The 72,089-nt window shown below is 34.4% G+C and overlaps 4 protein-coding genes and 1 long non-coding RNA gene across 5 annotated transcripts; 4 read left to right on the forward strand and 1 right to left on the reverse strand.

The window, feature by feature from the left end:
* The first annotated feature begins 15,806 nt into the window (after positions 1–15,806).
* Positions 15,807–17,493, forward strand: LOC18048768 (crocetin glucosyltransferase, chloroplastic). Its single transcript, XM_024189571.1, has one exon. It carries the CDS (start codon positions 15,932–15,934, stop codon positions 17,396–17,398), a length of 1,467 nt encoding a protein of 488 aa, XP_024045339.1. The 5' UTR covers positions 15,807–15,931; the 3' UTR covers positions 17,399–17,493.
* Positions 17,494–22,118: 4,625 nt separating this feature from the next.
* Positions 22,119–23,276, reverse strand: LOC112099759. Its single transcript, XM_024187233.1, has one exon. The coding sequence runs from the start codon at positions 23,274–23,276 to the stop codon at positions 22,119–22,121; it is 1,158 nt and encodes a 385-aa protein (XP_024043001.1).
* Positions 23,277–36,576: 13,300 nt separating this feature from the next.
* Positions 36,577–40,936, forward strand: LOC18048769 (putative disease resistance RPP13-like protein 1). The gene is made up of 2 exons (XM_006441938.2): positions 36,577–40,444; positions 40,774–40,936. Exon 1 carries the CDS (start codon positions 36,577–36,579, stop codon positions 40,399–40,401), a length of 3,825 nt encoding a protein of 1,274 aa, XP_006442001.1. The 3' UTR covers positions 40,402–40,444; positions 40,774–40,936.
* A 647-nt stretch (positions 40,937–41,583) lies between these two features.
* On the forward strand, positions 41,584–43,463 carry LOC112100281. The gene is made up of 5 exons (XR_002906611.1): positions 41,584–41,601; positions 41,699–41,780; positions 42,171–42,437; positions 42,623–42,682; positions 42,897–43,463. It is a non-coding gene; the product is annotated as an uncharacterized LOC112100281 (long non-coding RNA).
* A 10,471-nt stretch (positions 43,464–53,934) lies between these two features.
* On the forward strand, positions 53,935–55,665 carry LOC18048770 (crocetin glucosyltransferase, chloroplastic). Its single transcript, XM_006441939.2, has one exon. The coding sequence runs from the start codon at positions 54,048–54,050 to the stop codon at positions 55,500–55,502; it is 1,455 nt and encodes a 484-aa protein (XP_006442002.1). The 5' UTR covers positions 53,935–54,047; the 3' UTR covers positions 55,503–55,665.
* Positions 55,666–72,089: the final 16,424 nt, after the last annotated feature.

A 72,089-nucleotide genomic window follows, 5' to 3' on the forward strand; every position in this document is an offset into this window, starting at 1 on the left:
CAAATATTACACTACTGTCTCTTTTTTTTCTCTCTTGTCTTTTTCTTTTTTTTTGTATCACTGTTGCAGCTTGCTTTTCTTTTTCTTTCATATATATTATTATTTGGCTAATTTCATCTAAGTCCAAAACTTAATATTAATTGCACGTCAAGTAAGCCTTTTAGACTTTAGTCTTTAGGGCCAGCCAAATGAGATAGACCAAAAAATATGTGTCCTAACATCATTCAAGATGACAAATTGTTTAGGCCAAGTATCACTGCCGTGAGTCATGGGGCCAACTGTCGTGGCTTGGCTTGGGGCCTTGGGCCGAATAATGGCAGCAAATGGGTGTGCTTGTGGTGAGCGCGAAAACAAGGCAGGGTTGGCGTATTGGCTAGGGCGCAATAACAAGGTGTACGCTGTGGCATAGGCACAAGCAATACAGGACAGCGCGGGCGAGGGCGTGAGTGGGTGGCGTACGCAACATCTAGTAAGAGCATGGGCGCAATGAGCACGCGAGTGTGTGGTACAGTGGGCGGTTGAGCGCGGCGCACGATGGGCGTGCGAACACAAGGAGCTAAAGTGCGTAAGCGCGAGGCACAATAGTGCGCAAGCGAGCATGGCACAGGGCGTGCGAGCATGGGGCTCAACAGCTTGCGAGTCAGTTGTTGGATTGCATGAACAATTGCGAGATTGTGGTATATTTGTGTACCAGAGTGCGCGCGAACGTGCATCGACATAAGGCATGCACGTAGGGGCTGAATCATATGAAAATAAGAGGCGTTCATGCGCAGGCTGGGTACGGACAATGACTGCTGGATGTGGAGCATGGTTGGCTGCAACTCTCTAAGAAGTAGGCCTAAATTTAAGCGTGAGTGGTAGTTGCGAGTACAACAAGAGTGGGAGAGCATGGCCTTGATCATGTGCCTAAAAATGAAGAGCAATATAGTGGGTGTGGCAGTTACAACTCATGATTCCTTGCTAATGGACATGGTGGGCAGCGGTTGCTCAAATCAAAGGGGAGTGGAGATGTGCTCATAGGATCATGTTTAGTGGGTGCCTAAAAACTTAGGGAAGGATTTAAGGTGGCGTGTGAAATTCTAGTTATGCAACCCAAGAGGGGGTGAATTGGGATCCTAAAAATTATTCAATTGTAAAACAAAAAACCATGCAAATCTAAAACGAATTTAAAGCAATAACAATTAAATCAATCAGAATATAAAAATATAAGGGAAGAGAGATTCAAACACGAAGATTTTTACATGGTTCGGCCAACCTCACTCACGTCCACGCCTCCAAGCTTTCCGAGCTTGAGGATTTCACTAAGCAAGCCTCCAAGGCTTCAAATGCTTACACTTGACTTTCAAGGTGTCAATAAACCTTTACAACAAGAGATTATCCACAATCTCTTAACCCAAGGGTATTCCAACACTTACAATCACTCAAAGTAAAAGATTACAAATTGTTTTTCTCACACACATTATTTAAGATTACAAATCAATGCCCAATCTATGAATAGATGAAGCAAGAATGTGTTTAAAGCTCTATGAAGATTGTATTCTCGAATATAAGCTCAATGGTAGTGCTGTGATCAATCTTTGTTTGAATTTAAATGAGATTATTTATAGTTGGAGCTGAAAACTAACTGTTATTGACTTTCTGCTCGCTATCGGATCGCCGTTTGACTGGTCAATATGACCGTTGGGCTAAATTTTCAAATTGTTGAATCGCCGTTTTCTAGATATCGGATCGCCGTTAGTGTCTAGAGGCTAATGTTCAATTATGTTTGATGTCGGATTGTCGTTTTCTACAGTAACTACTACAGTGAACTATTTTTACAAAATTATAGTTTGGCCTCAAAACTTTATAAAATTATACTATGACCCAAAACTTTATAAAATTTTTCAAATAGGTCCATTTTCAGGATTTTGAGCAATACTTGTTATTATCAAAATTCTCAAAGCTTTTTCAATTGAAAACATTAACATGAGAATAACCAATTTTATAAAAAAAATTAGAATATAAAACCTTTTATAAAGTGAAAATGATGATTTAAAAATATATGAAAACTATTTTAAGCTTTTAAAAGATTAATCAATCTTAATCAAGTTTGTTATCATAAAAAATAATAATAAAGAAATATTTATGTTAACAATTTCCCTCTTTTTGATGATGACAAACTTTTCAAGAAAATACTTGTGCAATTTTGCTCCCCCTAAATATGTGCTCCCCCCAAGTAAAATATTTGTAGAATTTAGCTCCCCCTAAATATATGCCAATCAATTTTTAACCTCATAAAACTAAATTTAATAAAAAGAAAAAATTTTCAACAGATTATATTTAAATTATCTCCCCCTTCATTATAAAAAAGAAATGAGCGCGAAAAGATTAAAAAGAGAAGTTCAGAGATTAGCCATGTCGAAAAGAGTTTGGCAGAATCTCCCCTAAAAAATGAACATATCCTAAAAAACAAAGTGGTTAAAACACTCTCATATAAACTCCAATTTAGCAACCAACCTCCATACCAACAAATTCAATTATTATCATAAGCAATAACCAAAACATGTTATCAAAATCAACTCAATCATAAACAAAGTCCACATATCCAACAAAAACATCATAAAAGTATCACAAGCACAATCAAAAGCAATAAGTACCACAACAACTACATGAGATGAGTAATGTTTGTGCGAAATGCAAAGGTGCAGAAAACTAAGATAGGGGCGGTGAAGAGGAACTGCCGGGATTATAGCCAAAGTGACCAAGAATGCGGCGCTGTCCAGCAAGTAACTCCATTTGCTAATCTAATATCTACTGCCGAAAAGTCATAAAGTCTTATTGAAGTGCATCCACTTTGTCGAAGAGCTGATGAAGACGGTCCTCAGAAGCAGAAGATGCTACAGGAGGTACTGTTGGCATGGCTGGCTCGTCATCCTGAGAGGATGTTGCTACTGCTGCTGCACGACGAGGGGCACATGGTCTAGCTCCAAGGCGAAAGTCGGGTAACTCATCCTCAGAAAAAACATCATTGAGCATGCGGTTTTCATTCGGAGCTACCAAAGTATCCTCATTCTTAGAGGAGGTAACCTTGATCCACTTGCCTTGCCTCAAATGAAAACCAATCCTCGAAATTAATTCCCTACCCAACTTTTTGGTCTCAACATAGACAGGTTCGGTCAAGGGAATATGAAAGTGTCTCAGAATCTTACTAATAATGCTACCATATGGAAGAGACCTGTTAGACACTGCAGGGGTAGAGAGCATATGACGCAAAAGAGTGAATGAAAGGTGCACTTGCCTTCCTCGGATGAGAGAGTCAAGTAAACCGACATCTAATCTAGTCACCTCATCAGTGTGTCCCTGCCTAGGTGTAATCATGTGCTAGAGAATACTGTGAAGAATACGAACTCGGAAAGATAACAACTGAGACCGAAAGGACAAAGAGCAAACCTCGTCAGAGAGATCACGACGTCTACAGATATTCCTAACACCCTCAATGTGAGTAAACTAACTAAAATGAAGCTCTTTTCTAGTAGTATACAGATTTAGCCCTCACATGATATTCCAAAAGTACGATCAAGCTCAAATATATCGAACTCAATCCTAACACCTCCAACATGTGTTACGACCCTATCTTTTCGATTATCCGAAATCTCCATATTAGAGTAAAACACCCTAACTAAATTTTCATAAACTCTTTCTTCAATGCCTAAAGCTTCGTCCCATTGTCTTAGCATTTGAGGCAAAGTTCTACCACGTAATATCAGAGAAATCATCAATATCAATATGGAAAGAGGTAGTTACTGTTTTTCCTATGAATTTCTCGTGAAATCGTTGAGCCAGTTGACCAATTGGAAAATGCAGGCTGTCAAAATCTTGAGAAAGAGGCCTGGAGGAACTGGGATTACGTGGAGCTGCTTGCTTGGTTCGGGTACGCCTCGGTCGTGAAGCCATGGATAATTTTGGAAGAATTTAAATCGGTAAAAAGGAAGTTTAAGAGATGAGAGAGTGATTACAAGTTGAAATTTTATGGAAAATGGAAGAAATTTGGGTCAAATTTGGCGAGATCGGTGTGGCTGGTTCTAGGTTTTCAATTTGGGATTTTTAAAATTTTTGAAGAAAAAACCAATTTTAATCGGTTGAAAAGGTTCTAAAGAGGATAAAAAATTTTTATGCTTTAATTTGCTGAAAAAGAGCAAGAAAAATGGTGGAATGGAGAGAGAGACGAAGTTACAGTCATGGTTTGAGAGAGAGAGAGAGAGTTAAGAGCAAAAATAAAATGGGGAAGAAGATGCGTCACTGTGCATTTAACGCATGATAACGGCGAGTCGTTATATAGATATCGACGAGCCGATAGCGTCCAGAGAGCTCCCAAAATTTTTCATGAAAACGGCGAGCCGTTAATGTGATGTCGGCGAACCGACAGCGTCCAGAATGCTTACCAAGGTTTCTGCCAGAAAACGGTTAGCCGTTTATTGAAATAACGGCAATTCGTTTTCTACAACTTATGATTTCGTACATTTATTTTAGTATTTGGCCAACAATTAATACATTTCAAGATCATTTCATTGATTCAAAATGTTTTAAGTGCCAGTTCAATTCATAATTCATGATCATATATGTATTTCAACAATTAATTCATACATATTAAAAAATACACACACTCCACATGTATATCATGATTAAGCATTCCATAGATATTAAATCATCAAATCATAAATCAATCAATTTTAATAGACTCAATAACATGAATAAAGATGTTAATGCGAAAAATTTCATCATCCCAAGTTCATACCAAATTTTTGAAAATTGTTCTTCGCAAAGTGGTTTTGTAAAAATATCGGTAAGTTGCTTTTCCGTAGAAATAAACTTTAATGCAATATCTCCCTTTTGAACATGATCTCTCAAGAAATTATGTCTAATTTCTATATGCTTGGTTCTAGAGTATTGAATGGGATTCTTTGAAAGATTTATAGCACTAATATTATCACAGTTAATAGGAATTTGTTCAAGATTAATGTCATAATCTCTAAGTGTTTGTTTCATTCAAAGAGCTTATGCACAACAACTCCCTGCAACAATATACTCAGCCTCGGTGGTTGAAAGTGCAGCCGAATTTTATTTCTTACTAAACCATGAAACAAGTGAATGACCTAGTACATGACAAGTTCCACTAGTACTTTTTCTATCAACTTTGTAACTGGCAAAATCCGCATCCGAATAACATGTTAAATCTATATGAGTTCCTCTAGAATACCAAAGGCCAAGATCTATGGTTCCACTTAAATAACGAAAAATTCTTTTTACAGCAAGTAAATGAGATTCCTTGGGACATGATTGAAATCTTGCACACAAACATATACTAAACATGATATCGGGTCTACTTACGGTTAAGTAAAGTAAAGATCCGATCATACCTCGATACGTTTTGATATTCACTTCTTTGCCTTTTTCATCTTTGTCAAGCTTAGTTGTTGTACTCATTGGAGTGCTTTTGGTCTTTGAATCATCGTCAAATCGCTTGAGTAGTTCTTTCACATACTTGGCTTGATTTATGAAAATTCCTTCCTAATTTTGTTTTATTTGCAGCCCAAGAAAGTACTTCAACTCTCCCATCATACTCATTTCAAATTCTTTACTCATAAAAGATGAAAATTCTTTACACAACAATTCATTAGTAGAACCAAAAATAATATCATCAACATAAATTTGAACAATAAGAATATCTTGGTTTTTATGCTTAATAAAGAGAGTAGTATCCGCTTTACCCATCGAAAAACCGTTATCCAATAAGAAATTTTTAAGCCTATCATAGCATGCTCTAGGTGCTTGCTTTAATCCATACAATGCTTTTGACAACTTATAAACATATTTGGAAATTTTTTATTTTCAAAACCAGGGGGTTGTTTCACATAAACTTCCTCCATAATATAAACATTTAATAATGTACTTTTGACATCCATTTGAAATAAAATAAAATCTTTATGACATGCAAATGCTAATAGCATCCTAATGGATTCTAGTCTAACTACGGATGCAAATGTTTCATCAAAATCAATTCCCTCTTCTTGGTTGTAACCTTGAGCTACTAGTCTAGCTTTATTCCTTACAACCACACTGGATTCATCCATTTTATTTCTAAATACCCATTTAGTGCCTATAATGGATTGATGTTCCGGTTTATGAACTAATTCCCACACATTGTTTCTCTCAAATTGATTTAACTCCTCTTGCATTGTCATAATCCAAGATTCATCATTTTCCGCATCCACAAAGGATTTTGGTTCAATTTGAGATATGAATGCAGTATGATCACAAGTGTTTCTAAATGATGATCTAGTAGTTATGCTACTAGAGGGATCTCCTAAAATCAAGTCCTTAGGATGAAAAGAAGCATACCTCCACCCCTTGGGGAGTGATTGAGAAGTACCGTCATTTTGCTCTACATTCGTTTCCTCATGTTGCTCAATTTGATTCCCATGAGATGCATCCTTTTGGTTATCCTTTGATGACTCTTTTTGTAATTCTTCATCTACATCATTATCAACAACAACTTTCTCCATAGAGGAGGGGTTAGATTCATCAAATGTAATATGCATAGATTCTTCCACAACAAGAGTTCTTTTTTTATAAACTCTATAAGCTTTGCTTGAGTTCGAATATCCAAGAAAAATACCAACATCTGATTTTGGATCAAATTTGCCAAGATTATCTTTTGTGTTCAAAATAAAATATTTGCATCCAAAAATTTTGAAATAACCAATATTGGGTTTTCTATCTTTCCAAAGCTCATATAGAGTTTTATTAAGGTTAGGTCTAATCAATACACGATTTAAAACATAACAAGCAGTGTTGACAGCCTCGGCCCAAAAGTACTTAGGCAATAAATTTTCATTCAACATAGTTCTAGCCATTTCTTGAATTGACATATTATTTCTCTCAACAACTCTATTTTGTTGTAGAGTTTTAGGCGATGAAAATTGATGCACAATGCCCAAATTATTGCAAAAGGTTTCAAATGCATGATTTTCTAACTGTCTTCCATGATCACTCCTAATGCATGCAATACCATACCCTTTTTCATTTTGCCATTTAAACTTTCATTCAAATGCATGATTTTAAAGGCATTAAGAGCATCATCCTTATTAGCTAAGAATAATACCCATGTATATCTAGAATAATCATCCACAATCACAAATGCATAATATTTGCCATTTAAACTAGCATATCTAGAAGGCCCAAATAAATCTATGTGAAGAAGTTGAAGTGGTTTTAAAGTAGAAATATGATTTTTGTTTTTGAAAGATGTTTTGATTTGTTTTCTAAATTGACAAGCTTAGCAAATCTTATCTTTTTGAAAACCAATTTTTCGAAGACCTTTAACTAAATCATTTTTCAAAATTTTTGAAATTAAATCCATGCTTGTATGTCCTAGTCTTCTATGCTATCGCCACCCATCATCATGCAATGCCGAAAAACATTTATCATGAGTATATGCACACTCTATATCAATTGTGTAAACATTGCCACATCTATTTCCAATAAACAAATTTTCCCATCACATACATTCTCAATAACACATCTTGATTAATCAAAAATAACTTTATAACCTTTGTCACGTAATTGACTAATACTAATCAAGGTGTTTTAAGTTTTCAACTAAACGTACATTTTCAATTATGGTTGACGAAATTTTACTGACATTTCCAATTCCGAGAATTTTTCCCCTTGAATTGTCTCCAAAAGAAACATCTCCACCATTTTTTATATTGGTGAAACTTGAAAACCATGCATAGTTTTCGGTCATATGCCTAGAACAACCGCTATCCAAGTACCATTTATTTTTCTTCTTCTTCAATCCCTACGAGGAAAATCTTATGTCTTACATACCCAAACCTTTTTGGGTCCTTGAGCGTTAGGTACTTGGATACATGTGACACCATAATATGCATTTCTTTTCACGGGACATCTATATTTCATGTGACCATCTTGGTTACAATAATGACAAACAATCTTATGATCACTTGTGGAGGTAGCTTTAAAAATATAATTCTTATAATACTTTTGCTTCAAATTAGGCGTATACCCAAGTCCTCCTTTATCAAATACACATTTTTTAGAGTTAAGCATGTTATCCAATATCTTTTGTCCATTTGTGAATTTTAACACAATATCACTAAGTTCAATGTTCTTTTTCTTTAGCATTTCATTTTCCTTTTTCAAATCATCTACACATGGCTTTAAATGCTCATGTGAAGTGCTTGATTTCTCATTTGATAATGGAACTCTATTATGCAAGGTTTTATTCTCTAATTCTAATCCTTTAATCTTCTCATTCAATGAATCATTGCATTTTTGCATGGCATCCTTTTCATTTGTAAGGTCTAGCAATTTCTTTTTAAGACATGCATTCTTTTTACCAATTTTCATCAACTCATCATGCATTTCTTTAAAAGCATCATACAATTCATCATAGGTTAGATCACTTACCTCATTGAGATCATCATCTCTTATTGCTATAACTACTAGGTTTGATACTTTTTGCGACTCTTCTTCATCGCTATCATCCCAAGTTGTAACCATAGCTTTCTTCTTGAGTTTGTTGATAAGTGGGCACTCCGATCTTATATGGCCAGGCTTCTTGCATTCATAGCATATGATTACCTCTTTCTTCTCCTTTTGGTTCTTGAAGTTTTTGAATTTTCTTCACTCACCGGTTTTTTTGAAAAATATTCTAAACCTCCTTGCTAGCATGGCCAACTTCTCATCATCCGGTTCACTCTCCCCATCACTCTCATATTTTGAAGCTTTGAGAGCAATGCTTTTCTTCTTCTCCTCATGCCCTTTCTCTGCTGCCAAATCTTCTTCATATGAAATGAGAGAGCCAATTAAATCATCAAGAGGTAAAGTATTTAATTTTTTTGCCTCTTCAATAGCAGTTCTTTTAGGTCTCCATTCTTTTGGAAGTGACCTAATGATTTTCTTTACTTTCTCACTATTTGAAAAGATCTTTCTTAGGGCTCTTAGGGTGTTTACTATGTCCGTAAATCTAGTATACATAGAGTACACACTCTCATTTTGTTCCATTTGGAATAACTCATATTGTCGAGTGTACCTACTAATTTTCGACTCTTTCACTTGATTTGCGCCTTCATAGACAACTTCAAGTTTGTGCCAAATTTCATTTGCACTTTCACAACTAGATACTCTATGAAATTCTTTCTTATTAAGTGCACAAAACAAGACATTCATAGCTTTGGAATTTAGAGAAGATTTTCTCTTTTCCAATTCATTCCATTCCCGTGAAAGTTTTGGAATATCTTCCTTGACTTCATTTTTAGTTAAGGGCATAAACGGACCATCACATACAACTTCCCAAATTTCATAATCTAGTGCTTGTAAATAAATTTTCATCCTAGTTTTCCAATATGGGTAGTCATTTCCATCAAAGAATGGTGGTCTAGTTGTGAATTATCCTTCCCTAAAGGTTGAGTCATTTTGGGTTGCCATGGATCTTTTACTCTAGATGGTTAAGTCCTGACAAGAGAACCAAGCTCTGATACCAAATGAAATTCTAGTTATTCAACCCAAGAGGGGGGGGTGAATTAGGATTCTAAAAATTATTCCATTCTAAAACAAAATACCATGCAAATCTAAAACGAATTTAAAGCAATAATAATTAAATCAATCACAATATAAAAATATAAGGGAAGAGAGATTCAAACACGAAGATTTTTACGTGGTTCGGCCAACCTCGCCTACGTCCACACCTCCAAGCTTTCTGGGCTTGAGGATTTCACTAAGCAAGCCTCCAATGCTTCAAATGCTTACACTTGACTTTCAAGGTGTCAATGAACCTTTACAACAAGAGATTATCCCCAATCTCTTAACCCAAGTGTATTCCAACACATACAATCACTCAATGTAAAAGATTACAAATTATTTTTCTCACACACAATATTTAAGATTACAAATCAATGCCCAATGTGTGAATAAATGAAGCAAGAATGTGTTTAATGCTCTATGAAGATTGTATTCTCGAATATAAGCTCAATGGTAGTGTTGTGATAAATCTTTGTTTGAATTTGAATGAGCTTATTTATAGTTGGAGCTGAAAACTAGCCGTTATTGACTTTCTACTCACTGTCGAATCGCCGTTAACTAGATGTCGGATCACCGTTTGACTGGTCAATATGACCATTGGGCTGAATTTTTAAATTGTCGGATCACCGTTTTCTAGATGTCAGATCGCCGTTAGTGTCCAGAGGCTAATGTTCAATTCTATTCGATGTCGGATTGTTGTTTTCTACAGTAACTACTACAGTGAACTATTTTTACAAAATTATAGTTTGGCCCCAAAACTTTATAAAATTATATTATGACCCAACACTTTGTAAAACTTGTCAAATAGGTCCATTTTTAGGATTTTGAGCAATACTTGTTATTATCAAAATTCTCAAAGCTTTTTCAATTGAAACCATTAGCATGAGAATAACCAATTTTATAAAAACATTTAGAATATAAAACCTTTATAGAGTGAAAATGATGATTTAAAAATATATGAAAACTATTTTGAGCTTTTAAAAGATTAATCAATCTTAATCAAGTTTGTTATCATAAAAAACAATAATAAAGAAATATTTATGTTAACAGCGTGAGGGTGGCGCGCCACCTAACCTTAGCAAGTAGGGGTGTCACTTGCAAATCATGTATATAAATAGTGATGGGGATGTATGTTGGGGCGCGAGTTTGGAGTTGAGCATTTTATCCTTGAGCATATAAAACTAAAACTAAAACTATTTGTAAATCTTTTCTTATTGCGGAAATAGAAAAGTTGGGGGTTGGTGCCTCTGTAAAAAGCCAAATACTTGTGTTTTGTGTGCATGTTGTTCTTTGTGTTGGCAAGAAAATGCTCTTGCATAACCTCCATTTGCGAGTGCTGACATGCTTCCTATTAAATTGCTTCCGTTGGGTTTGGGTTGGCTGGCTAAGTGGAGTTCTTAGTGCCATCACGGGGTTGCCACACCAAGTTTATAAAAGCCCGGTGACACCAAGCAACACGGGATCCAATGACATGGCTAACAAGAACAAAGTCATACCCAATAAGCCTTGGTAAAAAGGCATCTCCTTTAATTGCAATATTAATAGCCACATGAACATATGTGACTATCAACGGTACTCCATGCACAGTCACATTACGATAATTTTTTTTCTAACATTGTACCTTTGGTTACAACATTTTTTTATTGCCCATTGCTAACTTGCATGATTTTTCTTGCATTATCTATGTGTAAAAGTATTAATCATAGCATTATAAGTGATAAAAATTTAAACTGAGATTTGGAAAAAAAAGTGCACTTATTTTTTTATATATACATTTTTTTTAAAGCACTAATTTTACATATATACTTGTTTCTTCTTGGAGTACTTTTTCTCTATTCATGGTTCCTTAGAGCAACTACCCTTTTCTGAGGGAATTTTTAGTGACTGGATCAATATGACTCCGTTCCTTTGGAACATTTTGTTGACCTATATGGTTATACGGTCTTTCAATTTTGACTATAACAAACCATGTGTCAATGGTAGAATATGAAATGCATTGTTCATAAGCTTAAGGTATTCAAATGCACAAAAATCTATCTAGGCAAGAATGGGCATTAGGGTTACTAAGCTTAGATATTTCATTTTGTAAAGCTCATATGAACAAATGAATGCATGATCAAAGCATTTAAAAGCTCAACTTATTCTCTCATTATATTTTAAGAAAAATTTATTTACGTGGAAATATAATCTTATATAACGAGTTACTGAACTCTAATAAGAATGATTTGAAAGGTTTCAAAAAATAAATGTTATTTTAAATTGAACGGACACGGTCACTCATATGGTAAAGTTATCAAAAAAGTGGTATACACGGTTGGGAATCTATGTTCTTAGATGATGGTTGGGGATGAGATCAAAGAGAAGGCTAACTAGGAGTAAAATTATTTCCTTGTACATTTATATAGCTATTTTGGTAGGTTTGGACAAAACTATACTTTTTAGCACTCAAACGATAAACCACTAACTTCAAGCAGGCAGCTGATAAGGTTGGGAAATGTTTCTGAAATTAAGCAGCATACCGCTAGACTTGAAGCAGCTAATCAAGTGGTTTGATATAAGCTTCTAGAATTAAATGGAAAACCATTTACTCATAAGTGGCAAGCTAACTTCCAATAGAGGGGTCTCTGGATCAAATGGCAAACTGATTAAATCACAAGCCGCAAGCCGACTTCAATCAGTGAACTCTCTAGAATTAAATAGTAAATCGACAACTCCCAAGCAGCAATCTGATTGTGAAAAAATTTCAAACTTATGCATAACGGTAACTAGCCACATGAGCAAACAACAATCCATTTCATTGCGTTCGATAAACCGATTATGCCTGAAAAGTCAATAATGGCTAATTTTATTGATCAATCTATATAAACAGCCAAGGAAAACTCATTTCAAAATGAACTTTTGCAATCCATATTAGAGTTTAAAACAGAAAAAACAGTCTCGAGTTTTTTTATTTGCAGACACACATTTATTGATTTGTATTTGAGCTATCATTGCAAATATACTCCTGACGAGTGCAATCTTTGTAAACTTCAATTTCATTTCAAAAAATAAGTGCTAGTGAATGTGTAAAGGTTTATTGAAAAAGGGATATATAATCATCTCTCGTTATAAAGGTTTATTGATACTTTATAAGTCAATTGTAAAGCTTGATGGACATGAAGTCAGAGACTAAGTATAAAAGCACAAGAAATGGATTGCTATGGGGTGAGCATTTGAATTAAGTGCTAGGCACATATATGATAGAATACTTTGGTATTTATACTTTCATTAAAATATACAAGTATAAACATTATAAACTCATTCATTAAATCTAATCCCCAGCAATAACTTTATTGTTAATCCATTTTGTCAATATTTGCTATTAGACAAAAAAAAAAAAAAGAGCACGTGTACACCACCCAAGAACAAATAATTTGATTAAAGCTTCAATATTTTACTTGATAGTGTGGTCCCAAGCTTTATAATAGTCTCCACAAAATGTGTGATAAAAAGCTTAAAGATTTCTTCTTTGTCTTCACTTTAACCATGTGTGAACAGTTAAAGTTTATTATTTTAAAGCTGTATAAATAATGGGTGAAATTAGGGGTTCACAACTTAGAAGTGGGAGATAAGAACATGTTTTATGTGAGAGAAAGGGAATTGTACAGATAAAGATTGTGAAATTTCAGAGAAATGGAGGCCGAAAGTGAGAGGGAGTTGGTATTTCCTTGGAGACAAAGAAAATAAACAGGGAAAGTTAATTTTTTATACTTGAAAAAAATGACAAATTTTAAAAATAGAAGATTTTGAGTCACATTTTATTTAATCTAGCTATTCGATCGCACACCGTTTTCTAAACAATATAATAGTTCGTACATATTTAAAAAGAGGAATATAATAATAATCAAACAATTCAATCTTATATAAATATTGTTTGTCAAGAGAAAGACTTTAGGTGCTGCGCTTGATTTAAGCAAGTATTTCTTGTTTAACAAATGACATCGCTCAAGTGCTAAAGCAATTAATCCACTAAAATTTAAGAAACATAAGAATAAAGTTAATAATCAATATGTATAAAACGTAAAGCCGCGTCAACTTTCAAGAAAACCAAAAAAACAGTATAATACATACGAAGTTCCATCTTTAAAATCTTGAGAAGCATATACTTATTCTTTTAATAATTTAAACATATCGAGTACCCTATAGCCTCTGTGGAGGAGTATCGGCAATATTTAACTAGAACTAAACTCTCCATGTCAATTTCAGAGGTGACTTTAAGTATAGGCGAACATAGTAATTGTCTAAGGTTTCATTTAAAAAGACCTCATTAATTTTTTTTAGTATTTCATTAATAATTTTTTAATTAATAAATATTTTTTAAAATTACATATTGTGAGAAAAACTTATTAAACATCTCTCTAATTAATAATTATCATATAATTAAGAAGAGCTATTTTCTATAGAATATCTATATTTGGTAACCTTATTGTTAAAAAAAATTAATAAAATTATCTAACTCTTAATTTATTCATTATTATTTTTTAAAGAAAAATAAATAAATTATTTACCTTTTTAGTTTCTTAAGCAAACTTAATTATTTAATGTTAGAATCTTTAACTTTGAGTATTCTTTTTAATTTCTATTAAAAAGGGGAATTGACCTATGGCAGATTCAGTAAAAAATAAATAAGAATTTCTAGTTGTAAACCTTTATAATCTAAAAAATCATAGACGAAAAAATTTCTTACTCTCTCCTCTACAAAGAAAATTATTACATACATTAGTTCATTTAGAAAATAAAATTATTAGTTTCTTGAAATAGAAAGTTCATATGCTATGATCATCAATTCGTCATCTCAACTTTTAATATATTCCATTATAAATATTTTATTTGAAAATAATATTGTTCTTATTTATTTATTTATTTATTTATTTATTTTTGTAAAAATTCTAATGAAAGTAAATTTTTAGATTTTGTTTTTGAAATATTTTAGGATCTTCTTTATTATTGTTGAAATTTAAGAACTAAAAATGAAATGAATTTTGATCTTTATTATGATTTTTTCTTTTAGTATTAAATTTTCTGAATAAAAAAAGGTCTCGTAAAAGAAAATTTTACCTATGGCCCTAGATACTCTAAAATCAGCCTTGGACAATTTCTCTAATTTTTAAAATACGCATTTTAAATATCAAGTTCGCTACAAAATCTTTAAAAAAAAAAAAAAACTATTTCTTGTAGGATTGGATAGCGATGAATGAATATAGGCATCCACAAGATTCCAAATCAGTTGTTGGGTTTTCAGAAAACACAAAATAACAACCAGACAAATTCAGGCACAAAAAAGCTTGTAGTTGTGGCTCCACAATCACGCAGTCCAGATCAGCTCCCGTCCATGTAATCAATATATGGTCCAACTAGATGCCTCGTGACCTTTCTCACCCGACTAACAGCGAGTCAAGATATCTACACCGTCACTGTCACTGCACTTACCGCATTCAGAATTTTCAGATCCACCTGTCCATAACCTTCCCCAGGTCACTGCCACGGGCGTTCCCGCCACCACCATAGCTCCAATCGCCATCAGTCCCTAATAACCAAATCACCAACCCAACAGCTCACATCCGCCTAACAGGCCGATATCCTTCGTTTGATATTTTTCTTTTGTTTTTCTTTTATTTATTTTGAGTCTCCTAATTATTTTATGTTTTAATTTTTTTCTAATTTTTTAATTTTTCTATTTCCTTGTCTTTATGGTGTTTGTTTTCTGCTCCCGAGATCTTTTATATATGATCGTAAATGGTGTCGATTCACAGTTTGGATCAGAATCGTATCAGCGTTCAAATGGAGAGAGTTTGCTTATATTGGAGTTGATGAATAATTCTAATGGTGGTGCAATGAGATTTCGATGACCTGGCCATGTCGCTGATGGCATGGGTTGAGGCCTCATCGAGAGTCAGGCTGGGAATACTTGAGATGAAGTGGTTATCATTGCTGAGGTTTTGTAGTTTTTTAGTTCTGTTCTGCAGTTAATTAGCATTATGTTGTGGTGTATTCTATTATTTTTTATATTCTTATTTTCTTATCCCATATATTGTGCAATATGGTCTTGTATTTATGTCTATAAGATATTATATTGTTAGTCATTATTAATCTTCAATGATTGTGTTTGTATAAATATATATACATATATATATATATATATATATATATGTAGCAAATTCCAAGAAGGTTTTGACAAAAAAAAAAGTTGTTTGGTCCACTGAAAACTGTACCTGGCTGAGACAAAATCCGCTGTAAGTACGTGTCCTTTTTTAATCATCATCTCGAACGTCATTTTATCAAAGTGCAAGCCCTATTTAAACCTCCCACCATGTGCACTCAGACTCAAGTGTGCACGCAAATGCCAAAAAACAAGCACATGGAGCAGCAACAGCAACCCCACTTTCTTCTATTAACATTTCCAATACAAGGCCACATTAACCCATCCCTCCAATTCGCCAGGCGTCTTACGCGCATTGGCACACGTGTCACCTTCGCCACCGCCATCTCCGCCTACCGCCTCATGCCCAATAATCCCACGGCCGAAGACGGCTTGTCGTTTGCCAGCTTCTCCGATGGATATGACGACGGATTCAATTCCAAACAAAATGATCAGACGCACTTCATGTCGGAGTTCAAGCGTCGTAGCTCCGAAGCCCTGGCTGAGCTCATCACGGCCAGTCGAAACGAGGGTGGTCAACCGTTTACTTGCTTGGTTTACCCTCAACTCCTTATTTGGGCTGCTGAAGTGGCGCGTGCGTATCACCTCCCTTCGGCGCTACTCTGGCTTCAACCAGTCCTCGTTTTCGACGTTTATTACTATTACTTCTATGGATATGGCGATCTAATTGAAGGAAAGGTTAATGATTTGATAGAGTTACCGGGACTGCCGCCACTCACCGGCCGTGATCTTCCTTCTTTCCTAGATCCCAGAAATTCAAATGATGCTTACTCTTTCGTATTACCTTCTTTTAAAGAACAAATGGAGGCAATTGTTGAAGAAACCGATCCAAGAATTCTTGTCAACACGTTCGACGCATTAGAAGCTGAGACCTTGAAAGCTATCGATAAGTTCAATATGATCGCAATCGGACCGTTAGTTGCATCGGCGTTGTTGGACGGAAAAGAGCAGTACGGAGGCGATCTTTGCCAGAATAGTTCAATAGAGTATTATATGGAATGGCTAAGCTCGAAGCCCAAATCATCTGTTATCTACGTGGCGTTCGGAACCATATGCGTTCTGGAGAAGCGTCAAGTGGAGGAAATTGCACGGGGGTTGTTAGATAGTGGCCATCCATTCTTGTGGGTCAGTAGAGAAAACGACAATAAAGATAAAGATAAAGATAAAGATAAAGATGAAGGAGAAGATGACGTGATGATGAAGTACAAAGAAGAGCTGAATGAGAAGGGAATGATAGTGCCGTGGTGTTCACAAGTGGAGGTTCTGTCACATGAAGCGGTGGGGTGTTTTGTAACGCACTGTGGGTGGAGTTCGAGCTTAGAAAGCTTGGTATATGGCGTGCCTGTGGTGGCGTTTCCTCAGTGGACAGATCAAGGGACAAACGCTAAAATTATTGTGGACTTCTGCAAAACCGGAGTGAGAGTGAAGGCAAATGAAGAAGGGATTGTAGAAAGTGATGAGATTAACAGGTGTTTGGAGTTGGTGATCGGAGAAGGAGATGATTTTAGAAGAAATTCTTTGAAATGGAAGGATTTGGCCAGAGATGCCGTCAAACAAGGAGGGTCTTCACATAAGAATCTTAAGGCTTTTGTTGATGACTTTAGCACCAGCAAGTAAGTTTTATCTTTTTGTTTTTTCCTCGTTTTTACTCTTTGAATATCAGAAGATTGAATATATAAAAGAAAGACATTTGTAACGATTTTTACTTTTTATCTTCATCTGTCATATGGCACGACGGTTAAGCGACCATCATTAATTTGGTGTCAAGAAAATTTGATGACGGATTTTATATGTCAGGCAATGCATGATATATTATCCATTACGATTCTATCATAAATATTTTGATAATAAATTATCATGCATGACTAACATTTATTATAATTACTTTCAAAGCATGACTAATATCTATCGCAAGAGAATGATACATATAAATGAATTTGGCTGGAATTCCAAAATCTAAATAAATTTGACGAAATTTTAAAATTTTTAAATGAGTTGGGCTGGAATTACAAAATTATTTTATTTAATTATTAATTTATTCAATTAATTGTAATTATTATTGAATTAAATTTTAATTTTGAAATATATTCTTTTATAAATTATTATGATGACGATGATATGTGTATATGCTCCAAAATTATATAAATATATACAAATTAAGAATTTAAAATTAATTAAACTACATAATAATAACATGAATATATTATTTGTTCTTTTAAACTAAATACAATTACTATCAATCACATAATATGAACAAGAACATCATTCATTCTTAGGCTACATCAAACTCCATATTTCCACTAAAAACATAAAAATTCCAGCTTTTGAGAGGATCGGTACAAACGCTGCATGTTAACTTAACTAGCAAGCAAAAAACTAAAGCACCTCATCAACCAACTACAGTCTAACAAATTATGTGACGTTCAGGACAAAATCCAGCATGGGGTCCTTAGATCCAAAACACAATTTAGTTGCCGGCCACCTGGAATTTCAATTAAGAGAAAAAAAACATCAGTTGGATAATCTCAAAAACCAAGTTTCCATAAATTTTATCTTTGCAAAATGCACTAGGATTATTGTTAGGAATTTGGTGGGTGAAGCAGAACCATAGTTAAAATGAAATTGGAAGAAAAAATAAAGAACAAGTAGAAAGAGGACACCAAGAAATTACGTGGTTCAACTTTTAGTCTACATTCACGGGCGAAGACAGAAGGAAAATATTTTACTAGTGATATGAGAATTACAAGTATTGTAATATTTTGGCTTACTACCCAGAACCTCAATACACCTAATCTCTCACTCACTAGACTCATAAGAGCTTTATAATTTAAACCTTTAAAATTACCCAAGCTCCCTGCTTTCTCTCTCACAAATTTTTGATGCCAAAACGAAATGGGGAGCTCTATAATTTTTTTTCTCACCGTCATTATCTTCTTCATTCTTCTTTTTCATTCTTCAAAGAACGCTACTGCCAAATTCCATTTTTTCTTCGTCTTTCATTTTGTCTTTGTTCAAATTTGGCAGCTTCAACTCTTTTTCTTCTTCCTTGTTTTCTTTGGGTCGCAACTTCCCCTTCAATATTTGCTACTTCAAAGTTTCTTCATTCTTCTAGATTGGTGGCTGTCAAAGCCAATTTGAATTTGGCTTGTTAAAGCCACCGGCTTTGTCAGCCATTATTTTGACAATTATTTGCTTTAATAAACTTCAATATGGCCTCAAATTGACGTATACAATTTGAGAAAGTGCAACACCAACAAAACTCTCAATTATCTTAATGTAGTCTTATTGTACCTAACCGATAACTTTCAACGTAAAACATGAACTATAAAAAGCCTCAAACATATATATTTCACTTTAAACACTTTATGAACTAATAAAGTAATAGAGTACAGTCTAGAAAATTATTTACAAATTTATAACTGCCATAAAGCTTAAACCCTTATGTGGTGTAAAATTAAATTTTAAGATCTAAATCCCTAACATAACTTCAATAATTAAAAAAAAAAACCTAGAAATGATCAATAAAAGTTTTCTTTCTAATTTTCAAATTCCATTCACAATAATTTAATTCTAACTTAATAAGAAACAAAAACATTCAAATCATTATAATAAATGTTCATTCTAAAATATCACTTCCTAAGAACACATAAGAGTTGGGACAGAGGAGACGACATATTGGAGCTAGTGGAGGAGTTGTGGAGATATTAGTAGCAGATGCAGTAGAGAAGTGAGCATGCACCGAGTAGAAGGGGGTTAGTTCAGGTCGTTTGGAATTGGAGGCTGCTGGTTCTAGTTTGGCTCCTTTGGAGAAATTGAAGGGGGGCTGTGCGAGTTAAAAAGAAAGACGTTTGGCATTTGGGTTTTGTTTTAAATTAAGGTGGAGGTGCAATTAGTCATAAAAGAGGGTTAACTTAAAACAATTTAATTTTAAAGTGTCAATTATATTTAAAAGTTCATGACAAATGTTTATCATAGTGCACAAACACCGTCGAATAATCAAATCATGTAAAAATCAATGTTATATTACAATGGTATTTTTGTAATTAAAGTTATTATAGAAAACTTAAAATAATTGAATTAATAATAAAAAACGATGCCATTGCATACCATGCCTGTCATGGTTTGAAACGATGTCATTTCAATCTATGACAATGCCTGTCATGCTTCGCAAACAACGTTAGATGGTATCGTAAAACGACTTGTCATTTTAATTTATTAAAAAAAATCAACATTACATATATCTATCATTTACTTATGTCAGTAAGTTATAAGTCACGAATAAGTCATGTAATCTTGACATATAATTATATGTCACGAACATGTCATACACGTACATGATATATTTGTGACACAATGTTATCTGTTATAAAAATTTTGTTATTAATTTGCGTTTCTTTAGTAGTGTTTAGGATCATATGATATATGATATGGTAAGAGATGATATAATTAAATATTGTATTTTTGTATATTTAGTTGAATTTTGTATGATCATTAATTATATGTTTTTCAAAATAAATATACTTATGTCATATAATATTATTTATTTATTATCATCATATTTATAAAAAAATTTAGCATGCATTGCTCTTTTTATTATTATTGTTATCATTTTATATGTGGACATACCATTATATATATGGAATAATGAAAGTGAATCAGCTTCACAATATCACCTAGCAAGTACATGAAATGGTGGATCGGTACCCTAGTCTCCAGAGTGATGCTATATATTTATATATATGCACTTCACTCCGCAATATCAACCAGCAAGTACATGAAATGGGGTGAATTAGTACCCTAGTCTCCAGAGTAATGCTGTGTGTGTGTGTGTGTGTGTGTGTAGACACTTGTACAACTATGTGCTGAGATAAATTTGAGCTTTATGCCCTTTATCTTACATTTCCAAGTAAAAACATTCATTAGATAAAAGTTTGAGATTTACCTTAATTGGCCATGAGTCCAAATTTTATTATCTAGCTTGCCTCTTACTCGTGAATCCAACATTTTTTTCCTCTAATTTGCAGTGATTCTACCTTAAATTTTAGCTGCAAAATCAAGCTCACTATGCACACAAACACAATCGGCCAAGAGGGAGGGAGAGAGAGAGAGGTGCACTGTACTCATACCCCAGATTCTATGAATAGTGAACTCCGAATGAGCTGAAGGCACTTAAATATTATAGCTGAGTGCAGGAATCCCTCATGTGTTAGTACAAAATTGCCCATTCCATTATGAGCTAAAATAACACAATTGAAGGTTATACTTGCCCATAATGGACTACTATATAGGGTATGACAAAATTAGACTCATTAACATAATATTTGATCACTTAATAAATGAGCCTGTCAAAAATACTCTTTAATATTTGACATCAGTCACATATTAATTCGGTAAAACATGAAAAATAATTAGAATTATAACACCTTAGGCGAATCCCACATCGGCAAAGCACGGGAGAGATGCTGGGTTTATAAGAAGTGATCCACACCTTAATTGGCAAGACGCGTTTTGGGGTGTATGGGCGCCCCAAGAACAAATCCGTGTGGGCCTTGTTAAGGCCCAAAGCGGACAATATCTTGCCAGGTCTGGGTTGGGTCATGACATTATGGTATCAGAGCGGCTCCGCGTGTCCTCTTAAGCGATGGTGGGGCAAACCTCAACGAGGACGCTGAGTCCCCAAGGGGGGGTGCATGTAACACCTTAGGCGAATCCCACATCGGTAAAGCACGGGAGAGATGCTGGGTTTATAAGAAGTGATCCAAACCTTAATTGGCAAGACGCGTTTTGGGGTGTATGGGCGCCCCAAGAACAAATCCGTGCAGGCCTTGTTAAGGCCCAAAGCGGACAATATCTTGCCAGGTCTGGGTTAGGCCATGACAAGAATGATCTATGCCAATCTACAATATGTGAGAAATAAATCTAACACAATGTGCAAACTACAAGAAAAGTAAATTTTTTACTTGTACAACTATGTACTAACCGTTTTTAGGCAGAAAAGATTTTTGTTCAATCAAGTCATCAATAATAAACAAAAATAAGTGTATAACTTTTCTAATGGCAAAATAACTATTAAAAATAGCTTCGAATTTGGTTGTTAATAAATAAACTTTAGTATAAAACAGTAGTATCATTATTAAATAGTGGAGAATGCATATTTATAAAGGGTAAAATTATTGATCTGTTCTAAGTCAGATCTGGTCTATAAGGCAGACTAGTCTCTGCATTGATCAGGTAGAACAACGCCACATACCGATTTAATCATAATAAAAAGAACCCACAACTGTGTTTCTGCTTTGTTAGAATCCAAGGTTTTTAAAAGTTTATCAAGATATTCCTTTTAAAGATTCGGATCAGAAATATGTTTAACAAGCTCAAGAAAGGTTTCTTGGTCTTTAGTCAAAACATTGATTTTCTTGAGATAAGAAACTGAATCACTAGTGTTGGAACCACTAGAAGAAACAGATTCAGAGTCATTTAACTCATCAACCTGTAGGGGTTCACTATCTCCCGTCATGGAAGACTCAGAGTCAGAAGACTCTACAAGTAAATGGGCTACTTTAGAAAGAATTTCTTCATCAAGGCCAAGCTCATAGAGCTTTCTGTTCATTCTGCAAAACTTTACAGTGTGGCCTTTCTTTCCACATTTATAACATGTGGCTTCTTTGTAGTTAAAAGGACTCTTTTGTTTAGGTTTAAAATCCTTCTTTTTAGAGAAGCTGGGCTTCTTATAAGGCCTCGAAGGTTTCTTATAAGAAAGTTTTCTAAAATCTTGGAAGGGCTTCTTATGGCTTCTTGAATTGTAATATTTTTTGTAAGGTTTCGAAGAACACTTACCATTACAATCCTTAGAAGTAGAAGTTTTAAAGGGGTCATAATTGAATTGTTTACAGAAACTACCTAATTCTTGCTTAGATTTCCTAAGCTCCCATTTTAGTCGTTTCTGTAACTTCAAATCTTGACAAATCTTTAAAACTTCTTTGTTGACAAAACTGACAAGTTCACCACAGGTAAGCTCGTCATAAGGAATACGATTGTCATACAAGGCTTTAATGGAATTTCTAACCTTCTCTCCTAAAAGGGTTGGTAAACCTGCAAGGAATTTTTCCTTCCAAGTTGTATGATTTGCATCATCCCTAAGGAAAAGTCTGGTAAAGAAAGTGGTTTTATAACTTTGGAATTCACTAAGTTTCCTATACCTGAGATTGTGTAGCAACTCAGCGTTCTTATCCCTAAGGTGCGAAGGGTCACCTATGAAATGAAGGGATATAGTCAAAATTAGGGTAGCAACAGCATCCTGAATTGGACTATTGAACTCATCAAGAATAGGGACTCCATTCTCATCGACTTGAATAGAATTTAAGACATCTAATTGTTGCTGTTGGGTGAGAAGGTGATCCCACCAACCTTTAAGTTGACCCGTAAACCCTGCGATGAGAATTTCTGCTATGGCTCTATCAGAAGTTCCCCCCTGAGTTTTATAGGCATTGGCTACCATGGTCATTTGTTGCAACAAGCCTAAGATGTTGTACTCAGACATACATCAATATTCCACTCATAGACAGAAGATGCATTAAATCGCGATTGATTTAAAGCACTTGGTTTATTATTTATAGCTAGATCTGGTGGAGTCTTGACAGTAGGTAAGGCTAATTCCCAATGGATTTTGTTGGCTTTAGGAGCAGATGGTTCATCTTTAAATGCTTCTATATCGGAAGAGGCTATAGAAACATTGTCATGTTCTAGTACACCAATCTTGCTAGATTGGGCACTATCCGGGGCTATCTGGACCTTAGAAGAAGAAGAAGAAGAAGCTTCTATTCTATCTAATTGGTCTCTAATGGCTTTAGTAAAATATGATTTTGACTATTGCACAAGCTTTTGGCTAGTTTTCGAAACCTGAAAAGGTTTGAAAATAGGTTCCTTAAGCTTTTTGTCAGAATCCGATATTGTGCTAATAGGAGAAACAGCTATGGTTGACCTTTGGAATTGGCTTTCTATCCTAGTCAACTGTTTTCCTATCGTATTTAAGTTAGTATTACAGAAATTATTCTGTTGAATAATACTACTTAAATTCGCATCAGAATCATTTGGTTTAGGGATTTTATAAAGTGAGGCTCTAATTTGGACAGGAGGTTCACCGTGATTAACAGTTAAACTCCTAAGAGGTGAATGCTCAGATTCTATAGTTCTATCACTATCAGAAAGTTTCCACTTATAAATTTTCTTCCTAATAGTAATAGGGTTTGATTCTTTAAAAGGATAAGAGATGTTGTTATTCGAAGAATATATCTCAAACCAATCAAAAAACAATATGTGAATTTATAAATTCATAATATGTGTCTTGAATTTCTTTTCTTTGATTTAGAAAATGTTTAAAAAACCAAAGTCTTTTTTCTTTATTACCGTCTGAATAAAAATCATTGTGGAGAAAAGTTTTATCCAGTTCAAAATTTTTTTCAATGACATTTATAACATTTTCCGTGACTGCAGAAAACGTATGAGAAGTTGGAGGAGAAGGTTCCTTCTCTTCCTGTCTTTGTTCATGTTGGCTGCTAGTGTAGATAGGGTGAGGAACACTAGTGGTATAATCAACAGAATGTATAGAGGAACTAGGTATATCCGAAGTGGAAAACCTGGGTTGACTTTGTTGAAAAGGAAGATTTATTACGGAAGGAACTTTTGTAAATTTTCTTTCTAATGAAGGAATGCTTGAGCAAGAATCTTTATCGGAGAATCTAGTTGAAGTAGATCTCCTAAAGGACAGTTTTACTTTACCATATGAATACTGAGTCACATTTTGCAACTCTGTATTTGGCTCAAGTTGTTTTGGAATCACTAGAGCAGTGGCTCCTTCAAGAATCCATTCATCGGGAAGATTGACATCTTTCCATTGGATAGGTTTTGGAATAACATTGTTAGCTTTAAACAGGTCAGTCTGTAAGAGAAGAGTCTCATCTCTTTTTTACTGAAATTTATGTTGCGTGCTAAACGCAGAAATCATGGTTTTATAGGAAATTTTATAAATTAAGGCTACAGGAATAGATCCCTCAATCATATCATAATTGTGGGTCTTGATTTGTAAAATCATACTTTTTAAAATGTTTTTGTCTTTTAAAGAAATTGTTATGTTCGGATAACAATTAAATGAAATTGGACCTTTACACAGACTTGATTCTATACTACTTAGTAAAGAATCATCAAAAGAGATGAATCGACCATCTCTCAGAACGACAAGGATGGAAGTATTAAGTCCTTCTTTAGTAAGGGGTTTTATGCCGACTTGTATTAAGCCGATGTGAATATAATGAAAATTTTTATCTCTTAATTTCTTTACAGATTGCTCTGAAAATAAATGAATTGTTTCAAAAGGCTTTGAAAGGGTTATATCGCGTTCTTCAGTCTTTATAACATAATCATTCTTTAAAAAATCAAGCTTTTTTGTTTTATAAATAATTTCTTTATTAACTTTAGGTAATTCCCAATTATCAATTGCTTTATTAAAATCTTCAATCACAAATTCTTCCGAATTCACAACATTCTTTGAATCACTAGTTCTTCCAGAAGAAGAGCTAGAGAAAGATGATGCTCTACAGGGTAGAGAATCCATGGTGTTAAAACTAAAATCTATATGAATGCCTACAGGTATGGTTTTACAGCCCTAAACGAAAAATCTTATCCTAAAACGGGACTTACTACCAGTAAAAAATTCAGCACACACACAGAGAATAATTTAAGACAACATAGATTCTTTACAACTATATCACATATACTTCCCAGGCTCTGATACCAGAAGGAAATGCCATCCAGTGCCTAAATCTTTTTAAAACCCATTATGTACCTACAGAATCTGAGAAACGATTTCCTCCTTTTCTCTGCTTCTGTACAAATTTCTTTCTTCCCTGGGTATGGATGTGGAACTTCCGATACCATCCACAAGATGCCCAACTAATTTTACAAAGAACCTTTAAAGTTAAATGGTGGTCAAAATTTGATGAACAATCCAAATTGACTGTTAATATGATCGAAAATTGGCTCTCCTCTAAAAACCTTCTTCACCCAACCATTAAAGATATTAAAGCCCAAGGAACCTTCATATATATATATATATATATATGTAATTTTTTTTTTACTTTCGGACTTAATGTGGTTGTTTTGACTCATTGTCAACAAACAATGTATCTTGTCTAGATTTTACTCAGCATACCAACTCTCTAGTGAAAGATCATTACTGTCTGGCACAATGAGCACTTAGTACCATATTTATTAAAGGAAAATTTTCCTCTAGCATTTTATGGGTCATATTGACTCAGTATCGAGAGAGATTGCATATAAGCTATTTAGTGGGTGGTCTTGCCACATTGTTGAAAGAAGGATTATTATTGTCTGGTATAGCGTGTTCTTGACACCACACTTAATGGAAGATCATTACCCTCTAGCACACTAAGCTCTTAATACTATATTTATTAGAGTGAGGATTTTCAGGAGTGGTAATACCTAAAATACTAGCTATGCAACCTAAGATGAGGGTGAATTAGGTTTGAAAAAAAAATTATGTTATGCTTGCATAAAAGTTAATGCAAATCTTAAACAAATTCAAAACAATAGTAGATAAACCAATCAAAAAGTAAAGAGATAAGGGAAAAGAATTTCAAACACAGATTTTTATGTCGTTTGGCCAACCCTGCCTACGTCCACGCCTCCAACCTCACCGGGCTTGAGGATTCTATTATTCAAGCCTCCAAGGCTTCAATACCTTTTACAATTGACTTCACAAATGTCAATCAACCTTTACAATAAGAGATTGTCCCAAATCTCTTAACCTAAGTATATCTCACACTCACAATCACTCGAAAATAAAGATTACAAAAGCGTTTTCCCTCACACAACATATATGTTTACAAGTGAAAGCTCAAAGTGTGATTCAACGAAACAATGACAAGTTTAGAGCTCAGTATAGATTGTTTACTCAGTAGTAAGCTCAACTATGACTGTTAGATCACTTTTTATTTGAATTTGGTTGAGTCATTTTATGGTCGCTACTGAAAAACTAGTCGTTGTTGACTTTCTGCATACAATTAGACCGCCGTTAGCCTTTAACTAATTGCCATTTTGACTTAAGCAAGTGACTATAATTTCAAATTGTTGGATCATCATTTTCTAGATGTTGAATCGTCGTTAGTTTCCAATGTAACACTTTAGGCGAATCCCACATCGGCAAAGCACGAGAGAGATGCTGGGTTTATAAGGGGTGATCCACACCTTAATTGGCAAGACGCATTTTGGGATGTATGGGCGCCCCATGAACAAAATCGTGCTGGCTTTATTAAGGGCTAAAACGGACAATATCTTGCCAGGTCTGGGTTGGGTTATGACATTATGGTATCAGAGCAACTCCACATATCCTCTTGAACGATAGTGGGACAAACCTCAGCGAGAACGCTAAGTCCCCAAAGGGGGGGTGTATGTAACACCTTAGGCAAATCCCACATCGGCAATGCACGAGAGAGATGTTAGGTTTATAAGGGGTGATCCATACCTTAATTGATAAGACGCGTTTTAAGGTGTATGGGCACCCTATAAGCAAAAATTTGCAAGTCTTGTTAAGGGTCAAAGCGGACAATATCTTATCAGGTCTGGGTTGGGTTACGACATTATGGTATTTTAGCGGCTCAGCGTGTCCTCTTGAACGATTGTGGGGCAAACCTCAACAAGGACACTGAGTCCCTAACGGGGGTGTATGTAACGCCCTAGGCGAATCCCACATCGGCAAAGCACAAGAGAGATGCTGGATTTATAAAGAGTGATCCACAACTTAATTGGCAAGACGCGTTTTGGGGTGTAAAGCGAACAATATCTTGTCAGGTCTGAGTTGGGTCATGACATCTAGTAACTTGCAAAAGAGATATCGACTTACCATATTTCCAAAAGTCTATTTGCCGTTAGTGTCCAGAATTTAAACTTCAAATTTTACTCAATATCGGTTAGTTGTTTATATACTAAGGGTTAGTCGATTGCGTCCAGAGAGGATGTAATCTTGCCTTAATTAATCGGTTAGCCCTTTTTTAGCAAGCAGGAAACCGTTTATTACCAAAATTTTATTCTATGCTCAATTCATTGCGTGGCTTAAGAAATTTGGACTAAAAAATATATAACTCAATGAAGAAAAAAAAAGTTATATACTTGGTATCGTCATCTTGTTATAGCACTCAAATAAATGAAATTTTATCTTAAAGCTATACCAGATATATAGATGCAATACCATTAGTTAACATTCAAAGATTCTGGGAAACTTTAATACGACATCAACTAATCAATTAGGTTGCATTAGCCAACACAAAATAACTAAAAACAGAACAAATTCTATGAAAAATTAATCTAAAAATCTTTGAAAAGTAATTGCTTTTGTACTATGAATTAAAAGTAAAAAGGAAAAGCATTCCACACACTTTGACATGCTATGAAATATCTCATATACTTCATTTTTTGTCTCGACCTCTCAACAACAGTCAAAAAAATTTCAAAGAGCCAACTTCGACCTCGTGAATTTAGATTTATATAAGTATATACAAATCGACAACAGGTCTTATTCTAACGATTAAAACTAATGCTTTCCATGGTCACTATAAGTAAAAAGAAATTAAAGTTATTTTTCTCCTTTCTTTTTCCTAGGACAACTCTTGTTCAAACCAAAAAACCTTGATCTTGAACATCTTTATAATCAAAACACAATTACCTACATACAGTGCCATATCGTAATGTGCAAAGAGGAAGACGCATAAGACAATCAATATCACTAATAGCATATATTTTCTTCCCTTTTTAAATTGGAGACAGCCAGCTGAAGCTTGACTTGCTTATCAGCCTCGCTTGGATTCAACCACTTGAGAGGAAGCCAACAACAGTTTTTGCATTAGATGCTCTGCCTATATTTTCCTCGCCAATCCTTTTACATTGGAAGCATAAGACATTAAAAAAAACACTGATAGTAACAAATTAACTGACAATTCAAAATGTTATACAATTCATGTTAATTACTATAATCTAATAAGGCAAGGAAAAAAAATTAAGGACATTAATTGCAGAAAAAAAGTGAAACAATTATTCAAAAATATAGATCTTAATGTATGAAAATACAAACAAAAGCCTAAAGCCTAAAGGATCTGTTTTTTGATTTGAGATTAAAAAAATCAAATTTATATTTTAACAAAGAATAATAATTTTCAAATTTACGCATATAAAAGAATATAAAAATGTGTAAATATGTTTTCATTTAGTTAGTAGCTTTGCTCGTCTAAACATAACTCTTTTTTTAGTGTTGTATTAAAATAAAAAATAATTGAATACTATTTAGAGTAATATATTATATAATTTTAGGAAAAGCACATCTACACCCCCAAATTTTGGAGAAATGGCCATCAACACCCCCAAGTTTTTAAAGAGGGACACCAAGACCCCTTTTTAATGATTATAACCTTTATTTCTATTATCCCAAAAGAATTAACTCTAATATTTTATAATAAATAGAAATATAATATTAAAATAAATATAATAATATATACATTTTAAAATAATTTCAATATTTAAAAAATATTTTAATATTTTATAATCTATTAGATATATTTTATTATTTTAAAGAAAATTTTATGATAAATAGAATCATAATATTAAAATAAATGTATTAAAAATTTAAATTATTTTTAATATTATGTAAAATAATAATTTTAACAATATTAGTATGCGAGAATGTTTTTAATTGTAGAACGTATTTAATGCAAATATTTATTTAAAATCTCTACAATGAATAAAAATATATTATTAAAATAAATATAATAATTTACATATTAGAATTTATTAAATATTAAATATTTTAATATTGTTATTCTACTGCATAAATTACATTATTTATAGAATTTGTATGTACTAAAAATTTTAAAGTCAATTTTTTAGAATAATAGAGGTAAATGGTATAATGGTCAAAATGAGGTCTTAGTGTCCCTCTTTAAAAGCTTGGGGGTGTTGATGACCATTTCCCCAAACCTTGGGGGTATAGATGTCATTTTTCCTATAATTTTTTTAGAAAAAGTTTACAATCTATATACAAATTATGATTTATAATTTAATGGGATTCTATATACGTATACTTTATAGTATAGTCTGAAAGTTCTCCGAGTGTTAACTTGGGAACCTATTCCCATAAATATACAAAGAGGCATCTGCTTTATTTTAAATTAATATTATAATATTATAGTTATATTATTAATTTGCTTAACTTTATAATATAATACCGGCAATAATTTGCAATGATAATTAACAACATTTATCATTACATCATTAAAAAATTTAGGAAAATTATCATTTGAATACCCTTAGTTTACTTCATTATCAAAAATACTACAACACTTTGAGGGTGTATCAATCGTCCACCCTAAGTTGACAAAATGTATCAGCTGACCACCAAACCGTTAGTTACCGTTTAAGTATGATGACGTCAGAAGGGTAATTTAGTCTTTTCATATGATACAAGTGATAATTTAAGGGTATACAAGTGATAAAAAGAGAATTTAATGGTATACAAGTGATAATTTTCAAGGGTAAAATCGTCAATTCACTGTAATTCCGTTAACTTTCAAACGGCAACTAATGGTTTGGTGGTTGGCTGATACATTTTGTCAACTAAGGGTGGACGATTGATACACCTTCAAAGTGTTGTAGTATTTTTGATAACAGAACAAATATAGGGTATACGAATGATAATTTCCCAAAAATTTATTACCAACAAAATGTTGTTGTATTTAGAATTAAAAAAAGTATAATATTAATAAAGTTATCATATATCTGTTCAGTTTAATAATAACAATAATAATAATAATAGTAATGGCTAACAAATATACTCATCAAAAACATTAATAATAGATGTTAAGAGTGAAGGACAACATTTGTCCATGAGGTTCCTGAAAAACGCAACTTTTGTGCAGTAAAATTAAATCGACTTCATTCAAAAATAAAAATCAAGAGGAAAGATTGAAGTTTGTTTACCTCACTTGTAGTTTCAGAAACGACTTCGTGAGGTAGAAAAAAATGACTGAAAACAACAAGGTACGAACACTGTCCAGAAAATATTCCTCTGCATGAACAGCTTTTGTTTTGCCACGATTTGAGTTAAAGCACCCCAATTGTGATGCCTCTAATCAGTCCACACTTAGAAATGTTCTAGAAGTTCATAGGATTTTGAATCTTCAAATTTCGTTTAGAAATGAGAGAGATAATGAAGAAACATAAATGCTAATTCATGATGATTCATTCCACTAAATAAAGCCACCATTATCTTTTCAATAATGGCACCAAACATTATCATGTGCTAGACCCACCCACTAAGCCATTATTTATTGAATGTGATCTTATCACTTCAATAATTTATTTAATCAAATTATTTTGAATAAATAAATAGCTAAATTAATTAATTTTGTCTTTAATTAATGAAGGGAAATTATCAGTCATATACCCTTAAATGACACCAGTATCAAACGTGCTACAACACTTTTCAAGTGTATCACTCGTATACCCTAAGTTGACAAAACACTTCTGCCGTCCACCAATCCGTTAACTGTCGTTTGCGAGCGCTGACATCGTAAGGATAATCTAGTCTTTTTTTAAAAACGACATGTCATCCCATTTACCTAGTAAAAAACGACATGTCATATGATATATTTTGATAAAATGACATGTCATCCCATTTATCATATAATTGTTAATAATTGCTAAAAAAAAAAGCTACTTTACAACCGAATCTACTCCTTCAAAATTTAACCTAAATTATTGAAGATCTACTCCTCCAAGCTCAAACTTGAATTTTTTATGGTATAATATGTATAATTGTAAATAATATGTTGTTAATAATTTTTTATGGTATAAGATGAATATTTTTTATGGATTAATTGTTAATAAGATGAATATTTTTTATGGATTAATTGTTAATAATATGTACCATTAATAATTCATATTTTTTTAATTAAAAAATGTATTGTTAATAACAAAATAAAAAAAATTGTGTATTGAAAATTTACATTAATTTTCAAGGTAAATTTATTTTTTTGCCTCATTTTGAGTTTAAAGGGTAAAATAATCATTTTGCTCAAATTCTGTTAAGTTCTTAACGGTAGTAAACGGAAAGGTGGACGCTAGAACTCTTTTGTCAACTTAGGGTATACGAGTGATATAAGCGAAAAATGTTGTAGCACGTTTGATACTGGTGTCATTTAAAGGTATATGGCTGATAATTTCCCATTAATTAATCCCATTTTGATAAAATCAAATGGTTAATTGTGGGCTTATTTTGTGACGTGTTCTAATGCTTTCTCCTAATCCATATCAGGTCCAATAAAAGCCCAAAATTGGTCTAGAAGTCCATACTCATTTACGAACCAGAACATGTCCAAAATGGTCATTTTACGTGCTCGATATTATACATAATGTTTAATTAAGGATTTATGAAATTTATTTTGTTCCTTAAACTATTTATGGAACATCTAAATTTCTATCTTAAATCATATTTAAGATATATATATATATTCATTCTTAATGAATTATAATATAAATACCGATTTTCCTAAAATTAGGAAATTTAACTTCTCATTTTCTAGTAACTCCTTTTTCATTTCTATTAGGTGTGTGATCTTTTAGGTTCTTTGTTATAAGGTAGTAGAACTATTTTAATGATAACTCTTTATTCATTAAATGATGCTAAACTCTTTAGTCATCAATTAGAACTTTTCTAATGATCTTAAGATACATTGGTAATACGCTTTACCAATAATGATCTTAAGGTTTCTACAAGTCATGAGTGACACCTAGCAGTATTTCACAACCACCCAAATAACAAGAATTGTTGGATCTATAGAACCTATTCCATTGTATCTCTATGTCTTGGTCTCTTCATCATCCATGTCCAAAGAAAAGCACGGCTAATGGTTTAGTGTGTTAAGCATTTATGCTTTATCTCAAAATAAATCTAAATGAACTTGGCATGAAAATATAATTTGAACTCCTTCAAACATATTTTACCTTGGCCAAGGATTTCTCATGCCAATTCATATTATCTCACAGGGACATCCTTTTTGTATATTACAAAGTGATGAATTTCATATTGGCCATACACTTGTCTCCATACATACCCAACCATGACAGCTATTGCTAGATCTCTTCCTTGATTAAGAATTAATCATTATGCTTTCACATATCAGAGATGTCTATGTATAAGACATCTGTGATGCCTCAGGTCTAAAGACCATTACTAAACATAATGTCTATCACAATGTATAATAAGTCATTAACACTCAAAATCATATGGCTTATTATATTTGGTCAAGTTTAGTAAACTCGTTCTCTCAACAAGTACCTATGTGTTTGACTTGACATCTCATATCAATGATATGAAACTCACTGTTCATTTTAGTATCACATACCATAAATGAGTTATAACACATACTAGTGTTTATAGGAATTTATCATAAATCCACTACTAGGAACTATTTTAGAAGTATAGTACAAAGGATACACGTTTCATATTCTTGACAAACTCGAGAATGTGTTGCTTAACGATTTTACTCTTGGACTATATTCATTAAATTAATTTATGAATGTTGATAACTTTGCCATTTTATAAATATTAAAATGCAATCATATACAATAATTCCCTAAAAGCAAACACCATTCGATTGGCTTTTAGGGCATATCACTAACAAAGAGTACCATTAATCGTTATACTAGTAATAAAACAATATCATCAAATATTAACCTTACATGTAATCATGTATAAGCTCCTAGAACAATTCATAGAAATTTTTGTAACTTCAAATCGGGGAGTAAATAAAACCATAAAGGGTAATTTAATTAATTTCATAGAAATTTGTATGAAATATTTTAATTAGAGATTGTTATCTTATAGTTGCCATATCCAAATTTAAATTGTACTATTAATATTAGTCAATAATACAAATAATTATGAGTAATTGCAATAATTAGTATTGCTACTAATATAATTGTTTGAAAATTATCCAACGGCTATAATGAAAAATTATTTTAATTCTCATATTGGTATTGATAGATATAATAAGAGTTTGAATTCCTTTACGGTACATTTTAGAGTTGATTTCTTCTAAATACTTGGGAAAATTTTTTTTTGATCTGTGTTATAGACCTATCTATCTAGATTGCATTGCGCCACATAGAGTTAGATAAAAAAGACACAAACTCCCAAAAATAAAGAATTTTCAAAAAATTTTATATTGCAAAATATTTGTAGGTTTATAATGTCATAATAAAAACATATAATTTATTTAATATCAAAAATAATTTCCTTGATTTATAATGAATATAGTTTACCCTAATATAAATATTATTCTCATTATTTTAGACGTTACATATTTTAAAAATATATTTTATATTGAGAGGTTTTTGATACTCTCATAAATTAAATGAAGATTTTAATATTTAGTTAAAAGATGAAGGAACCAAATTACCTTGATATTTGCAAAGTTTTCCATTTGATTCGATGACTGCTTAGAATGCCAATAAATTTAAAATAAACAATTGAACTTGTACATTAAGGGACCCCAATTTCGTAGATCAGTCATCAGTCATACTCAAGAGTCAAGCTAAAGTCACTCATCGGTCATCACGTACTGTGTGTCGTCTGTCAAACCCTCGCTACTGAGTACCAATTGAAGCTGATTTTTCACCAAATCATTTTGTCTCACTAACAAAAATGGTTCGTCTTGCAGGGATTGAAGCTCACAATCGGTGACTTTCTTACAAATCAGTAGCTCATCTTTCTCACTCGTTGTATATATGTGCTTACTTTTAATTTGCTGCATTTTTATGTGGGTCTTTGTTGGCGTGGAGCCCATGCTGGGTCGCTTGGATTTAATTTTAATCAAGGGTTTTGGAGTTGACGATGGATGCCACGTGGATTTATTACATATCATTTAATTTAATTTTATATTTAGGAGGTTGCTTTCTTCAAGAAATCGGTGTGTATATTACAAAATATATTTGTGGAAAATGATGCCATGTGGTCCCATTCAAACTTTATTACGTATACTATAACTATGTGAAAGATAAGGGTTATCCTTGTTTACTCTATCGTCTAGAAATTGGAAAATGAAGCTGTGCGGTCCATTGAAGCTTTATAGTAGATGTAGGGAAGGGTTTGATTGTGTATGTTTGTCTGTAGGAACCCTATGAGAATAGGAACCCTAATAATTATTTCTAATTTTACTTCAGACCCACTATTTTAATTCTCATTCCACCTCTTATTTAAATAAGTAAGCATATTATTTATTTTTATTTTTTAATTTCCATTCTCATTCTCAAATAAATAAATAAACACACCATTAGCAAATTGAAGTTGTTTCTATTGAACTGTTGAAGTGCACGCATGCATTTGCTATATATATGATTTTTCAAATCTTTTAGTTAAGTGGAAAAAATAAAGAAGTAAGGTGATTTCATTGAAAATAACGGATAAAAAATATAATTAAATATTTTATTGATAATGAGACAAAACTCATTTATGTGATTTAAAGAAAGAAAGAGTAATGCACAAATTAGGGGTAAAGAGCGAGTGAATCAGTCCCACTGACAGTAAGATTTTTTCATGATCTAATCATATCCTGAGTAAATAACTCAATTATTAATTGGTAGTTAATAAATAAAAAAATAAAAAAAATTAAATTTTACCCATATACTACCACTAAAAGATATACATAATAAGAGATTCTTAAAACCTTAATAAAGCTCAGATGAGAAAATGATCATTTTCCCTTACGTAACCCTGTATATACGTACTACTACGGTCATATGTACTTAGGCAGTGTTTACTTTCTGGAGTGGGAGTGTGGAGTGTGGATTCCTCCCACTCCAGTGTTTACTTACCTTAAAAAAAGAGGGAGTGGGAGTGGGAATCCGTGGGTCCCTCTTCCCATTTTATCCTTATAAAAATAAATAAATAAATAATATCATATTTATTAAAAATAATAATTATATCATATTTATTTTATTAAATTTAATAAAATAAAAATAAATAAATATTATATTTAAATTAATAATATTAAACATTAATTTTAATAAATATTAATTATTTATTTAATTAATAATAATAAATATTTTATTCTAAAAAATATTAATTTTGTACTATATTATCAATAATAATATTTCATTTGTGTTGCTATTATTAATAATTTTTATTCACATAATTTAAATTAAAATTAATAAAAAATTATGATTTACATAATTAAGAATATTAGTAATTATTATTAATTTATAAATATAATAAAATATTTATTTTATTTTTCAAATATATTTTTTATTAATTTTTTAATTACAAATTATAATTCTGTACATAATGTTAAAATTGTAATTTAAAACAATTTACTCCTAATTCAAGACAAACTAAACAAATAATTAGGATTCTGATTGATAATCCATACTTTCATTTAGTCTAAGTAAACACCCTACTCCCACTCCCACTCCACACTCATAATCCAAGGATTCCCACTCCTCAGGATTTCCACTCCAATCCAAAAAGTAAACGCAGCATTAATTCACAAAAGGGGCACTAAACGCAGCATTAATTCACAAAAGGGGCACTGAATTATTCAAGTTTGTAGGGCAGCTGCAGCTTGTGGAGCCCACACAGTGTTCAATCTCATCGATTTCTCTCAGGATTTTGACTTGTGGTTTCCATAATTCACCAACTTCTTTCTGCTTGCTCTCTCTTTTCCATTGATCCGGTTTCCATGGCAGAGCTCTTACTCTCAGCTTTCTTCCAGGCTTTGTTTGACAAGTTGGCTTCCCGTGATTTGGCCAACTTTGTCAGTCAACTTCGAGGAGGGGTTGATTCTGAGCTGAGGAAGTTGGAAAACACTTTGAAGATGATTCAGGCTGTGCTGAGGGATGCAGAGGAGAAGGAAGTGACGAGTGAGACAGTGAAATTGTGGCTGGACAATCTCCGAGACTTGGCTTATGATGCTGAGGATGTACTGGACGAGTTTGATACTGAAGCTTTGAGACAAAAGTCGATGGCAGATCAAGCCAGCACATGCAAATTGAAGAACCTTGTCCCTTCTTGTTTCAACATTTCCGGTGGTTTCAACAGTTCCCGTATGCTTTCCAAGATAGAAAGTATCTCAAACCAGTTGGAACAACTCTTTCAAACAAGAGCTCAACTTGGATTGCAAACGACACCCGGAGGGACATCAGCTGCTTCACAGGAACAGCAAAGACAAGCCAATGCTACTTCAAGTGTGCCAGAGGAACCTGCTGTCTACGGCAGAGATGAAGATAAGGCCAAGATACTTGATATGGTGTTAAGCAATGGATCGACTGATGCCAACTTCCATGCCATATCCATCATCGGCATGCCAGGGGTTGGGAAAACAAAGCTGGCCCAGGAGGTCTACAATGACGAGGCAGTGGAAATATTCGACATAAAGGCATGGCTTTGTGTATCCGACGACTTCAATGTTTTCAGCATCTCAAAGACACTTCTCGCGAAAATCACCTCCAAACCTTTTGATGTAGTGGATATCGACGAGGTGCAGGTTCAATTGAAAAAGGCCGTGGCTAAGAAAAGGTTCTTGTTGGTGTTAGATGATGTTTGGAACGAGAACTACAACTCATGGTCAGCATTGAAAGCTCCCTTCATCACCGCTGCACCCAAAAGTAAGATGATCGTGACCACACGCAATTCCTCCGTTGCGTCAACAATGGGAGCGGTTGAACAATACAATCTAAAGCCTCTATCAAATAAAGATTGTTGGTCTATATTCATGATGCACGCTTATGAGGGTAAGGACATTAATGCAGTTTCAATTTCAGAATCATTTCGTAAGAAAGTAGTTGCAAAGTGCGGTGGTTTGCCACTGGCCGCAAAGACTCTGGGTGGTCTTTTACGCTCAAAGGGAGATGACGAATGGGATGAAATTCTAAACAGCAGTGTATTAGATTTACCTCAAAGTGGCATTCTATCTGTTTTGAGATTGAGTTACCACTATCTTCCATCTCATTTGAAGAGATGCTTCGCTTATTGTGCAATACTTCCAAAAGATTATGAAATCGAGGAGAAGGAACTTGTTTCTCTATGGATGGCTGAAGGCATTATTCAGCAATCAAGAAACAATAGCAAGCAGCCCGAACTTCTGGGTCGTGAGTATTTTCAGGATCTATTGTCGAGGTCAATACTCCAACCTTCAAGTAGTAATACCTCTAAATTTGTCATGCACGACCTCGTTCATGATTTGGCTCGATGGGTTTCTGGAGACACAAGTTTTAGATGGGAAGAGGCCAACAAGACAGTCACCCCTGTACCGAAGGTTCGTCATTTTGCTTATGATCTTAGCCTTTATATTAGCAAGGGCAAGTTTGAGGTCTTGCACGAAGTTCAGCATCTCAGAACATTTCTGCCGTTGTCAATTTCAAGTTTTCGTGGTTACAGCATGAACAATGTGGTATTTTCTGATTTGTTACCAAGGTGTGTGAAATTGAGGGTGTTATCTTTTACCGGTCATTATATCAACAAGTTTCCTACTAGATCAATGAGTGGTTTGAAACATTTGAGGTATCTTAACCTTTCTGCCACATTGATTAGAAAATTACCAGAGTCAGTGTGCTCTCTGATTAACTTGCAAATTTTGTTGTTAAGACGTTGTTTTTGCCTGAGGAAGTTACCATCCAACATCAGAAAGTTGATTAATTTGCGCCGTCTTGATATAATGGGTGCATATTTAATCAAAGAGATGCCATTTGGAATAAAGGAGTTGAAGAATCTTCAGGTGCTATCTAATTTTATTGTGGGCACGGGTACCAGATCATCCGGCTTGAAAGATCTGAAGAGATTAACACTTCTCAATGGAGAACTTTGCATTTCGAGATTAGAGAATGTGAATGACCCGCGGGAGGCAAAAGAAGCTGCATTATGGGAGAAAAAGAATCTAGAAACATTGTCCTTACTGTGGAGGTCTAAGTTTGACAGCTCACGAAGAGAGGTTTTAGAAGAAAGTGTACTTGACGTGCTAAAACCTTATCCAAATATCAAGAAACTCACAATTATGTGCTACGGTGGGCAAAGATTTCCTTCTTGGATAGGAGATCCATCTTTCTCCGTGATAGAGGTCCTTAAATTAGAAAATTGTGAGAATTGCACATCCTTGCCATCGCTTGGGTTGTTGAGTTCACTTAAGCATCTTACAGTTAAAGGTTTGACAAAGCTCAAGAGCATAGGTATTGAGGTTTATGGAAAGGATTGCTCAAAGTCGTTTCAATCATTGAAGATTCTTCGTTTTGAGAATTTGCCAGAATGGGAGCATTGGGACACGGAGTTCAAAGAAAATGGTCTTGTTGCAGGATTCTCTAGCCTCCGTCAACTTTCCATTGTGAAGTGTCCCAAATTCTCTGGAAAATCACTGGAGCATCTGCCTTCATTGGGGAGGCAAAGCACAACTTTAGCATGCTTACCTGAAGAAATTTTAGGCAAGAATTCACAACTGGAAAGCTTGTACATCCAAGATTGCCATTCTCTAAGATTGATTGCAAGGAAGCTATCTTCATCTCTTAAAAGCCTTAAGATTCGGAGTTGTCAAAAATTACAGCAGTTGGTGGATGATGAAGAAGGTGCTTCTTCTTCTTCATCAATGATGCTGAAACACCTAGAGATAGGGTATTGCCCACAGCTGACCAGTTTCTCATCAGGAACCCAGCTACTTGAGGCGCTTGAAGTCCTCCACGTAAGTAATTGTCCATTGCTGGAGTCAATACCTGGAGGTCTGCACAATATTCAGAGCATTAATATAGAAGACTGTGCAAATGTTGTCTCCTTGGCAGAAAGAGGGCTTCCCAACACCATTTCAAGTGTTAAAATATGGAGTTGTGAGAAGCTTCAAGCCCTGCCCAATAACATGCACAGACTACACTCACTTCAATTTTTAGAGGTAAGGCGGTGTCCAAGTCTTGTTTCCTTGGCAGAAAGAGGGCTTCCCATCACCATTTCAAGGGTTTTCATTGAAGATTGTGAGAAACTTAAAGCTCTACCTGACAACATCCACAAATTGAACTCTCTTCAATTTTTAGAGATAAGGCGATGTCCAAGTATTGTATCATTTCCAGAAGAAGGTTTTCCCGCCAGTCTGAAATCACTTGTTATTGGAGGAGATGTGAAAATGTATGAGGCACTCATCCAGTGGGGGTTGCACAAGCTTACCTCTCTTAGACGCCTCTTGATTGCTGAAGAATGTCATGAAGCAGAGTGTTTTCCAGACGAGGAGATTGGAATGACGTTGCCCACCTCTCTAATTGAGTTGCAGCTTTGGGGACTGTCAAAATTGAAATTGCTATCTTCCACGGGTTTTCAGTGCCTCACCTCTCTTGAATATCTGTGTATCCAGAATTGCCTAAATCTCACATCCTTTCCAGAGGTGGGCCTTCCATCCTCACTCTTGGAACTAAAATTAATAATGTGTCCAATGCTTGAAAAAGAGTGCAAAAGGAATAAAGGAAAAGAGTGGTCCAAGATAGCCAACATCCCTCGTGTTGTGATAGACGGAGAAATCATATATACAGTGGAGTAGTTTTTATTAATCATTCCATCTCTTATCATACCCAACAATCAAGGTCAGTTGATTTCTATAATCCACTATAACAAGCTCTTTTGATTCTGCACTTGTATCATTAATCGATCACCTTACCTAAATTGAAAATGCTTATCTCTTTTTATTTTTATTTTCATTTTTATTTTCTGTTTTCTTATTCTTCAGAATGATGCTAGTTGACAGTTTCAAATGACAAATGCTTTGGGAGTAGAAATAATTTTTTTAACTCGTGATGGTGAGTGAGTAGTAATCAAAGAAATTCTTTCAGCTTAGTAAAAATAATAAATGGTACATGCTGTTATGGATTTTATACTATACATTCTAAGGTTCCTTATGTCTGCTTGTTTTCAGGTGATGAATCTATTTTGTTACAGAATTGGATTGAAAGTAAGCTGGGTAATAAGTACACAAGGGCGTTAATTTTTTGGATTTCCTCATGGAGTATGGATATGGGATAAACGAAGTGTCAAAGGCAATTTCAACTTATTGATTTTTCTACTGCTGTGGTTATGATTGAAAGGTAGTCAAAAGAAATTTGCAAACTTATATATAGTGGCAGATTTTGGTAATGCTTTTTATTTTTTTTTGGCCATTTTTGGTCATAGACATTTAGATATTTTAGATCCCGAATTTTAACATTAATTTCATGCCATTTTTACTTCAGAGGGATGTTCAGTGGGAATTGAGTTGCAATTTTAAACTAGAATCGGAGTATGGCATTTTGGAGCTGAGCATACTTGACGAATGATTATATGAACTGCTGTGGTAAGTGGTAACTAAAGAAATTTGTTTGCTTAAGTCAAATTTCATTTTGGTGTTCTGGATATACATGCTTAAGCTCCTCTTATTTATTTCAGGTGATGAATTCATTTTCTTCTTCAAATAAGGGAAGAAAAGTCGGAAAGGTTTAATCTGATCTTGAAGTTAACAGATTGATGTTAATTGTACAACTAGAATGGGCTCTCTTGTCCTACTGTATGATATCAAATTTTCCAATAAGATGGCATTTGTGTACTTATTCCTTCTCCCACCATTTTCTTTCTTTCTGGTGAAGAGTGTCTACTTAATAAGTCTTTGTTTTCTTCAGGATTGCATGAATGCCAAGAATGGAGTGATTAAATAAGTGCTGCTGCGGCCTGCTTTTCCTTCTTTGGTATTGAAGGTAACTCAATTCGGCAGGTGAAGACAGCAGCAACCCAGTAGATAGATGCAATTTAAGGATTGTGTACCTCAATTATACCTTGATATTATTGATAACATGTTAATTATATTTCAGTTCTGCAATTATAAGGAAAATTGAGTCGTCGGCACAGTGCGCAGCAACAGTTGTTCAAACTTCGAACAGTCGGTTTCTGCAGGTAATTAGCTCTTTTTTCTTTTTTCTTTTTTTTTGGGTTATTAATTACATTTTAAGGGTTATTAATTACATTTTAATTAAGTTGATTTTAGGACCTTTAAAGATTCAATTTTTCATTTTCTTTTTCTTCAAAGGGAAGCAAGTGGACTGTATCAAACATACCTGATAAATGAAGTATTCATGCCTGATTTAAAAGTTATTAGCTTTTTCATCCGCTTGATAGTAACTAAATGAGCTTTTGAGCTCAGTGGCATTAATTGTAATAACTGATGTTTTAGATATATTAAACATGCCAAGTTCCATTGTAAATATTATTGATTAAATCTTAAGCTTCTAGTTTTTGCTAAAGATTCATAGATATAAGATATTGTACTGCTTTGTTCTGTTGCAGAGTAATCGATGATAATTTACTGATAAAGAATTTGGTGAAAGCCAACAACTCAAAATGTTTAAGTGAGGGAATGATGAGATCATGTGAGCAAAACCTGGGTATCAGCATCTTAATGGCGATATGGAAATCCTTGTTGAGGCAAAACTACAGTTGAATCAGTTGAAGTTCATCTGATGAGGTGCACAATCTCACATCTCTCAAGTAAATGCTGTCCTACAGTCCTAGATATTGAAGCTTTTCGCATTTCAACAACTTTTTGCAAGACAGGTGAGGATGGTGGGAAAACTAAAAATCTGGACCACCAGCTAACTCCTAGTCATTGCCACCCTTGGATGTTTCTGGATTTGATCAAACCAAAAAGACTTTTGAAGTTGTTATTTTATGTCTTCATAAAACTATAATGACCAAGCCGCCAGTGTAACATTCCTGAAAGAATATTGTGATTGCTTCAGAATATGCTCGGTGCATAACAAAGACATCCTCGTAGAAAAGCATACATAGCTAATAACCAGGTAAATATTCCTTGATTCTTGCCAGGTAACTTCTATTCCCAGGTTTCCAGATAATTTACATTTCAGAAATTGTTCTTAGTTGAAGAATCTGATTTACATTTTGTTTTCCAGAATATGTACATTTTACAATATGATGTGCTTTAGTTGCAGTATCTGGGGCACCTTTCGAATTTCACTTGCCTTTTTCTTTGTTTGCATGTGATTTGACTTGAAGGATGCCAACATGGCTAGATATTTGAAGAAACACCAAAAGAGGCTTAATGCCAGGGGAACTTTCTCGGGCACTTTTGCTCCCAAGCCTTTAATCCCACAAACAAATTCAGGGAGTGAATGCATGCCATTCATTTGTGGTCCCAAAAACAGGTTGATACCTGGCCGCTGGTACTGAACATCTCTGCAATTTGGAAGCAGGGTAATAATTGTGTTGACACACAAGCTTCAAACTGTTAAAGCTATACCCTTCTTGCTTCAGGAATCCATGTTGTATGTCTCAAATTCTGAAAGCAAATGAGAATTACTGCTTCCTTTAAGGCACCATTCCAAGATCTGCTTTTGTATTCATTCAATCAGATCAATCATATGGATTGTCAACTTTCAAGGATACGATGAATTATGAGTGAACAGAGGACTTGGAGGAAGAATCATTAAGAACAGAGCAAAAACTGAGAAGCAGATAAGAGGAAGTTGGCTATCATTGAAGAAGAGGCAGCTTGCATTGCTTTAGTTAATGATGATAACCGTCAAACATGCTCTTGGTTTGTATGTTAACATGATTGGAGTATGAGAGAAACTACATTTGTCTAATTTTTTTGACTTCATTGATTTTTTTTCCCCTCTCACTTAATCTTCAAATCAAAATCTCATCTTTGATCAAACTTGATCACAAAATATTATTAATGTTTGATACTACTTGTCAAGAAATTGCTAAAATGTTTATTCACTACGAATACTGTTGAACCAAGATCAGTAAATGACCAATCTTGATGCCACAAGATCTGACTAAACTCTTTGATTATTCACCAAGGGACAAAAGAAATTAACAATTGAAACAAACCGCGTGGAATCAAATTAGTTATATTCGGTTATACAAGCTGAGGTGGCAAGCTGAGTCAGCAAGGGTGGGTCCCCAGGTGGTTTAAATCGGTTGTTATAACCAGCTGTATTAACTGATAGCTATATAAGCTACAGTGAGAGCTGATCAGATTAGTTCTACGGAGTGAGATCGATTGTGTGGGTTTTCTAGTGAGGAGAATATCTTTGTGTGAGTGAAATCAGTTCTTGCTCTTGGAAGAATCCATTTTAATCTTGTTCATCTTCTAATAAAGCTTTAGCTCTGCTGTTCCTGATCGTGGATGTAGGTACTTTGGTACCGAACCACGTTAACTCTGTCTTGAGTCTTTAAGTTTCTTTTCTTACTCTGGAATGTTTCGCTGTGTCCTCTGGTTCTGGTTTCTTGCTTGTTTGTGATTGGTTTCTGCTTAAGAAGGGTTTACGAATTTGGTCTGTTGCATTAACAAACAGAAACGGAATCAAAGAAATCACAAATAAAGAACACACACAGCAATTACAGAGGATTCAGCCAAAGATGGCCAGCGTCCTCTTGAACAAGAACAAATTACAACGGTGAAGGAATTTTCACAGGCTACAGAATGAACCCAGCTCCAGCCTCTAAGGCTTTATATACAGCTCACAATGGATATGGAAAGGTCCCCTACTTACCAAACAGGTCGTTCCCGCTTCCTGTAACGGCCGTAGCGCCTTTTCATTCAGCTGATACACGTGCAACGCAGGTGTACTGAAAATATTTTCTTTGGTGGGTGATTGCACGTGCCTCGCAGGTGAGTCACTCAGCGCACACCGCTGACACATGATCGAAGTCGTACGCATCATGTAAAATAAAGCCGACATGGCATCCATAAGGAAACGACGGCACAGTGACTCTTATTTTCATAAACCGACTTTGTTGTCTGCTATTTATTTCTGATTCAATAGCCTGTCCCGTATATTCGTCCGAAAAATGGATGTTTGCCACAGCAAAAATTTTCCAATTAATTAATGAAATAAAATATTGACTAATTTTCTTTTTCTTTTTTTAACAAACAATTAGTAATACTAGCAATTCCATGCGACAACTGGAAGGAGTTAATTGTTGTTTGAGGAATTAAATAGAGCGACCGTGATCTCCTCCAAGTGAAAGTGAGCAAATGGTTGAGCAGGTCACCTTGACTAGGTGGTATGAGCTTGATCAAATCACCTCGACCAAGTACAATGAGGTTGAGCAGATCGCCTTGACCAGGTGGTGTGAGCTTGAGCAGATGACCATGTGGTATGAGCTTGAGCAAATCACCTCGACCAGGTGCTATGAGCTTGAGCAGATCACATCGACCAGGTGCTATAAGGTGGAGCAGATCACCTCGACCAGGTGCTATGAGGTGGAGCAGATCACCTCGACCAAGTGCTATGAGCTTGAGCAGATCAAATCGACCAGGTGCTATGAGGTGGAGCAGATCATCTCGACTAGGTGCTATGAGGTGGAGCAGATCACCTCGACTAGGTGCTATGAGCTCGAGCAAATCACCTCGACTAGGTGCTATGAGCTCGAGCAAATCACCTCGACCAGGTGTTATGAGCTCGAGCAGATCACCTCAACCATGTGCTATGAGCTTAACCAGATCACCTCGACCAAGTGGTCTAAACTTGAGCAGATCACCTCGCCCAGGTGATGACCAGGAATAAAGACTCAGTTAAAATAAACCACCACAAAGCTCCTCCGAAAAATCAGGGTATTAATTTGATCAATTAATGGTTATTGTCACGATCTAAGGCCGTGGATGTGGGGTGTTTTATAAAATCCCCGAGAAAACCACGCAAAGGGGGAGAGCTCTTTTTCCCTTGATCTCACTGAGAAATTCTTTCTGGAGACTCTACTTTACTTTTCTGCAAATTATTCAAAGAGCTTTTGGTTTTAAGGCAATGTTTATTAAACCATATGAGAAATGGCATATTTGGCTTTTCTTATAACCTCATAACTGACTTGAGCATCGGAGGGTTTACGCCGGAAAAACTTTCGGCACCTCTGACCATCTTCTGTAATTTCAGGTACTTATTGATCGTCAGCTTGAAGATTATATGCTCATAACTGTTCTGCTCATAGTCAGAGAATATTCTCAGAGATCAATCAGCAGCTTCCCACCAACAAATTTAATACTGATGCAGGGATCTGAAACTGAGTCACTAACCAATTGGTTCAGATTTCGGCATCAACAATTGTCCTGCTATTAATCGGACTTTTTTGAGTCCAGAGACTTTTCTTTCCTTGGAGAAAAATTGCACCATGCGTCCAATCACTTGGCAAAATTCAACGTGTAACGCCTTTGAATTTTTTTTTCCCTCTCTTTATTAATTATTATGGTAGTTCTTAGATAGATAATAAGAATTTGTTGTTTCTTTTTTATTGGTTTATTCAAGAAATTCAGAGAATGATTCTAGGCTTCTCCAAGTTACTAGAATTATTTAAAATTTCTTAATGTTACATTTATTAATTACGCAAGACATGTGCACCTACATTATTACTTGCATTTGTTATGCATTTATTATTTATATTTTTCATAAAAGCCTCTATTTATTTAAAGATGCAAACATTCATATTTACATTTATTTAAGCTTTTTACATATTTATTGTTGCTTTCCTAAAGTTTCTTTATTCAAGTTTACTTTAAATTTATTCAAGTTTACTTTATATTACACTTATTAAAGATTTACTTTATATTTATTATTGTTTTACTAATTTTTTTTTAATAAAGTTTATTTTAATTTATTATTACACTTATTAAAGTTTGCTTTGATTATACTTATTAAAAATTTGCTTTATATTTATTCTTTCTTTAATAAAATTGCTTTGTTAAAGTTTACTTTATATGTATAATTGCATTTATTATTGTTTGCTTTAAATTTGTTGAATCTTGAAAACGTGGACTCGGAGAAGGAAGCATAATTATTCAACTTCTTTCAATTGTTCATCTTCATTCTCTCTCAATTCCAAAAATCTAAATTCTAGGTTTCTCATAGCAACCTTCTCCAAATCTTCAATAGAGTTAGAGATCTTAATTAATTTGGAAGCTTCTTGATTTGGTGAGTCTTTATTTGCTTATGTTTTTAAAGACCAAATTCACAAAATTATTTATACCACAAAATGAACTCGAAAAATTCTGAATTTTTAAACAGAAGTTAATATATCTGTTTAATATTTCTAGTTTTAATTTCATAATTTTCTGATTAATACATAATTTCATAAAAATCTCGGAATCAATAATGTTCTCACTACAAGAAAAAGTGCCTACTATGACAAGCAAAAACTGTCATAGTAGGGGGTGGATGACAGTTGTTTATACCGTCATTGTAGCCACCATCAAGAATTGATGACAGAACAATACCAATTATAATCTGTGATAGATATTGCCAATCACATAACTGTCATAACTTTATTTAGAGGAGAATATAATAAATTTGAATTTGGCTCTTTTTTTTTAAATTTGCATGCCATATTTTGAATTTTTTGGCGGGAAAATTAAATTTGGCGCGAAATGCAAATTATAATTAAATTAATTTTCTCAATTAAATCAAAAATTGAAATTATATTTAATAAAAAATGGGTATTTTGTTTGCATCATGAAATTATTATCATTTTAATAACAATCCTGCAATTAATTTATTAGAAATTAATATTTCATAAATTAGCTAATTAATTAGATTATTAAAATTAATATTGCAACTAAAAATTCACTGACAAAGAAAATGAAATGGATAACATTGACTAAGATTTCATAATTGTCAGCAAACATAATTTAATCAAATTCGAGAGTGACAAGTCCAACATAAATAGAAGAAGAGTATTGTAACAACCTAAAAACTAAATTCCAGAAACATGTACAACACAAATGAACCATGATCAGTTCAATTCCAGTAGTCATAATTGTCATCACCATTTCAAGTTTTATTGCAAAAGGTTAAAGGATTACTAGATTTATTTTATAAATATGGTTTGGGTAATGATCCTTCAAGACCTCGTAAAGATGCCTATGGAAAACAAGTAATAATTACTTCACTGCATATCTAAATAATTATAACTAATTATATTGCTAAGAAAATAAGTAATTAATTACTTTATGCAACAATAACAATTTTTTTCCAAGCCATAGAATCATACAATGTCATCAATTGATAAATATAATTCAGCTTGTTTATTGTCAAAGACCCCAAGATAAATTTCACTAAATGATGATCTAGTCAACCCTCAACAAGCGTACTTGCAAAGAACATCTATTTTTGCTGGTACTTTGTATTCCTGCATATTCTTAATAGATTTCTTTATATAACTAGAATAATAAAAAATATTATTATTAATTTAAGACATATCAAAGAAAAACAATAATTATAGAGATGTGTTGGGAAAAGAACTCACACAAGCAGTTGCAAAGTAAGTGGAAACAAACTATGTCCCCTTTTTTGTGATTAAAACAGGATATGTACCATACATTAACAAACAGAAAATAAACCAACACAATCTAAAACAATAAATCAACCACAAGAGGCACATATTTTTACGTGAAAAACCTAAATCGAGAAAAACCATAGGATGGTAGTCCGATAGAACCTTCAACTATATTAATAATGGGATTACAGAAAAAATTATCTCTAGATAATACTAGAGGCTAACAACATAAAAACATCAAGAATCTCAAAATCTTGGCCTATAGTAACAGCTTAATATTTATCGATCTAACAAGTAGGTATCTCAAATAACAACCATCAGAAGGATAAAAAAAAAATCAAGACAAGTAGGATTGTAGAGGTGATGCCAATAACTTACCCACTAAATTCAAGTGAAAACGGAGTTAAAATGGCATTTCGATCGTCCAATCAAAACTTGAAACTCTTGGCTCAAAAATCAAATATTACACCATTGTCTATTTTTTTTCTCTCTTGTATTTTTCTTCTCTTTTCTATCATTGTTGCAATTTGCTTTTCTTTTCTTTTTCTTTCATATATATTATTATTTGGCTAATTTCATCTAACTCCAAAACTTAATATTAATTGCACATCAAGTGAGCCTTTTAGACTTGAGGCTTTAGGGCCAACCAAATAAGATAGACCCAAAAATATGTACCCCAATATCATTTAAGATGACAAATTGTTTAGGCCAAGTATCAACGCCATGAGTCATGGGGCCAACTGTTGTGGCTTGGCTTGGGGCCTTGTGCCGAGTCTTGACAGCAAATGGGTGTGCTTGTGGTGAGCGCGGAAATAAGGCAGGGTTGGTGCATTGGCTAGGGCGCGGCAGCAAGGCGTACGTTGTGGCATGGCCACAAGCAATACAGGACAGCGCGCACGAGAGCGTGTGTGGGTGGCGCACGCAGTATCTAGCAAGAGCATGGGTGCAATGGGCGCACGAGTGTGTGGTACAGTGGGCGGTCGAGCACGGGGCATGATGGGCGTGTGAACACAAGGCGTTGAGGTGCGCAAGTGCGAGGCACAATAGTGCGCAAGCGAGCATGGCACAAGACGCGCGAGCATGGGGCTCAACAACATGTGAGTCAGCTATTGGATTGCGTGAACAGTTGCGAGATTTTGGCATATTTGTGTACCAGAGTGCGCACGAAAGTGCAGCGACATGAGGCATGCATGTAGGGGCTGAATCATGCGAAAATAAGAGGCGTTCATACGCAGACTGGGTAAGGACAATGGTTGTTGGATGTGGAGCATGGTTGGCTGCAACTCTCCAAGAAATGGGCCTAAAATTAAGCGTGAGTGGCAGTTGCGAGTACAACTAGAGTGGGAGAACATGGTCTTGATCATGTGCCTAAAAATGATGAGCAAGATAGTGGGTGTGGCAGTTACAACTCATGATTCCTTACTAATGGACATGGTGAGCAACGATTGCTCAAATCAAAGGGGAGTGGAGATGTACTCATAGGATTATGCTTAGTGGGTGCCTAAAAACTTGGGGAGGGATTTAAGGTGGCGTGAGAGTGGCGCACCACCTAACCTTAGCAAGTGGGGGTGTCACTTGCAAACCATGCATATAAATAGTGATGGGGATGTATGTTGGGGCGCGAGTTTTGAGTTGAGCATTTTGTCCTTGAGCATAAACCTAAAATTGTTTGTAAATCTTTTCTTATTGTGGAAATAGAAAAGTTGGGGGTTGGTGCCTTAGTAAAAAGCCAAATACTTGTGCTCTTGTGTTGTGTGTGTGTTGTTCTTTGTGTTGGCGAGAAAGTGTTCTTGCATAACCTCCATTTACGAGTGCTGACATGCTTCTTGTTAAATTGCTTCCGTTGGGTTTGGGTTGGCTGGCTAAGTGGAGTTCTTAGTGCCATCACGCGGGTTGCCACACCTAGCTTATAAAAGCCCGGTGACACCAAGCAACATGGGATCCAATGACATGGCTAACAAGAACTAAGTCATACCCAATAAGCCTTGGTAAAAAGGCATCTCCTTTAATTGCAATATTAACAGCCACATGAACATATGTGACTATCAATGGTACTCTATGCACAGTCACATTAGGATAATTTTTTCTAACATTGTACCTTTGGCTATAACATTTTTTTGTTGCCCACTGCTAACTTGCATGATTTGCCTTGCATTATCTATGTGTAAAAGTATTAATCATAGCATTATAAGTGATAAAAATTTAAACTTTGAGATTTGGAAAAAAAAAGTGCACTTATTTTTTCATATATACCTATTTCTTCTTAAAGCACTAATTTTACATATATACTTGTTTATTCTTGGAGTACTTTTTCTCTATTCTTGGTTCCTTAGAGCAACTACCCTTTTCTGAGGGAATTTTTAGTGACTGGATCAATATGACTCCATTCTTTTGGAACATTTTGTTGACCTATATGGTTATACAGTCTTTCAATTTTGACTATAACAAACCATGTGTCAATGGTAGAATATGAAATGCATTGTTCATAAGCTTAAGGTATTCAAATGCACAAAACTCTATCTAGACAAGAATGGGCATTAGGGTCACTAAGCTTAGATATTTCATTTTGTAAAGCTCATTTGAACAAATGAATGCATGATCAAAGCATTTAAAAGCTCAACTTATTCTCTCATTATATTTTAAGAAAAAATCATTTACGTGGAAATATAATCTCATAAAATGAGTTATTGAACTCTACTAAGAATGATTTGAAAGGTTTCGAAAAAAAAAATGTTATTTTAAGTTGAACGGACACAGTCACTCATATGGTAAAGTTACAAGCAAAGTGGTATAGTGTGGTTGGGAATTTATGTTCTCAGATGATGGTTGGGGATGAGATCAAAGAGACGGGTAGCTAGGAGTACAATTATTTCCTTGTACATTTATATAGCTATTTCGGTAGGTTTGGAAAAATCTATACATTTTAGTACTCAAACGATAAACCACTAACTTCAAGTAGGTAGTCGATAAGGTTGAGAAATGTTTCTAAAATTAAGCAGCATACCGCTAGACTTGAAACAGCTAATCAAGTGGGTTGATATAAGGTTCTAGAATGAAACGGCAAACCATTTACTCATAAGCGGCAAGCTAACTTCCAATAGAGGGGTCTTTGGATCAAATGGCAAACTGATTAAATCACAAGCCACAAGTCGACTTCAATCAATGAACTCTAAATCGACAACTCCCAAGCAGCAATCTAATTGTGAAAAAATTTCAAACTTATGCATAACGGTAACTAGCCACATAAGCAAATAGCAATCCATTTCATTACGAGCGGTAAACCGATTATGCTTGAAAAGTCAATAATGGCTAATTTTATTGATCAATCTAAATAAATAGCCAAGGAAAACTCATTTCAAATTGAACTTTTGAAATCCATATTAGAGTTTAAAATAGAAAAAAAAGTCTCGAGTTTTTTTATTTGCTGACACACATTTATTGATTTGTATTTGAGCTATCATTGCAAATATACTCCTGAAGAGTGCAATCTTTGTAAACTCCAGTTTCATTTCAAAAAATGAGTGCTAGTGAGTGTGTAAAGGTTTATTGAAAAAGGGATATATAATCATCTCTCGTTGATAGTGTGGGTGTGTAAAGGTTTATTGAGTGTGTAAAGGTTAATCTATCAACGAGAGATGATTAAATAATCTGATTAAAGTTAATGATCAATATGTATAAAACGTAAAGCCGCGTCAACTTTCAAGAAAACTGAAAAAATAGTACAATATATATATATATGAAGCTCCATCTTTAAAATCTTGAGAAGCAGATACATTTTCTTTTAATAATTTAAACATATCGAGTACCCTATAGCCTCTGTAGAGTAGTATCAACAATATTTAACTAGAACTAAACTCCTCATGTCAATTTCAGAGGTGACTTTAATTATAGGCGAACATGACAATTGTCTAAAGTTTCATTTAGAAAGACCTCATTAATTTTTTTTGAGTATTTCATTAATAATTTTTTAATTAATAAAGATTTTTTAAAATTACATAATGTGAGAAAAATTTATTAAACATCTCTGTAATTAATAATTATCATATAATTAAGAGTTATTTTCTATAGAATATCTATATTTGGTAACCTTATTGTTAAAAAAATATAATTAATAAAATTGTCTAACTATTAATTTATTCATTCTTATTTTTTCTAAGAAAAGTAAATAAATTACTTACCTTTTTAGTTTCTTAAGAAAACTTAATTATTTAATGTTAGAATCTTTAACTTTGAGTATTCTTTTTAATTTCTATTAAAATGAGGAATTGACCTGTGGTAGATTCAGTAAAAAATAAATAAGAATTTCTAATTGTAAACCTTATAATCTAAAAAATCATAGACAAAAAAATTTCTTACTCTCTCCTCTACAAAGAAAATTATTACATACATTAGTTCATTTAGAAAAGAAAAACATTAGTTTCTTGAACTAGAAAGTCCATATGCATTATGTGATCATCAATTCGTCATCTCAAATTTTAATATACTCCATTCTAAATATTCTATTTGAAAATAATATTATTCTTATTTATTTATTTTTGTAAAAATTCTAATGAAAGTAAATTTTTAGATTTTGTTTTTGAAATATTTTAGGCTCTTCTTTATTATTATTGAAATTCAAAAACTAAAAATGAAATAAATTTTGAGCTCTATTATAATTTTTTTTAATATTAAAGTTTTTAAATAAAAAGAGGTCTCGTAAAAGAAAATTTTACCTATGGCCAATTTCTCTAATTTTTAAAATACATATTTTAAATATCAAGTTCTCTACAAAATCTTTAAAAAAAAAAAACTATTTCTTGTAGTATTGGATATCGATGAATGAATATCGGCATCCACAAGATTCCAAATCAGTTGTTGGGTTTTCAGAAAACACATAATAACAAGCAGACACAAAAAGCTTATAGTTGTGGCTCCACAATCACGCAGTCCAGATCAGCTCCCGTCCATGTAATCAATATATGGTCCAACTAGATGCCTCGTGACCTTTCTCACCCGGCTAACAGCGAGTCAAGATATCTCACCGTCACCGGCACTGCACTTACCGCATTCAGAATTTTCAGATCCACCTGTCCATAACCTTCCCCAGGTCACTGCCACGGGCGTTCCCGCCACCACCATAGCTCCAATCGCCATCAGTCCCTAATAACCAAATCACCAACCCAACAGCTCACATCCGCCTAACAGGCCGATATCCTTCGTTTGATATTTTTCTTTTGTTTTTCTTTTATTTATTTTGAGTCTCCTAATTATTTTATGTTTTAATTTTTTTTAATTTTTTAATTTTTCTATTTCCTTGTCTTTATGGTGTTTGTTTTCTGCTCCCGAGATCTTTTATATATGATCGTAAATGGTGTCGATTCACAGTTTGGATCAGAATCGTATCAGCGTTCAAATGGAGAGAGTTTGCTTATATTGGAGTTGATGAATAATTCTAATGGTGGTGCAATGAGATTTCGATGACCTGGCCATGTCGCTGATGGCATGGGTTGAGGCCTCATCGAGAGTCAGGCTGGGAATACTTGAGATGAAGTGGTTATCATTGCTGAGGTTTTGTAGTTTTTTAGTTCTGTTCTGCAGTTAATTAGCATTATGTTGTGGTGTATTCTATTATTTTTTATATTCTTATTTTCTTATCCCATATATTGTGCAATATGGTCTTGTATTTATTAATCTTCAATGATTGTGTTTGTATAAATATATATATATATATATATATGTAGCATATTCCAAGAAGGTTTTGACAAAAAAAAAAAGTTGTTTGGTCCACTGAAAACTGGACGTGGCTGAGACGAAATCCGCTGTAAATACGTGTCCTTTAATCATCATCTCGAACTTCATTCTATCAAAGTGCATGCCCTATTTAAACCTCCCACCATGTGCACTCAGACTCAAGTGTGCACGCAAATGCCAAAAAACAAGCACATGGAGCAGCAACAGCAACCCCACTTTCTACTATTAACATTTCCAATACAAGGCCACATTAACCCATCCCTCCAATTCGCCAGGCGTCTTACGCGCATTGGTACACGTGTCACCTTCGCCATCGCCATCTCCGCCTACCGCCGCATAGCCAATAATCCCACGCCCGAAGACGGCTTGTCGTTTGCCAGCTTCTCCGATGGATATGACGACGGATTCAATTCCAAACAAAATGATCGGACGCACTACATGTCGGAGTTCAAGCGTCGTAGCTCCGAAGCCCTGGCTGAGCTCATCACGACCAGTCAAAACGAGGGTGGTCAACCGTTTACTTGCTTGGTTTACCCTCAACTCCTTCCTTGGGCTGCTGAAGTGGCGCGTGCGTATCACCTCCCTTCGGCGCTACTCTGGCTTCAACCAGCCCTCGTTTTCGACGTTTATTACTATTACTTCTATGGATATGGCGATCTAATTGAAGGGAAGGTTAATGATTTGATAGAGTTACCGGGACTGCCGCCACTCACCGGCCGTGATCTTCCTTCTTTCCTAGATCCCAGAAATTCAAATGATGCTTACTCTTTCGTATTACCTTCTTTTAAAGAACAAATGGAGGCAATTGTTGAAGAAACCAATCCAAGAATTCTTGTCAACACGTTCGACGCATTAGAAGCTGAGACCTTGAAAGCTATCGATAAGTTCAATATGATCGCAATCGGACCGTTAGTTGCATCGGCGTTGTTGGACGGAAAAGAACAGTACGGAGGCGATCTTTGCCAGAATAGTTCAATAGAGTATTATATGGAATGGCTAAGCTCGAAGCCCAAATCATCTGTTATCTACGTGGCATTCGGAACCATATGCGTTCTGGAGAAGCGTCAAGTGGAGGAAATTGCACGGGGGTTGTTAGATAGTGGCCATCCATTCTTGTGGGTCAGTAGAGAAAGCGACAATAAAGATAAAGATAAAGATAAAGGAGAAGATGACGTGATGATGAAGTACAAAGAAGAGCTGAATGAGAAGGGAATGATAGTGCCGTGGTGTTCACAAGTGGAGGTTCTGTCACATGAAGCGGTGGGGTGTTTTGTAACGCACTGTGGGTGGAGTTCGAGCTTAGAAAGTTTGGTATATGGCGTGCCTGTGGTGGCGTTTCCTCAGTGGACAGATCAAGGGACAAACGCTAAAATTATTGTGGACTTCTGCAAAACCGGAGTGAGAGTGAAGGCAAATGAAGAAGGGATTGTAGAAAGTGATGAGATTAACAGGTGTTTGGAGTTGGTGATGGGAGAAGGAGATGATTTTAGAAGAAATTCTTTGAAATGGAAGGATTTGGCCAGAGATGCCGTCAAACAAGGAGGGTCTTCACATAAGAATCTCAAGGCTTTTGTTGATGACTTTAGCACCAGCAAGTAGTTTTATCTTCTTCTTTTTTTTCCTCGTTTTTACTCTTTGAATATGGGAAGATTTAATATATAGAAGAAAGACATTTGTAACGATTTTTACTTTTTATCCTCATCTGTCATATGGCATGATGGTTACGCGACGATCGTTAATTTTGGTGTCAAGAAAATTTGATGACGGATTTTATATGTCAGGAAATGCATGATATATTATCCATTATAATTCTATCATAAATATTTTGATAATAAATTATCATGCATGATTAACATTTATTATAATCACTTTCAAAGCATGACTAATATCTATCGCAAGAGAATGATACATATAAATGAATTTGGCTGGAATTCCAAAATCTAAATAAATTTGACGAAATTTTAAAACTTTTAAATGAGTTGGGCTGGAATTACAAAATTATTTTATCTAATTATTAATTTATTCAATTAATTGTATTTATTATTGAATTAAATTTTAATTTTGAAATATATTCTTTTATAAATTATTATTATGATGATGATGATATGTGTATGTACTCCAAAATTATATAAATATATACAAATTAAGAATTTAAAATTAATTAAACTACATAATAATAACATGAATATATTATTTGTTCTTTTAAACTAAATACAATTACTATCTATCACATAATATGAACAAGAACATCATTCATTCTTAGGCTAAATCAAACTCCATATTTCCACTAAAAACATAAAAATTCCAGCTTCTGAGAGATGATTGGTACAAACGTTGCATGTTAGCTTAACTAGCAAGCAAAAAACTAAAGCACTTCACCAACCAACTACAGTCTAACAAATTATGTGACGTTCAGGACAAAATCCAGCATGGGGTCCTTAGATCCAAAACACAATTTAGTTGCCGGCCACCTGGAATTTCAATTAAGAGAAAAAAAATCAGTTGGATAATCTCAAAAACCAAGTTTCCATCAATTTTATCTTTGCAAAATGCTGTTAGGATTTTGGTGGGTGAAGCAGAACCACAGTTAAAATGAAATTGAAAGAAAAAATAAAGAACAAGCAGAAATAGGAGACCAAGAAATTACGTGGTTCGGCTTTTAGCCTACATTCACGGGCGAAGATAGAAAGAAAATATTTTACTAGTGATATGAGAATTACAAATATTGTAATATTTTGGCTCACTACCCAGAACCCAATACACCCAATCTCTCACTCACTAGACTCACAAGAACTTTATAATTTAAACATTTAAAATTACCCAAGCTCCCTGCTTTCTCTCTCACAAATTTTTGATGCCAAAATGAAAAGGGGAGCTCTCCCTTTTTATAGCCAAAATTGGCTATTAAAATATTATTTTTTTCTCACCGCCATTATCTTCTTCATTCTTCTTTTTCCTTCTTCAAAGAACGCTACTGCCAAATTCCATTGTTTCTTCTTCTTTCATTTTGTCTTTGTTCAAATTTGGCAGCTTCAACTATTCCTTTTGCTTCAGCAACTTTCCCCTTCAATATTTGCTACTTCAAAGTTTCTTCATTCTTCTAGATTGGTGGCTGTCAAAGCCAATTTGAATTTGGCTTGTTAAAGCCACTAGCTTTGTCAGCCATTATTTTGACATTCTCCTACTTGGAGATTTGATTGAGGATCAATCAATCTTCACCCATCATTTTTGTTTAGCCATTGTCATGCTGCTTACATCTCTATTAGGTCACAAGAGGATCTACTCTATACAAACTTGTCAGTATTGATTGGTTTGATCATAACATATGTCCTTCGTATGGATTTTCAATAAATCTACACTTCTGTCTTCCACTACTTCTCGAACAAAGTGATATTGTATCCTTATGTGCTTTGTCCTGGAATGAAAGGCTGGGTTCCTTGCAATATGCAATGTGCAAGGCGCTCTAGTCGCCATGTATTCTACTTCTATTGTAGATAAAGCCACAATGGTTTGTAGTTTTGAAACCCAGCTTACAGTTCCTCCCGTAAGTGTAAATACATAGCCAATAGTGGATTTCCTTTTATCAAGGTCTCCTGTAAAATCTGAATCCACGTAACCCCTGACAGTAAATTCTGATTCTCCATAACATAATGCAACATTGGAGGTTCCTCTAATGTATCTCAAAATCCTTTTCACAGTTTTCCAATGTTCTCCACCAAGATTCGCTATGTATCGACTGATTGCTCCCACTGCTTGTGCAATGTTTGGTCTAGTACATATTATAGCAAACATTAAACTTTCCACTGCTGATGCATACGGTACTCGAGACATCTCCTTCCTCTCTGCTTCATTGCTAGGACACATACTTGAGGATAATTTGAAATTAACAAGAGGTGGGGTAAAAATTAGCTTACAATCGTGCATGTTGAAGCATCATAAGATTTTCTTCAAGTAGTTCTTCTGAGAAAGCCAAATCTTCTAGTTAATTCTCTCTCGGCGAATTTGCATCCCTAGAATCTTGTTTGCTGGTCCTAAGTCCTTCATTTTAAACTTCCTAGTCAATTGTGCCTTCAATTCTTGGACTCGATCTTTGTTAGGGCCTGCTGCCAACATGTCATCCATGTACAACATCAAAATAATGAAATCATTATCTTCAAACCTCTCGTAATATGCACAATGGTCTGAACTGAGTCCGTTGCATCCAAGACTCATGATGAAGGAATCAAATCTCTTATACCAACACCTCAGTGTCTGTTTGAGACCGTATAGAGATTTGTTCAACCTGCAAACCAAGTTCTCCTTTCCTATTTCAGCAAAAACTTCTGGTTGGAGCATATATATTTCTTCTTCAAGTTCTCCATGAAGAAATGCAGTTTTCACATCTAACTGCTCAAGATGTAAGCCAAATGTAGCAAACATCGCCAAGACTACTCTAATTGTTGTAAGTTGAACCACCAGAGAAAATATCTCATTGAAGTCAATACTTTCTTTCTGAGCATATTCTTTCATCACCAATCTTGCACGATACCGCTCCACTTGGCCATTACTATCACGTTTGATCTTGTAGACCCATTTGTTACCAATGGCTTTTCTTCCGCGTGGTTGTGATACAAGTTCACATGTCTTGTTCTCGTGTAGAGTTTCAATTTCCTCCTGCATTGTTGTCATCCACAAAGCAACATTTGAGTTGTTTAAAGTTTCATGGAAAGTTGATGGCTCTCCATCCTCTGTTAGAGGACAGTATACAACATTAATATCCGTGACATACTCCGAGTGCCATTTTGGCGGTCGTCTCTCACGAGTTAACCAACGAACTTCTGAAGCCTTGGACTCGACTAGTTCTTGTTCCTTATGCTCTGGTGATGCTTCAGAAGAATTCGAATCTTCTGGATTATTTTCCATATATACCGGTACAATCTCTGACTTTTCTTTTACAGTGTTATCATCCTCATCTCTCTTTTAAAATTGATCTTCTACAAAGATAACATCTCTGCTGATGACAATCTTATGGGCAGTGGGGTCCCACAGACGATACCCTTTTACTCCATCGGCATACCCCAAGAAAATACACCTTCTAGATTTTTTATCTAACTTTGTTGTTTCTTGGATATTGTACATTACGTACACAGGACATTAAATGCATGTAGGTAGGAGTAATCAGCTAGCTTTCCAGTCCACATCTCCATCGCTGTCTTCAGCCCAATAGCAATGGATAGCGACCGATTTACTATATAACAAGCAGTTTTGGCTATTTCTGCCCAGAATGAATTAGGTAGACCAGCAGTCCTTAATATAGCTCTTATCCTTTCTGTAAGAGTCATGTTCATCCGCTCTACCTCTCCATTTTGTTGAGGAGTTTATGTTACCATGAACTGCCTCTGAATACTTTCTTGCTTATAGAAAACAAAAAATCCGCCGTCTGTATACTCTCCACCATTATTTGTCCTCAAGCACTTAATCGTTTTGCTAGATTCAAGTTCCACTCGAGCTTTGTATTCTTTAAACACTGAAAATACATCTAACATTTTCTTAATTGGATACACCTAACATCTCCTGGAATAATCATCAATGAAAGTCACCATATACTTTGCATCTCCTATGGATATGTCTGGTGATTCCCAAACATTAGAGTGAACGAAGTCTATAATGCATTTACTTCTAGCAATAGATCTACTAAACTTTAATTTATATTGCTTACTTATAACACAATACTCACAAAATGGTAAGCTTACCGATTTGAGACTTGGAAGTAATTTTCGCTCAGAGAGAATCTTTAAACCTTGTTCCAACATGTGACCAAGTTTGATATGCCACATCATCATTGACTCTTCTCTATTTGATACAACACAAGCATCAGCTTAATGTAGTGTTTCTCTTTTAAGTATGAATAGATTGGCACCGATCTTTTCTGGCTTCATCAGTACAAGTACACCTTTAACAATCTTCATAATTTCATTTTCCACATGAGTTTTGCACCCATGACTATCTATTTGTCCTAAAGACAATAGATTTTTCTTCAGCGCGTTGACATGTCGTACCTCCCCAATTGTACGAATTGTACTATCAAATATTTTTATTTTGATAGTATCAATACCAACGATCTCCAATGCATGATTGTCACCCATATATACAGATCCTCCTGAGAAAGGTTCATATGTGTGGAACTGTTCTCTCTGAGAGGTCATGTGCTAGGTAGCTCTTGGATCTATGAGTCAGACGTTAGATAGCCATTTTCTGCCTTCTAAAACAGTTGTTGCCTCGCTGTAGAGAATTTCGCTATCATCCTAGGTACTTGCTACACACCCCTGAGCATTTGATGACTCAGGTTATTTGCCCTCTCTTCTCTTCTGGTTGTTCCAACAGTCTTTCTTGATGTGCTCTTTCTTGCCATAGTTGTAGCATTTAATATTCTTCTTACTTCTAGATTTTGATCTACCATGATTGTGATTTCTACTGGGGCCACGTTCCATTGATCTCCCACTCGTCACTGATAGTGCTTCTGCTTACTGCGAACTTGTTTGTCTGTCTTCTTTATTTTTCCTCCTGCCCTCCTTATTTAATACAGAGGCTGCAACATCATCGAAAACTAGACTGTCCGCTGGGGTATTGTTTGTCAAATTAATGATGAGTTGATCATACGAATCTGGTAGACTTTGAAGTAGAAGCTCCACATGTTCATTTTCCTTTATATTAGGACCTAACGTTAATGAGTTGTGAAAATAGAGTCTTTAAGGTGTTGATGTGATTGGTCACTGATGTAAATTCTATTATTCAAAGGGTCTAGAGTCTAGAGTCTTCTCTTTAAGAAGATTTTATTGTGCAGCGATTTGGCCTCGTACAATTTTGTGAGAGTATCCCATATTTCCTTTGTTGTCTTTTTCTCTGCCAAACTGCATAATACTCCATCCGCAAGTGCTAAGTGTAAATAGAAATAGCGTTGCCATCTATCTCGTTCCACTTGTCATCAATTATCTCCATGAGCTTTTCTCCAATTGCTGTCAAGCAATTATTTTTCCTCAATACAGTTTTTATCTTCATTTTCCACAATGAAAAATTATTTCAGTTGAACTTTTCAATTTCATATTTTTCCGCCATCGCTTTTCACCACAAACTAACTTTGCTAAGATTAGCTCCCACCACTTCACGTGAACAGGAACAGTATACGTGAACAGTACCGTATACGTGAATAGTATCCTATACGTGAATAATACTTTTACGTGAACAGTACCAACGACTCCAAAAAAAAAATACAACCAGTAGCTCTGATACCACAATTAGGAAATTAGTGGGTGAAATAGGACCACAGATAAAATGAACTTGGAAGAAAAAAATAAAGAACAAGCAGAAAGAGGACACCAGGAAATTATGTGGTTCGGCTTTTAGCCTATATCCACGGGCGAAAATAGAAGGAAAATATTTTACTAGTGATATGAGGATTACAAGTATTGTAATATTTTGGCTCACTACCTAGAATCTCAATACACTCAATCTCTCACTCACTAGACTCACAGGAGCTTGAGTAATTTTAAAGGCAATTTTAAGCCTTTCAAATTACTCAAGCTCTTTGCTTTCTCACTCACAAATTTTTTATGCCAAAATGAAATGGGGAGCTCTCCTTTTTTATAGCCAAAATTAGCTATTAAAATATTAATTTTTTCTCACTGTCATTATCTTCTTCATTCTTCTTTTTCCTTCTTCAAAGAGCGCTGCTGCCAAATTCCATTTTTTCTTGTTCTTTCTTTTTGTCTTTGTTCAAATTTGGAAGCTTCAACTCTTCCTTTTTCTTTTTCCTTGTTTTCTTTGGGTGGCACTTTTCCCCTTCAATATTTGCTGCTTCAAAGTTTCTTCATTCTTCTAGATTGGTGGCTGTCAAAGCCAATTTGAATTTGGCTTGTTAAAGCCACCAGCTTTGTTAGCCATTATTTTGACAATTATTTGCTTTAATAAACTTCAATATGGCCTCAAATTGACGTATACAATTTGAGAAAGTGCAACATCAATAAAACTCTCAATTATCTTAATGTAGTCTTATTGTACCTAACTGATAACTTTCAACGTAAAACATGAACTATAAAAAGCCTCAAACATATATATTTCACCTTAAACACTTTATGAACTAATAAAGTAATAGAGTACAGTTTAGAAAATTATTTACAATTTTATAACTACCATAAAGATTAAACCCTTATGTGGTGTAAAATTAAATTTTAAGATCTAAATCCCTAACATAACTTCAATAATTTAAAAAAACCTAGAAATGATCAATAAAATTTTTCTTTCTAATTTTCAAATTCCATTCACAATAATTTAATTTTAACTTAATAAGAAACAAAAACAATCAAATCATTATAATAAATGTTCATTCTAAAATATCACTTCCTAAGAACACATAAGAGTTAGGACAGAGGAGACGACATACCGGAGCTAGTGGAGGAGTTGTGGAGATATTAGTAGCAGATGCAATAGAGATGTGAGCATGCACCGAGTAGAAGGGGGTTAGTTTAGGTCGTTTGGAGTTGGAGGTTGCTGGTTCTAGTTTGGCTCCTTTGGAGAAATTGAAGGGGGGCTATGCGAGTTAAAAAGAAAGACGTTTGGCATTTGGGTTTTGTTTTAAATTAAGGTGGAGGTGCAATTAGTCATAAAAGAGGGTTAACTTAAAACAATTTAATTTTAAAGTTTCAATTATATTTAAAAGTTCATGACAAATGTCTATCATAGTGCACAAGCATCGTCGAAACTCAAAAAATGTAAAAATCAATGTTATATTACAATGGTATTTTTGTAATTAAAGTTATTAAAGAAAAATTAAATAATTGAATTAATAATAAAAAAACGACGTCATTGCATACCATGCCTGTCATGGTTTGAAACGATGTCATTTCAATCTATGACAATGCCTGTCATGCTTCGTAAACAATGTTAGATGGTATCGTAAAACGACTTGTCATTTTAATTTATTAAAAAATTAGCATTACATATATCTATCATTTACTTATGTCAGTAAGTTATAAGTCACGAATAAGTCATGTAATCTTGACATATAATTATATGTCACGAACATGTCGTACACATAAATGATATATTTGTGACACAATGTTATCTGTTATGAAAATTTTGTCATTAATTTGCGTTTCTTTAGTAGTGTTTAGGATCATATGATATATGATATGGTAAGAGATGATATAATTAAATATTGTATGTGTGTATGTTTAGTTGAATTTTGTATGATTATTAATTATATGTTTTTCAAAATAAATATACTTATGTCATATAATATTATTTATTTATTATCATCATATTTATAAAAAATTTAGCATGCATCGCTCTTTTTATTATTATTGTTATCATTTTATATGTGGACATACAATTATATATAATTGTGGTGGATCAGTACCCTAGTCTCCAGAGTGACGCTATATATTTATATATATGCAGTTCACTCCACAATATCAGCCAGTAAGTACATGAAATGGGGTGAATTAGTACCCTAGTCTCCAGAGTAATGTTGTGTGTGTGTGTGTGTGTGTGTAGACACTTGTACAACTATGTGCTGAGATAAATTTGAGCTTTATGCCTTTTATCTTACATTTCCAAGTAAAAATATTCATTAGATAAAAGTTTGAGATTTACCTTGATTGGCCATGAATCCAAATTTTATTATCCAGCTTGCCTCTTACTCGTGAGTCTAACATTTTTTTCTTCTAATTTGCAGTGATTCTACCTTAAATTTCAGCTGCAAAATCAAGCTCACTATGCACACAAACACAATCGCCTAAGAGGGAGGGAGAGAGAGAGAGGTGCACTGTACTCATACCCCATATTCTATGAATAGTGAACTCCGAATAAGCTGAAGGTACTTAAATATTATAACTGAGTGCAGGGACCCCTCATGTGTTACTACAAAATTGCCCATTCCATTATGAGCTAAAATAACACAATTGAAGGTTATACTTGCCCATAATGGACTACTATATAGGGTATGACAAAATTAGACTCATTAACATAATATTTGATCATTTAATAAATGAGTCTGCCAAAAGTGCTCTTTAATATTTGACATCAGTCACATATTAATCTGGTAAAACATGAAAAACAATTAGAATGATCTATGTCAATCTACAATATGTGAGAAATAAATCTAACACAATGTACTAACCTTTTTTAGGCAGAAAAGATTTTTGTTCAATCAAGTCATCAATAATAAACAAAAATAAATGTATAACTTTTCTAATGGCAAAAGAACTATTAAAAATAGCTTTGAATTTGGCTGTTAATAAATAAACTTCAGTATAAAACAGTAGTATCATTATTAAATAGTGGAGAATGCATATTTATAAAGGGTAAAATTATCATTTTGTATTCCAAATCTCACTAACATTTCAACTTTTACGTGTTTAAATCCTCTAACCTTTTATTATGTGCGTTTTATTATAATTTAAATGTTTTATATATTTTAGGGATATTTTGGCCATTTCACAACTAACGAGAAGTCGGACAACAAAACGGATGACATTTTTAAATACTGATGTGGACGGCCAACAAAACGGATGGCTATTGGACCAAAATACTGACGTGGCTATTGGACCATAATATTATTATTATTATTATAATCATTGTCCATTATAATTAATATTAATAAAAATTACTATAATAATATAAAAAATGATAAAATAGAAATTTTATAATTTAAGTGAGGGTAATATGGTCACTTAAGGGAATAAGAATCCCATTCCCACCTCCCTATGAGAATTCATTTGGCAAAAGCAGAGCTTCTAAGCTGTAAAGGCTGTGACACACCAATGACTACAGGAACAAAACTTCAAAAACAAGTTGATGGTTCACTTGGTCAATTCATTGAAGATCCTTCAGCATATAGAAGTTTAGTTGGAGGCTTACAATATGTGATACTTACAAGGCCTGAGATAGTCAATATGTTGCTATGCCAACTTTACAGCATCTAATGGCGTGCAAGAGAGTGTTGAGATACTTAAAGGAAACTCATGATTATGGACTGAAATTTAGAATTGAAGGAGAGCTGACACTAACTGGATACACAGATGCAGATTGGGCTTGTGACATTAATGACAGGAAATCAGTTGGTGCATACTGTATTTACTTGGGAAACAATCTAATCTCATGGTCTTCTAAGAAGCAATCAGTTGTGACTAGATCTAGTGCTGAAAGTGAATATAAATCTCTTGCTTCAGCTTGTGCAGAGATTACTTAGCTTCAATCATTATTCAGTGAAATGAATCTGCAGTGCACTTCAACTCCAGTGATATGGTGTGATAACAAGAGTGCCACTGAGCTTGTAAAGAACCCAGTTTATCATTCAAGAACCAAACACATTGAACTGGATATGCACTTCATCAGAGACAAAGTTGTTGCCAAGGAATTGCAGATCAATTATATACCCAATGAAGAACAAATTGCATATGTCTTAACCAAACCCTTAACCTTTAGTCATTTTAACTTTTTCAGAAGCAAACTCAATGTGCAACCTTGCCCGTTGAGTTTAAGGGGGGCTATTAAGGAAGCACATCTCAGCTTCTTAGTCAAAGACCAGTCAATGCAAAGAGTGATCAAAGAAGCCAAGTCAGCAGAGTGATTGAGAGTGTGCCAGATCATTGACAGCTCAGGTTAATTAATTACACTTGTCTATTGTGCTCTGCATCTTTTATTTTGTTATTTTTTGTTTTCGTTTTATGCAGTTAGTTAAGCTCACGAGCTTGATATAAATAGATTGTATTTCTATTTTGTTATATGATGAAATACTAATAATAAACATTCAGTTCAAGAATATTCTTTTCCTCTGTAAATTTTCTTTTCTTCCAAACACAATAAGATTTTCCTTTAATCCAACATCAGAAAGTTGATTAATTTGCGCCGTCTTGATATAATGGGTGCATGTTTAATAAAAGAGATGCCATTTGGAATAAAGGAGTTAAAGAATCTTCAGGTGCTATCTAATTTTATTGTGGGCACGGGTACCAGATCATCCGGCTTGAAAGATCTGAAGAGATTAACACTTCTCAATGGAGAACTTTGCATTTCGAGATTAGAGAATGTGAATGACCCGCGGGAGGCAAAAGAAGCTGCATTATGGGAGAAAAAGAATCTAGAATCATTGTCCTTACTGTGGAGGTCTAAGTTTGACAGCTCCCGAAGAGAGGTTTTAGAAGAAAGTGTACTTGACGTGCTAAAACCTTATCCAAATATCAAGAAACTCACAATTATGTGCTACGGTGGGCAAAGATTTCCTTCTTGGATAGGAGATCCATCTTTCTCCGTGATAGAGGTCCTTAAATTAGAAAATTGTGAAAATTGCACATCCTTGCCATCGCTTGGGTTGTTGAGTTCACTTAAGCATCTTATGTTAGATTAATTTTATATTAATCTAATATATTTGGGGCCACACATGAAATAAATAAAATGTGTGTGCTATTATTTAATAAGCCAAGAATTAAGTGATCTAATTGAAGTTCATTAAATGGTTAAGGGTATAATTATTGTGGATTAAATGCATAGATACCAGAATTTAATCATCACTTTAATGAGGGGCTGAAGTAATTATTATCATAAATACGTGACTGTTGGGTTTTCTAAAAGAAAACTAATAGTCACGATATTTATATAAAAAGGGGTTATGGTCCCCAATCTCTCTAATAATCTTTTGTAATTCTCTAATCCTCTCAAAGAGAATTCTAAACTCAAGAAAAAGAGAAGATTGGAAGTCCATCTCCTACACTCAAGAACCACTACGAATCACCATGGATTCAGGTACGCTTCCGCTTTCGTATTTCTCAGTAATTTAATATGGATGTTATGAAGATTAAGAGGACAACAAGTGGTATCAGAGCCACATCCATGATTAGATTATTGAGTTATTAATATCATTTTGCTTGAAATTTTGTAATTGTTGTGGTTAGACCACGTTTCGGTTTCGGTTTTATCAATTATTTCGGTTATGGTTTTATAATCTTTAAATTAAAATGATTTATAACATAAGTTTATTATTGGTCTAACATTGATATGCTAATTAAAACAAGAAGTCACCAAAGTGATATCTCTTGTGTAGAGTAGTTTATTTGAAGTGTTAGATGTTTGTGTTTGTGTAATTCCTGCGGATGTTAATCGACCCAAAGGAAGGTTAATATTTGGCCTAATTACACACACACTTGTGATGGTAAATTTGTGACGATTATTAAGATAACTTAATGTGAGTAATTTACTAATCCAAAGATTGGTTCATTACTTGACATAATTTATTGTCAAAATTTGATAATTGCAACAAGAGTACCATTTACAATTAGTATTATAGTCCAAAGACTTGTTACTAATGTTGTGCTAGGTATCTTGAAATGTTATAATTTTTTTAATTTTTAAAGATTATTACTTGAGTTATTTAATGTGAGTATTATTATTATTAGGGAAATTATCATTTGTATACCCTATATTTGCTCTGTTATCAAAAATACTACAACACTTTGAGGGTGTATCAATCGTCCACCCTTAGTTGACAAAATGTATCAGCCGACCACCAAACCGTTAGTTGCCGTTTGAAAGTTAACGGAAGTACAGTGAATTGACGATTTTACCCTTGAAAACTATCACTTGTATACCCTTAAATTCTCTTTTTATCACTTGTATACCCTTAAATTATCACTTGTATCATATGAAAAGACCAAATTACCCTTCTGACGTCATCATACTTAAACGGCAACTAACGGTTTGGTGGTCAGCTGATACATTTTGTCAACTTAGGGTGGACGATTGATACACCCTCAAAGTGTTGTAGTATTTTTGATAATGGAGTAAAATAAGGGTATACAAATGATAATTTCCCTTATTATTATTATTTTTTTCTCTATTCAGCTTTTTTGTCTGCTACTTCTATATCTGCAAACATGAATAGTGTCCCGGTTCTAAATGGGACTAATTTTAAGGACTGGAAAGAGAATATGATGATTCTCTTAGGCTGCATGGATCTAGACTTATCATTCAGACACCCTAAGCTGGACGAACTCACTGATGATAGTACATCTGAGGATGTGTTATACTATGAGAAGTGGGATCGATCTAACAGGATGAGTCTTATGATCATGAAGCGCGGTATTCCAGAAGTATTTAGGAGTGCTATAATTGATGAGGTTACAAGTGCTAGTGAGTTTCTTACCGAAATTCAGAAACGTTTTACAAAAAACGATAAGGCTGAAACAAGTACGCACTTAGCAAGCTTGATTTCCATGAAGTATAAAGGCAAGGGAAACGTTCGGGAGTACATCATGTAGATGTCTCATCTTGCTTCTAAGCTTAAGGCATTAGAGCTCGACCTATCTGATGATTTGGTTGTGCATTTGGTCCTTATCTCTCTCCCAACACAATTTAATCAGTTCAAAGTCAGTTACAATTGTCAGAAAGAAAAATGGAATCTCAATGAACTGATTTCCTTTTGTGTACAAGAAGAAGAGAGACTGAAGCAAGAGAAATCCGAATCTGCACATATGGTAAGCACTTCTAAAGATAAGGGCAAAAGAACGAAAAAAGGTGAAGCTGCTGCTTGTAAGGGTCCAGAGCCAAAGAAACCAAAGGCCGAGCATGGCTGTTTCTTCTGCGGCAAGCCTGGACATGTGAAGAAGGAATGTCAAAAATATCACGCATGGCGCGTAAAGAAAGGTACATTTCTTACTTTGGTTTGTTCTGAAACTAATTTAGCTTCAGTACCAAGAAACACATGGTGGATATATTCGGGTGCTACTACTCACATTTGTGTTTCATTGCAGGGTTGCCTGAGCTACCGGTCGCCAAGTGATGCTGAAAGATGCATTTATGTAGGAGATGGCAAGACGGTAGAAGTTGAAGCAATTGGGCATTTTAGATTACTTATGAAAACTGGTTGTTATTTGAATTTGTTAGATACTTTTGTTGTTCCGTGTTTTAGACGGAATTTGATTTCAGTTTCTGTTTTGGACAAATCTGGTTATTCTTGTTCATTTGTAAACAGACAATTTAGTTTATCTATCAATTCTAATGTTATTGGAACCGGTTTACTTAATGCTTATGACAATCTATATTTGCTAGACACTGTTTCACGTTATAATGAAAACCTGCATTTTAGTTCCAGAGGTATAAAGCGTAAATTAGAAAAAGAAAATTCAGCCTCATTATGGCACAAACGCTTAGGTCACATCTCTAAAGCTCGACTTGAGCGATTAGTATCTGATGAGATTTTAAGATCTCTTGATTTTACAGACCTTGATGTTTGTATTGAGTGTATCAAGGGAAAACAAACCAAAAGTAAGAAATTAGGAGCCTACAGAACATCAGCCGTCTTAGAATTAATTCATACAGATATCTGTGGACCATTCCCTACAGCTACTTGGAATGGTCAACAATATTTCATTACCTTCATAGACGACTATTCGAGATATGGCTATATATTCTTAATTCATGAAAAATCACAGTCTTTGGATGTGTTCAAAACGTTTAAAGCCGAAGTTGAGTTACAACTCAACAAAATGATTAAAAATGTCAGGTCTGACCGTGGTGGTGAATACTACGGTAGATATGATGGTTCAGGTGAACAACGTCCAGGACCGTTTGCTAAATACTTAGCGGAATGTGGAATTGTCCCTCAATATCCTATGCCAGGATCGCCTAACATGAATGGTGTATCTGAGAGACGAAACCGCACTCTTAAGGATATGGTAATAAGTATGATCAGTCATTCTACTTTACCAGAATCACTCTGGGGTGAAGCACTAAAAACAGCAGCTTATATCCTAAATCGAGTGCCAACTAAAGCGGCTGCTAAAACACCTTATGAGCTTTGGACGGGTCGCAAGCCTAGTCTAAACCATTTACATATTTGGGGCTGTCCAGCTGAGGCGAGGCCTTATAGACCTCATAAAAGGACATTGGATTCCAAAACTGTAAGCAGCTACTTTGTTGGCTATGCAGAGCGATCAAGGGGTTTTAAGTTTTATGATCCCAGTACAAGGTCAATTTTTGAGACGGGAACTGCTACATTCTTTGAGGATGTTGAGTTTGGGGGGAGAAATCCAGTAAGAAACATTGTCTTTGAAGATGAAGAGGGATCCACTGTTGCTTTTGACAATGTACAAGTTTTAATACCTGTCATTGATCATGAAGTAAATTCAGATCCTCAACCATCTGACAATATTGTTCAACCTCAACATCAACATGAAATGATTGTTCCTGAGGAACAAACTCAACAACCTCAAGAGCCTGTGCAATTAAGACGATCCACAAGAGAAAGGAGAAATGCTATTCCGGATGATTATATAGTATTTCTTCAGGAACATGAGGATGAAACTGGAGTGATGGAAGATGACCCAATTAACTTTCATCAAGCCATGCAAAGCTCCAATTCTCATAAATGGATCGAAGCCATGAATGAAGAGTACAAGTCAATGCAAGACAATAAAGTTTGGGAACTCATCTCATTACCTTCTGGTGCGAAGCCCATTGGTTGTAAATGGATATTTAAAACCAAAAGGGATTCAAAAGGTAATGTGGAAAGGTATAAAGCACGTCTGGTAGCTAAAGGCTTTACTCAAAAGGAAGGAATTGACTATAAAGAGACTTTCTCTCCGGTTTCTACGAAAGACTCTTTTAGGACAATTATGTCACTTGTTGCACATTTTGATCTTGAGTTACATCAGATGGATGTTAAGACTGCTTTCCTTAATGGTGACATTGAGGAAACAATTTATATGGTACAACCAGAAAACTTTGTGTTGGGAGACCCAAAGAAAATGGTTTATAAGCTAACCAAATCCATCTATGGGCTCAAACAAGCTTCTCGTCAATGGTACTTTAAGTTTCATCAAATAATTATCTCATATGGTTTTGAGGCAAATGTTATTGATGAATGTGTGTATCACAAGTTCAGTGGGAGTAAACATATATTCCTAGTTTTATATGTTGATGACATATTGCTTGCCACAAATGATATAGGCATACTGCACGACACCAAGAGTTTTCTATCAAAACATTTTGAAATGAAAGATATTGGTGATGCCTCCTTTGTTTTAGGAATCGAGATACATCGGGATCGTTCTCGGGGTATTCTGGGATTGTCACAAAGGAACTATATCGATAAAGTTTTAAAGAAGTTTGGCATGCAAAACAGTAAACCAGGTGACACCCCTGTCGCCAAAGGAGATAAATTCAGCCTTAGTCAATGCCCTAAGACCAATCTTGAAATCCAGGAAATGGAGAAGATTCCTTATTCTTCAGCTATAGGGAGTCTTATGTATGCTCAAGTATGTACGCGTCCAGATATTGCGTTTATAGTTGGCATGTTGGGCAGATATTTGAGCAATCCCGGGATGGATCATTGCAAAGCAGCCAAACGGGTTATGAGGTACTTACAGAGAACAAAAGAGTACATGCTCACATATAGGAGGTCGGATCAGTTAGAGATCATTGGGTATTCCGACTCTGATTTTGCTGGATGCCAAGATAGCCGAAGATCCACATCAGGCTATATTTACATGTTAGCTGGTGGAGCAATTTCTTGGAGATCTGCCAAGCAGACACTTGTAGCTTCATCGACTATGGCAGCAGAGTTTGTAGCATGTTATGAGGCGTCTAATCAAGGCATATGGTTGCGTAATTTTGTCACTGGGCTGCGCATTCTAGAAGGTGTAGAAAAACCGCTCAAGATATTTTGTGACAATAAGTCATCAGTTTTATATTCCAACAACAACAGGAGCTCTACAAAGTCAAAACACATTGACATCAAGTTCCTTGTTGTGAAGGAAAGAGTACAGAGTGGACAAATATCTATAGAGCACATTGGGACAAACTCCATGATAGCGGATCCGCTCACTAAAGGATTACCACCTAAAGTCTTTCATGAGCACACTGCTCGTATGGGTGTGATTTTACTTGAAGATATTCAGATTTAGTGGGAGTTTGTATCATTACTAAGTGCGACTTTTAGATTTTTGATTATATTATTCAGATTATTTTCTGCAGAAATACAGTATTTCGGTTCCTTACACTCTGTTGGACTAACTTAAGTTTAGATCTCAATAAAGTGAATTAGGACCAGTTGGGAATAGACATGTTTAGATCACATTGCATGTAATTTCCATGCTATGCATCCACAATTGATCTATGTTATGTAACTATCTTGATATATGTGACCATGGATGG

The sequence above is a fragment of the Citrus clementina genome, unplaced genomic scaffold, assembly GCF_000493195.1.
Source record: "Citrus clementina cultivar Clemenules unplaced genomic scaffold, Citrus_clementina_v1.0 scaffold_3, whole genome shotgun sequence".
In the NCBI taxonomy this organism is placed as follows: Eukaryota; Viridiplantae; Streptophyta; class Magnoliopsida; order Sapindales; family Rutaceae; genus Citrus; species Citrus x clementina.

What these genes read in the sequence shown, in the direction of transcription:
- LOC18048770 (XM_006441939.2), top strand. Translation starts at nt 54,048, where the DNA reads ATGTGCACTCAGACTCAAGTGTGCACGCAAATGCCAAAAAACAAGCAC.
- LOC18048768 (XM_024189571.1), top strand. Translation starts at nt 15,932, where the DNA reads ATGTGCACTCAGACTCAAGTGTGCACGCAAATGCCAAAAAACAAGCAC.
- LOC112099759 (XM_024187233.1), bottom strand. Translation starts at nt 23,276, where the DNA reads ATGGTAGCCAATGCCTATAAAACTCAGGGGGGAACTTCTGATAGAGCC.
- LOC18048769 (XM_006441938.2), top strand. Translation starts at nt 36,577, where the DNA reads ATGGCAGAGCTCTTACTCTCAGCTTTCTTCCAGGCTTTGTTTGACAAG.